This window comes from Balaenoptera borealis (genome assembly GCF_965194805.1).
Source record: "Balaenoptera borealis genome assembly, chromosome: 5".
NCBI classification, from domain to species: Eukaryota; Metazoa; Chordata; class Mammalia; order Artiodactyla; family Balaenopteridae; genus Balaenoptera; species Balaenoptera borealis.
The window spans coordinates 14,895,878-14,956,075 of NC_138862.1; the positions used below are offsets into that span (position 1 = coordinate 14,895,878).

Genomic DNA, 60,198 nt, shown 5'->3' on the forward strand with positions numbered 1-60,198 from the left:
CGTGTGCCACAACTACTGAAGCCCGTGCACCTAGAGCCCATGCTCTGCAACAAGAGAAGTCACCACAACGAGAAGCCCACACACTGCAACGAAGAATAGCCCTGCTCGCCGCGACTAGAGAAAGTCCGTGCACAGCAATGAAGAACCAACACAGTCAAAAATAAATAAATAAATAAATAAATTTAAAAAAAAAGAAAGCCTTTGGAAAATCAGGTTAGTTTGTTTTCTATTGTATTAGTTGTGTCCTGGGTGGAACCAGTACTAATACTAATGTTTTGAGCAATTGGTCATTATATATATAATCATAATATTGATATAGTTCAATAAAATCCAAAATTGAGACAGTAGAATAAAGCAATGGCATGAAGTATTTTATGACTTTTCAAGTCACCATAATTATCTTGAAGCTCGGTGGTAATCTCACCTCAGAGAACTTCAAATATGTTTCTAGCCATTTAGTAGCAGGTTCTCAAAAATGAATCACATGGATATCAGGCAGTGGAATATCAAATATCCCATTAACATTATGTGTAAAACCTTAACAAATATTTCCTTCATTTGCTCATCCTTCGATGGTGATGAATTTTAAAAATGTGTCCAAATTTTTAAAAAAGTCCGTAATATTAAAGATATCCATAATTAATCTCTGAAAGAAATCATTACTGCAGGCTTACATTGTCTACAACTTTGTTCCTCTTTCCAGTTTCTGCACAAGAAGATCAATAGAGCCATTTATTTATTTTCAGCATGGTATCATAATCCTGGATTCCAGAAAGCAGTCCTAAATTTCCAGAATGCCCTCTTGAGTTTTTTGAGGTTATTATTGCAAAGGATTGTCAACATTTATTTAACTGGGGCACCGTCAGTTTTGACTAGGCTTAAATATAGGGGAGAAGGAACATTTATCTGTTTTGTTTTCTCTCTCTTCTATCTCTTCTCAGGTTTGGAAATGCCTTCTTTAAGGAGGCATCAAGGTTTTAAATATTGTCCGTTAAAAATTAAGAAATAGGTCTATGCTGGATACTTTAAACAAGATTGGTTCTAAGTTGGCTTCAAACTGCACACAATCAAGTAGGACTTGTTTGTATATCAGTATTTTTAGATATTTGACATCTAAGTGATTTTAATTTCAAATGAGACATGGATTTAGGAGTATAATTAGTGCCTCGATTACCTCAAATGATAAGAAATAGTCATTATTATGGAAAAATAAAGACAGAAAGCCTTCACAGCAAAGGAGTATCATCTTCACGGTGTTGTCAACCACTAAACTGGACTGGAGAGATTCTCAGAAGCCTAAATGAGGTGGAGGTTATGCCAGCCCTTATGTTAGAACAGTCTTGAAGTTGCAAATAATAGTTCTTATTATAGACACAATTTAATCAGAGGAATCCTAATTGAGCTAAAGAGTTAATTTAAAAGTTTTACTATGATGGGAGATGACTCCATGCATATTAAACAAAACAAATAGCCAATAACATTTGTTTCCTAAAATTTCTTCTGAGGAATGAAAATGAGGTAGTTCTGAATGATTTACTACACCTGTAACTTAGGGTATAAAAACTTCAGCGCAGGTGTTGAGATCCATACACAGGAAACACACCTTCAATAGCAAACCAACGGCTTCCCTGGTGGCTCAGTGGTTGAGAATCTGCCTGCCAATGCAGGGGACATGGGTTCGAGCCCTGGTCTGGGAAGATCCCACATGCCGCAGAGCGACTAGGCCCGTGAGCCACAGTTGCTGAGCCTGCGCGTCTGGAGCCTGTGCTCCGCAACAAGAGAGGCCGCGATAGTGAGAGGCCCGCGCACCGTGATGAAGAGTGGCCCCCACTTGCTGGAACTAGAGAAAGCCCTCGCACAGAAACGAAGACCCGACACAGCCATAAATAAATAAATAAAATAAAATAAAAAAAATAGCAAACCAAGACTTCAGCCCCTGACACCATGAGCTACTACTGCAACTACTACAGAGGCCTGGGCTATGGCTATGGCTATGGTTGTGGGTGTGGCAGCTTCTGCAGACTGGGCTATGGCTTCAGAGGCTATGGATATGACTCTGGTTATGTAAGCTTCAGATATGGCTGCCATCACTACCCATTTTTCTGTGGAACATATGGATTCTCTAGCTTCTATTAAAATTCTTCTTTATGAATCTAATATCTGGCTCCATAAGTAGACTTGCTTAATATGATTTCAATCATTGGGCCAATCAAGATTATGCTGGGTCCATTTGTTCAATATAATTAGTGCCTAAGGCTTAGTACATTTATAATTACATCAGGTCTCCTCAATTTCCTTAATAAAGTCTCTTAATTTGAAACAGCAAATATAGCTTTGTTTAATTCATTTCTCAATCATATATACATATAACTCAGTATAAATACTAGTCAACATTGAAGGAATATTTTAATACACTTTCTTGAATTTTTATTTCCTTGATTTTAATCAGATAATACTTAGAGTTTATTTCAACAACAATAAAAAATTCAACTTTAACAATTTTGAGTAACATATCTATGGTAACAAAAATTATTTATATGTTTTACATTTGATGCAATTTTATTTATCAATGCAGTCCAAAATATATAAGTAATCCATCCCTTCTTTCAAAATTTGTCCTTTTGTGGTAATTAAAGAACAGTGGTAGACTCCAAACTTCTAGGAAAGAAAAATATTTGTTAAATGAATTTCTTGATTATATATATCATCTTTCTCTATTTCCTGTTATCTCACTTGGTATTCTCATGAAAATAGTTATTTTATAATCCTACTAAAAGTGTTACAAGCTAGTTAATTAAAATATATGTAGTATTAAAAATATAAATTGGTTTAGATTTTTATTGTTACTGTTCTTCTGTGGCATGCAACGATAATCTTTTTCACTATCATCATCATCATCATGACATTAAATTCTTTTGCAACTGTAAATGGAATGCAAACACCTAGTTATAACAAATAAATATATTACTCTGAAGCTTTACTTGATGAGAATCATCAAAAGAGTTTTTTGGTTTTTTTTTAAAATGGAATTTCAACCAATTAACACACACCAAAAAGCAAACATTTTATTACTGGTGTTTCACATAATTGGGTATATAAATGATACAATATAAATATATTGTTTCAAATTTGAATGGCATGCTCAGGTAATATGAATAATATGAATATGAATAATTCATATACAGTGAAGTTTGTTGTTGTTGTTTAAGTTGGTGAAATCTAATAAGGACAACAACAGAAGTAGGAGCTGGACCTAGCATTAAGATTGTATAGTGCTGCCCCCTATAGTATAACTAGGGAAACTGCAAATGGTTAAATGGCTTGCCTAGAGTCACAAACCCAAGTGTCAGAACCAAGATCAGAAAACAGTTCACCTGAATTCTGATGTTCTGCTCCATCATGCTGATTCTTTTTCATTGCATATTTTAAAAATTTGAATGCCATCTGGAAAGTTCTCATCATATATATAATTTTATAGCTAAATTTATGGGGATTAATTTCCTCATAGATTAACTACCACTTACTGTGTTTCCTTTTACATTTTTATTGTTACAATTTTATTTTATTGTATGTAATCCCCTACTTCTCAATTTCTAATTTAGTTTTGCTTCGAGGCAAATGAAGAATGAATAATTTTAAAGCTCAATTCTCAAGATCATGACTTTTTATTAGATTTAGATTTGTTTAAACTATATGAAGATAGAAAAAAATAAAACTCGGCCGGTTCTGGTCACTTGTCCAATCATATGTTATGTTTTCATAGGAGAGGTTATGCTAGTTAAATTTTGGTCATTCCATTAAAGGAACTTTGACTCATATAACCAAATTTCATTTGAAACTATTCTATTCTCACACAGGTCAGTATCTTCACAGCCTGAGGAAGTTGTTGCAAAGTTGCAAAGAAAAATAATTATAAAAAAATTAGAATGAGAAATATGCATGTGGGCACTCCTAGTATAATATAATATTTTTGTAACCTACATTTTCATATTTTATTGATTTGTGTCTGAATTTTAAGAAAATCTATGGAATGTATAACAACAGATTCTATTACATATAAGTAAAGACCATTACTTACCCCAAAAGAAAACACATTTTCCTCTTCTCCATCCATTATCATAGAATTGTTTAATATAAATTTCAAAGGAAACTTCCTAAAAGTGAAATGAAGGAAAAAAAAAAAAAAAAGATCATCATTCAGTCTATTTAGGGTCTAACAACGAAGCATAAAAGCAATATTTCTCTAAAGAAATATATATCGCTCATTTTCCAATGGATACTTTCATTTTGATCATTTTTTTCACTTAGGAAAAAAACGAGGCAAATATTTGTTCTATAGAGTCTATAATATTTTAGTGTTGATATTTTATTGCCAATGATCATGAATCGAATTGGTTTTGTGCAAAACTCTCACATTTTATTCCTTGAAACTATTTCGATTTTTATTTGACTGTTGAAGTTTTCCATTTATGTTTTGTTTAGTGTTCTATCTCAGGACGATGAATCCTTTTTTATTCCAAACAAACTAGACTCTCCATTAATGTTACATGGGCAAAATGTGATATCCTTAACTCAGTCTGAATTAGTTGTGATTCTATGTCTTCAAAAGGACTCATTGAGAACGAAAATTGAGCTTATCAACTCTTTCTAGTTCAGAATGAGAAGTCATGAAACAGTATTTGGATAAAAGACACGGCACATGGATTATGGCATACTGAGTCATATTGTGGCTTCAAAAGGTAGCTTGCTAAGGTGCAGTCAGAGAGTTGCACAGATTGTGGTAGCCATGATAGTAAATGTAATTTACTTATACTTTATTTATTAGTTCTATAAACAGTTTTTAATTCCCTACTCTGTTGTTTAGAATTGAAAACATCCATTTGAAGAAATTCATCTTTGATAAAATACTTGGAAATCTTACAAAAGTTCAACTACATATTCAAGACCGTGTAAATTAAATAACTTTTTACTGACCCAAGTCAAGAGTCAGGTGCTACATGGAGATTAATCAAGTGTAGGATCAACCTTGGACCTCATTGACTAACTCAGCGAAATTAGCAGAGGAACTCCATGAAGTCCAAGCCGAAAGTCCTCACATATATTTCTTGGTTCTGTGTTATTTCGACATTGTGTTCTCATTTCCAAATATTTGAAGATATTTTCAATATTAAGATACTAGTTTAACATTCAGAAGGCCCTAGGAGTTTGTTGTATGTTTTAAAAGATAAGACCTTAATGAACAATTAACGTATTAGTAGTGAGTGGTAAGAAATCGCCTGAAGATGAATGGGTACCGGACACACATATAAACAAAGGGAAAGATATTACGGTAAATATAAAGAAGAGGTAGAAAGAAAGACATTTATTGGAATAGCAAGTGGAAGACTGGGGTAGGGGGAAATATTGTCAACTTTAAAAATTTACCTGGTTGTTCCTCGTGAGTATTGAGAGGAAGGGAAGAAGAATGAGAGCTAAAGTGAGAATGAAAATAGAGATCATATATGGATAACTGAAGAAGGGTAAAGAAAGGGAGAAATAGGCTGGCTTGTGCAAAAACATAGATGCAGATGCAATCTGCAATTTTAGTAGGACTTTGAATAGAACCAATTATGGAGGAAGGTTTTAGGATTTGAAATGAAAATTGAACTGCTACTCCAATAAGCCAGCTTTTGAGATGGATCTTGTGCCCTCAATTTCTGAAATTAATTGTTCCATGTTTTGCAACCAAAAGGTTTTGAAGATGGTGTGTAAAGACAAAAATTATAAAGGTTATTATGAGTTAAATGCTAAAAATCAACATATGGCTTCTTTTTTAAAAATTTAAAATGTTTTCATATATTCTAAATAGAGGCACTTTCTTCAGTCCTCACCCCATAAGTTTGTTTTCTAAAAAATATAGATTTAACATCTGTAAATGGAAAAAATATCTGTGAATTTAGTTGGAGATGGAGTTATTCATTCAGGAGATGACAGAACAGAGGAAATGTTTAATTATAAAAAGAATGCCATCAAATTTAAATGGTGTAATATACCTGATAATAAACAATTCAACTTAGTGTGTGGAATGCACAAATTTTGAAGAGTCGGACATTTCTTCCCATAAAATCAAAGCAACAGGCTCAAGGACATCTTAAATAAGAAGCTAAGTAACCTGAAATATTTTAATGAGAATGAGGACCTCTCTCTGTGTCAGGAGACAGCAGATTAATGAGTTATAACATTACAGGTAATATGCAGAATGACACATAGGAAGGCTATACAGGTAATATGCAGAATGACACATGATTTGTCACATGCTCTGACCAGGGCATATAAGCCTCTCTCTACACATGCTGAGATCCACACTCAGGATCTTGTCTTGAACAGCAAACCAAACTCACCACCCCTGACACCATGAGCTACTACAGCAACTACTACGGAGGCCTGAGCTATGGCTATGGCGGCTTTGGTGGACTGGGGTACGGCTATGGTTGTGGATGTGGAAGCTTCTGCAGACTGGGCCATGGCTGTGGCTTCAGAGGCTATGGATGTGACTCTGGTTATGGAAGCTTTGGATATGGCTGCCATCGCTACCCATTCTTCTATGGAAGATATGGATTTTCTAGCTTCTGTTGAAATCCTACCCCAGGAGCCCAATATTTGAGGCCATAAAAGAATTATCTAAGTCTGACTACAATAACTATAACAAACAAGATCACCCAGAACCAAGCCAAGATCAAAAGTATTTAGTGCCTAAGATTTTAGGAATATTTATCATTTCATAATTGTCTGCTTCATGTTTCTTACTGTCTCTTATTCATGCTTTTTTAACTGTGGGATTTCTCTAATCCTTTTGCAATAAATTTTCCTAAGTTAAAACAGCATACATGACTGCTATTTTTTTATTTAACTCACAATATCAATGTGATTATTTGTAATTGCACCTAATTGACAATGAAAAAAATAAACTACTCCATGAAGAGCTAAGGTAATAGGAGATCTTACACTCACCCATATGGCTAGATAGATACATGTAAACCATAACCCTCAGTTGAAACAAAGATTTTTTCTCTGAACGTTAAACCAGATCTTATTCAATGCTTTTATTTAGATAACATTGGTATTTAAAACTAGCACTGAAATATCAACTTTATATATTTTCATATTTAAAGTGAAGCTAACATGAAGAATAAATGTTTTTCTGTTTTGTTCAAAATTGATATTTATTTAGCCCTTTCAGTGATAAGAAAACATGATGATAGAATAAAACATCTCTCTAAATATACACTGAAAAATGAACTTCTTTTTCTGAATCTCTATCATGTTTTCCTCATGGTCTGCCATGGTGTGACAGGACACTGTTCTTCAGTATTATCAGCACATTGAAATATTTTGCAGTTCATCAGGGAAATTTAAAAATCACTGTCATTCCTTGGGAAATAATCTGTATTGAGGCTATGGCTGATCTGAAGGTTTATACATTCTAGCAAGTGCCTTAAATTGCTGACCTTCAAAAAGTGGGCCATTTCTTGTTAGTACTTCAAATAAATATTTGACCATGAAAAACACATAACAAAATATCAGCATTTTTGCCAAAAAAAATGTTATATATTTAGGTAGTGAAACAAAAGTGAATATCTTTTGTTTGAGTTATTAACTTAAATAAAACCAAGGCAATAATATAATGACAGAAATGTGAAGCTGGCTGGTGTACTGTAAAACTTAACAAAACACCATCTTAGATGGGAAAGTACCTCCAAAAAGTAAAGTGAATTGCTAAGGACCAAAAATGGCACGAGCAGTACAGCCTAAGACAAGAACCAGTTTTACTGAATACTAGACAGTCTGCTTCACCATGCTTCCTATCCCATTCCTTGAGCACTTCCCTTTTTTTTTTTTTTTTTAATCTTTTTATTTTTTATTTATTTATTTATTTTTTTAAACATCTTTATTGAAGTATAATTGCTTCACAATGGTGTGTTAGTTTCTGCTTTATAACAAAGTGAATCAGCTACACATATACACACGTTCCCATATCTCCCCCCCTCCCACCCTCCCCATCCCACCCCCCCAGGCGGTCACAAAGCACCGAGCTGATCTCCCTGTGCTATGTGGCTGCTTCCCACTAGCTATCTATTTTACATTTGGTAGTGTATATATGTCCATGCCACTCTCTCACCCTGTCACATCTCACCTCTCCCCCTCCCCATATCCTCAAGTCCATTCTCTAGTAGGTCTGTGTCTTTATTCCCATCTTGCCACTAGGTTCTTCATGACCTTTTTTTTTTTTTTTCCTTAGATTCCATATATATGTGTTAGCATACTGTATTTGTTTTTCTCTTTCTGACTTACTTCACTCTGTATGACAGACTCTAACTCCATCCACCTCATTACAAATACCTCCATTTCATTTCTTTTTATGGCTGAGTAATATTCCATTGGATATATGTGCCACATCTTCTTTATCCATTCATCCGATGATGGACACTTAGGTTGCTTCCATGTCCTGGCTATTGTAAATAGAGCTGCAATGAACATTTTGGTACATGACTCTTTTTGAATTATGGTTTTCTCAGGGTATATAGCACTTCCCTTTTAAGTGCTATCAAATAAAACATGTTGAAAGTTCTGGCCATGTGTCTTTGAAGAGCTACATTATCACAGCTGGTTGAGCACCTCTATTTATTTTGATTTGCAAATATTCTGACACAGAATCTTGAACTATCAATTTCTTTTTTTTTTTTTTTACATCTTTATTGGAGTATAATTGCTTTACAATGGTGTGTTAGTTTCTGCTTTATAACAAAGTGAATCAGTTATACATATACATATGTCCCCATACCTCTTCCCTCTTGCATCTCCCTCCCTCCCACCCTCCCTATCCCACCCCTCTAGGTGGTCACAAAGCACGGAGCTGATCTCCCTGTGCTATGCGGCTGCTTCCCAATAGCTATCTATTTTGCATTTGGTAGTGTATATATGTCCTTGCCACTCTCTCACTTTGTCCCAGCTTACCCTTCCCCCTCTCCGTATCCTCAAGTCCATTCTCTAGTAGGTCTGCATCTTTATTCCTATCTTGCCAATAGGTTCTTCATGACCTTTTTTTTTTTTTTTTTTACATTCCATATATATGTGTTAGCATACAGTATTTGTTTTTCTCTTTCTGACTTCCTTCACTCTGTATGACAGTCTCTAGGTCCAACCACCTCACTACAAATAACTCAACTTCATTTCTTTTTATGGCTGAATAATATTCCACTGTATATATGTGCCACATCTTCTTTATCCATTCATCTGTTGATGGACACTTATGTAGCTTCCATGTCCTGGCTATTGTAAATAGAGCTGCAATGAACATTTTGGTACATGACTCTTTTTAAATTATGGTTTTCTCAGGGTATATGCCCAGTAGTTTTGCTGGGCCGTATGATAGTTCTATTTTTAGTTTTTTAAGGAACCTCCATACTGTTCTCCATAGTGGCTGTATCAATTTACATTCCCACCAACAGTGCAAGAGTGTTCCCTTTTCTCCACACCCTCTCCAGCATTTATTGTTTCTAGATTTTTTGATGATGGCCATTCTGACCGGTGTGAGATGATATCTCATTGTAGTTTTGATTTGCATTTCTCTAATGATTAATGATGTTGAGCATTCTTTCATGTGTTTGTTGGCAATCTGTATATCTTCTTTGGAGAAATGTCTATTTAGGTCTTCTGCCCATTTTTGGATTGGGTTCTTTGTTATTTTAATATTGAGCTGCATGTGCTGCCTGTAAATTTTGGAGATTAATCCTTTGTCAGTTGCTTCATTTGCAAATATTTTCTCCCATTCTGAGGGTTGTTTTTTTCGTTTTGTTAATGGTTTCCTTTATCGTGCAAAAACTTTTAAGTTTCATTAGGTCCCACTTGTTTATTTTTGGGTTTTTTTCCATTTCTCTAGAAGGTGACTCAAAAAAGATCTTGCTGTGATTCATGTCATAGAGTGTTCTGCCTAGGTTTTCCTCTAAGAGTTTGGTGGTGTCTGACCTTACATTTAGGTCTTTAACCCATTTCAAGTTTATTTTTGCGTATGGTGTTAGGGAGTGTTCTAATTTCATTCTTTTACATGTAGCTGTCCAGTTTTCCCAGCACCACTTATTGAAGAGGCTGTCTTTTCTCCACTGTATATGCTTGCCTCCTTTATGAAAGATGAGGTGACCATATGTGCGTGGGTTTATCTCTGGGCTTTCTATCCTGTTCCATTGATCTAAATTTCTGTTTTTGTGCCAGTACCATACTGTCTTGATTACTGTAGCTTTGTAGTATAGTCTGAAGTCAGGGAGCCTGATTCCTCCGGCTCCATTTTTCTTTCTCAAGATTGCTTTGGCTATTCGGGGTCTTTTGTGTTTCCATACATATTGTGAAAAATTTTGTTCTAGTTCTGTGAAAAATGCCAGCAGTAGTTTGATAGGGATTGCATTGAATCTGTAGATTGCTTTGGGTAGTAGAGTCATTGTCACAATGTTGATTCTTCCAATCCAAGAACATGGTATATCTCTCCATCTATTTGTATCATCTTTAATTTCTTTCATCAGTGTCTTATAATTTTCTGCATACAGGCCTTTTGTCTCCTTAGGTAGGTTTATTCCTAGATATTTTATTCTTTTTGTTGCAATGGTAAATGGGAGTGTTTTCTTAGTTTCACTTTCAGATTTTTCATCATTAGTGTATAGGAATGCAAGAGATTTCTATGCATTAATTTTGTATCCTGCTACTTTACCAAATTCCCTGATTAGCCCTAGTAGTTTTCTGGTAGCATTTTTAGGATTCTCTATGTATAGTATCATGTCATCTGCAAACAGGGACAGCTTTGCTTCTTCTTTTCTAATCTGGATTTCTTTTATTTCTTTTTCTTCTCTGATTGCCATGGCTAGGACTTCCAAAACTATGTTGAATAATAGTGGTGAGAGTGGGCAACCTTGTCTTGTTCCTGAACTTTGTGGAAATAGTTTCAGTTTTTCACCATTGAGGACGATGTTGGCTGTGGGTTTGTCGTATATGGCCTTTATTATGTTGAGGAAATTCCCTCTATGCCTACTTTCTGGAGGGTTTTTATCATAAATGGGTGTTGAATTTTGTCAAAAGCTTTCTCTGCATCTATTGAGATGATCATATGGTTTTTATCCTTCAGTTTGTTAATATGGTGTATCACATTGATTGATTTGCATATATGGAAGAATCCTTGCATTCCTAGAATAAACCCCACTTGATCATAGTGTATGATCCTTTTAATGTGCTGTTGGATTCTGTTTGCTAGTATCTTGTTGAGGATTTTTGCATCTATGTTCATCAGTGATATTGGCCTGTAGTTTTCTTTCTTTGTGACATCTTTGGTTTTGCTATCAGGGTGATGGTGGCCTCGTAGAATGAGTTTGGGACTGTTCCTCACTCTGCAATTGTTTGGAGGAGTTTGAGAAGGATAGGTGTTAAGTCTTCTCTAAATGTTTGATAGAATTCGCCTGTGAGGCCATCTGGTCCTGGGCTTTTGTTTGTTAGAAGATGTTTAATCACAGTTTCAATTTCAGTGCTTGTGATTGGTCTGTTCATATTTTCTATTTCTTCCTGGTTCAGTCTAGGAAGGTTGTGCATTTCTAAGAATTTGTCCATTTCTTCCAGGTTGTCCATTTTATTGGCATAGAGTTGCTTGTAGTAATCTTTCATGATCCTTCGTATTTTTGCAGTGTCAGTGGTTACTTCTCCTTTTTCATTTCTAATTCTATTTATTTGAGTCTTCCCCCTTTTTTTCTTGATAAGTCTGGCTAATGGTTTATCAATTTTGTATATCTTCTCAAAGAACCAGCTCTTAGTTTTATTGATCTTTGCTATCACTTCCTTCATTTCTTTTTCATTTATTTCTGATCTGATCTCTATGATTTCTTTCCTTCTGCTAACTTTGGAGTTCTTTTTTTCTTCTTTATCTAATTGCTTTAGGTGTAAGTTTAGGTTGTTTTTTGAGATGTTTCTTGTTTCTTAAGGTAGGAATGTATTGCTGTAAACTTCCTTCTTAGAACTGCTTTTGCTGCATCCCTTAGGTTTTGGGTCATCGGGTTTTCATTGCCATTTGTTTCTAAGTATTTTTTGATTTCCTCTTTGATTTCTTCAGTGATCTCTTGGTTATTAAGTAGTGTGCTGTTTAGCCTCCATGTGTTTGTATTTCTTACAGATTTTTTCCTGTAATTGATATCTAGTCTCATAGCATTGTGGTCGGAAATGATACTTGATACGATTTCAATTTTCTTAAATTTACCAAGGCTTGATTTGTGGCCCAAGATATGATCTATCCTGGAGAATGTTCCATGAGCACTTGAGAAGAATGTGTATTGTGTTGTTTTTGGATGGATTGTCCTATAAATATCATTTAAGTCCATCTTGTTTAATGTATCATTTAAAGCCTGTGTTTCCTTATTTATTTTCATTTTGGATGATCTGTCCATTGGTGAAAGTGGGGTGTTAAAGTCCTCTACTATGATTGTGTTACTGTCGATTTCCCCTTTTATGGCTGTTAGTATTTGCCTTATATATTGAGGTGCTACTATACTGGGTGCATAAATATTTACAATTGTTATATCTTCTTCTTGGATTGATCCCTTGATCATTATGTAGTGTCCTTCTTTAGTCTCTTGTAATAGTTTTTGTTTTAAAGTCTATTTTGTCTAATATGAGAATTGCTACTCCCGCTTTCTTTTGATTTCCATTTGCATGCAATATCTTTTTCCATCCCCTCACTTTCAGTCTGTATGTGTCCCTAGGTCTGTAGTGGGTCTCTTGTAGACAGCATATATATGGGTTTTCTTTTTGTATCCATTCAGCCAGTCTATGTCTTTTGGTTGGAGCCTTTAATCCATTTACATTTAAGGTAATTATCAATATGTATGTTCTTATTACCATTTTCTTAATTGTTTTGGGTTTATTATTGTAGGTCTTTTCCTTCTCTTGTGTTTCCTGCCTAGAGAAGTTCCTTTAGTATTTGTTGTAAAGCTGGTTTGGTGATGCTGAATTCTCTTAGCTTTTGCTTGTCTGTAAAGCTTTTAATTTCTCTGTCAAATCTGAATGAGATCCTTGCTGGGTAGAGTAATCTTGGTTGTAGATTTTTCTCCTTCATCATCTGAAATATGTCCTGTCACTCCCTTCTGGCTTGCAGAGTTTGTGCTGAAAGATCAGCTGTTAACTTTAAGGTGATTCCTTTATTTGTTATTTGTTGTTTTTCCCTTGCTGCTTTGAATATTTGTTCTTTGTATTTAATTTTTGATAGTTTGATTAATATGTGTCTTGGTGTGTTTCTCCTTGGATTCATCCTGTATGGGACTCTGTGCTTCCTGGACTTGATTAACTATTTCCTTTCCCATATTAGGGACGTTTTCCACTATAATCTCTTCCAATATTTTCTCAGTCCCTTTCTTTTTCTCTTCTTCTTCTGGGACCCCTATAATTCGAATGTTGGTGCATTTAACGTTGTCCCAGAAGTCTCTGAGACTGTCCTCAATTCTTTTCATTCTTTTTTCTTTTTTCTGCTCTGCAGTAGTTATTTCCACTATTTTATCTTCCAGGTCACTTATCCATTCTTCTACCTCAGCTATTCTGCTATTGATTCCTTCTAGAGTATTTTAAATTTCATATAATGTGTTGTTCATCACTGTTTGTTTGCTCTTTAGTTCTTCTAGGTCCTTGTTAAACATTTCTTCTATTTTCTCCATTCTATTTCCAAGATATTGGGTCATCGTTACTATCATTATTCTGAATTCTTTTTCAGGTAGACTGCCTATTTCCTCTTCATTTGTTAGGTCTGGTGGGTTTTTGCCTTGCTCCTTCATCTGCCGTGTGTTTTCTGTCTTCTCATTTTGCTTAACTTACTGTGTTTGGGGTCTCCTTTTTGCAGGCTGCAGGTTCATAGCTTCTGTTGTTTTTGGTGTCTGTCCCCAGTGGCTAAGCTTGGTTCAGTGAGTTGTGTAGGCTTCCTGGTGGAGGAGATTAGTGCCTGTGTTCTCGTGGATGAAGCTGGATCTTGTCTTTCTGGCGGGCAGGTCCACATCTGGTGGTGTGTTTTGGGGTGTCTGTGGCCTTATTGTGGTTTTAGGCAACCTCTGTGCTAATGGATGGGGTTGTGTTCCTGTCTTCCTAGTTGTTTGGCATAGGGTGTCCAGCACTGTAACTTGCTGGTCTTTGAGTGGAGTTGGGTCTTGGCGTTGAGATGGAGATCTTTGGGAGATTTTCACTGTTTGATATTACATGGAGCTGGGAGGTCTCTTGTGGACCAGTTTCCTGAACTTGGCTCTCCCACCTCAGTGGCACAGCCCTGATGCCGGGCTGGAGCACCAAGAGCCTGTCCTCCACATGGCTCAGAATAAAAGGGAGGAAAAAAAAGAAAGAAAGAAAGAAGAAGATAAAATAAAATAAAATAAAGTAAAATAATATAAAATAAAGTTATTAAAATAAAAAATAATTATTAAGAAAAAAAGATTTTTTAAGTAATAAAAAAACAAACAAAAAAATGGACAGACAGAACCCTAGGACAAATGGTAAAAGCAAAGCTATACAGACAAAATCACACACAGAAGCATACACATACACACTCACAAAAAGAGAAAAAGGGAAAAATGTATATATATCATTGTTTCCAAAGTCCACCTCCTCAATTTGGGATGATGTGTTGTCTCTTCTGGCATTCCACAGATGCCGGGTACATCAGGTTGATTGTGGAGATTTAATCCGCTGCTTCTGAGGCTGCTGGGAGAGATTTCCCTTTCTCTTCTTTGTTCGCACAGCTCCCGGGTTCAGCTTTGGATTTGAACCCACCTCTGCGTGTAGGTCGCCTGAGGGCATCTGTTCTTCGCTCAGACAGGACGGTGTTAAAGGGGCAGCTGATTTGGGGGCTCTGGCTCACTCAGGCCGGGGGTAGGGAGGGGTACGGAGTGCAGGGCAAGCCTACAGCGGCAGAGGCTAGCAGGATGTTGGACCAGCTTGAGGCACACCATGTGTTCTCCCAGGGAAGTTGTCCCTGGATCACGGGAGCCTGGCAGTGGCGGACTGCACAGGCTCCCGGGAGGGGCGGTGTGGAGAATGACTTGTGCTCGCACACAGGCTTCTTGGTTGTTGCAGCAGCAGCCTTAGCATCCCATGCCTGTCTCTGGAGCTCCTTTAAGCGGCGCTCTTAATCCCCTCTCCTCACGCACCAGGAAACAAAGAGGGAAGAAAAAGTCTCTTGCCTCTTCGGCAGCTGCAGACTTTTTCCCGGTCTCCCTCCCAGCCAGCTGTGGTGCGCTAACCCCTTCAGGCTATGTTCTCGCCGCCAACCCCAGTCCTCTCCCTGCGATCCAACCGAAGCCCGAGCCTCAGCTCCCAGCCCCGCCCGCCCCGGCGGGGGAGCAGACAAGCCTCTCGGGCTGGTGAGTGCTGCTCGGGACCGATCCTCTGTGCGGGAATCTCTCCGCTTTGCCCTCTGCACCCCTGTGGCTGCGCTCTCCTCCGTGGCTCCGAAGCTTCCCCTCTCTGCCACCCGCAGTCTCCGCCCACGAAGGGGCTTCTTAGTGTGTGGAAAGCTTTCCTCCTTCACAGCTCCCTCCCACTTGTGCAGGTCCCATCCCTATTCTTTTGTCTCTGTTTTTTCTTTTTTCTTTTGCCCTACCCAGGTATGTGGGGAGTTTCTTGCCTTTTGGGAGGTCTGAGGTCTTCTGCCAGTGTTCAGTGGGTGTTCTGTAGGAGCTGTTCCACATGTAGATGTATTTCTGATGTATTTGTGGGGAGGAAGGTGATCTCCTCGTCTTACTCCTCCGCCATCTTGACGCTCCTCTTCCGAACTATCAATTTCTAATTGAGCTTCTTTGTAAAAATAGGTTCTAGTAAATAGTGCTAAATCCAACTCTACTTTTAAAAAGTTATTTTAATGCACTTGAAAAGCTTAGACTTGTTTACTGAACATATGGATGGATTTACTCAGCCAGATCATACCCTTCTAGTCAACTCAGGTGAGGAATCGTAGCTTCATAGTAAATAGGTCAAGGTAGATATATTTCAGTGTCACCATTGGAGGATGATAATCTTCAGTTAGACTAAATAAAACATAATTTCATATGAAAATATTTTACCCCATAACTGGACAATAGAATCATAGTCTAAAGGAAGACTTTATGTAGCTAAAGAAAAACTATAATCAGTATAACCATTTGGAGAAGCTACTTAGCATTCTTAGTATAATGAAGCTTTATTATTATACCTCTTATTGGTAAATTATATTGATATGCGTTGGAATTAACAGAAGAGCTCCAAAATGTTCTTTTAGGGAAAAACTGTTACTGGTCCAGAGAAAATGCGTCACAGGATCATCAGCACCACAACTGAGGGAAGATATGGCAGAATTAAATGGTCAGTGTGTGACATCATTAAACCTGGTTGATTTATTTCTGATTTTATGGCTTCCTGTTGACTTAATGAGAATGAAATACTGAAATTAACAACTGTCTTTTAATCTAGGATGAACAATAAAAAAAGGAACAAGTTCTGAAGAGAGAAGACAAAGGAATTAAAAAATAAGAGGTGAGGTAGCCAAGAGTTTCTTAAGTAAGACAAAAAAGCATTAAACATAAAATTAAAAAATTAATAAACTGGACTCATTCTATTAAGAAATTCTGTTCATACATAGACATCACTTTAAAGTGCAAAAATGAGCCACATACAGAGAGAAAATACTTTTAAAAGAGATTTGACAAAATACTTGTACCCAAGTACTCTACAAATCAATACTAAAATATTACAAACTCAATTAAAAATGAACAAAATAGTTGAACAGCCACTTCCAAAAGGTTATCTAGCTGATCAATAAATGTATATAATGGTCCCTAGTATTATTACTCATCAAGTAAAAGTCAAATTAAAACAATACTCAGCTACTACTACTTTCCCACAAGAATGATCAAAATTAAATAGTCTGAAAATAGCAAGTGTTGTCAAAGATTTAGAGCAAGTGGAACTCTCTTACATTGCTGGTGGGACTGTAAACCTGAAAATCATTTTGGAAAACTATTGACAAGATCTACAAAAACTGCTGTCAAAGTCTAGCAGGATGGTTATCTCTAGAGAGTGAGGACAAAAAAAAAAAAAAAAAGAGCAGTAGAGACACTTTAGGTGTTAGGGCATGCTTAGTATGGGTAGTGTATGCCTATTTATAAGAATTCATCAAATTTTACACTGAAATTTATATATAATATATAATTCATTATTATGCTTAAAAAACACCCAGTGCAAATGAAATGATGGTTATATGTTCCTCTAAATTCAGAAAGCCATTTGATCTTATTCCTCCTTTAAATCTTTATTGTTTAGATGCCATCACAGAGTTACCCATGCCTGTCAGAAGTGTGATGCTTAATTTTAAAGACCTTAAAATTCATTCATCCTTTCAACACATATTTGTTGTGTTCTTATTACATGGTAGCTATTAAGAGAGGCAAATAAATCCAGTTGGGAGAATGCATCACTTGAAAATTACTTAAAAGACTAAAAGAACCTGAACAATACATTTGAGGTTATATAAAGTTCACACGAACTTAAGGACTAGAGCCGAATGTTAAATGCAAAACTAGATAAATTTAACCAGGTTTGGGATCAGCTTCAGCTATATGTGACTAACTTCTTAGAGTCAGCTGAGGGACTTTTGCTCTCAATTGTCTTTTTCCACCCCTTATCTTCTAACATAACATCTACAATTTGGAGATACTGAAGACATTTCCAATGTTAATGGTATCTTACTGAATTTGATAGAGGCCTTGGATTTGTATTATCTTTTTAACATCAGAAACCTTAACAAACATTTAATATCTTAGTGAGACTAGTATGGTATTTCCGGAGAATAAGGGAAGCAAAATAAATAAATAAATAAATAAATAAAGCACAGAAAAAGCAAAGGGAATAAAAGGGAAAACTGTTTTCATAAAAGTAAAGATACAAGAAGAAGGAAAAGGAAGAGATTAATTAATAACTATAGACTGAGTGAAAATTGATGGATGCCAAAGAGAAATTTTATGTACATCACAATTTTACCTAGCCACCATAGCGTAATGGCTAATTGGAGGACAGAGGCTACATGGTACGTAAAAAGAGATTGTAACATATATGTTAGAATGGCTAAAATTTAAAGCACTAAAAACAATTAATGCTGGCTTGATTGTGGAGCAACAGAAACTATCATTCATTGCTGATGGGAATAAAAAATGGTATAGCAACTTTGGAAGACAGTCTGGCAGTTTTTCACAAAGCTAAATATGGTCTTATGGAAAAGATTCAGTAATCATTTTCCCTGGTATTTACCCAAATGGCTTGAAAATTTATGTCCACACAAAAACCTGAACAGAGACGTTTATAGAAGTTTTATTCCTATTTGCCAAAACTTGGAAGCAATCAAGACGTCCTTCAAAAGGTGAATGGATAAATAAACTGTGGTACATCCAGACAATGGAATATTATTCAGGGATAAAAAGAAATGAGCTATCAAGCCACAGAAGGATAAGGAGGAATCATAAAGGCTTATTGCTAAGTGAAAGAAGTCAATGTGAAAAGGCAAAATACTGTATGATTCCACTATGACATTCTGGAAAAGAAAAAACTATGGAGACAGTCTGAAGATTAGTGTTTGCAGGTGTTTGGAAGGAGGGAGGGAAGAATAGAGGGGGCAAAGGGGATTTTTAGGGCAGTGAAACTATTCTGTATGGTACTGTAATAGAGGTTAATGACATTATGCATTTGTCAAAACCCACAGAACAGTACAACACAGAGTGAACACTAAACTACAGATTTTAATTATTAATGTATTAATATTGGTATGTATGTGTGTGTATGGGGGGTGGCATATAGGAATTCTGTATTTCCTGCTCAATTAATCTGAAAACTTAAAACTATTCTTCAAATAAAGTTTATTAATTAAAAAAAAGGATATTGTATAAGATAGATATATGGATGAATAAACAGGAGGAAATGGCGAATGTAAAGACAGGGAGGAAGATGTATACTTTGGAGGCAACTTGGATAGATGACATGCCAGAGAATAGGTTCAGGATTTGAGAAGATAACTTTTAATATGCTTTTAAAGCTATTTATGAAATAAATTTTTGACTACTGTGATTTGCCATCAGTTTCTGAACAATTTTATCCCATGGTTGTCAAAGCCCATAGAAGGGTACAACACAAAGAATGAAGAGTAAACCATGGATTTTAATTAATAATTATATGTCATTATTGGCTCAGCAATGTAAAAAGCAAAAATGTTTTTTATTTTTTAAAGTAGCATGAGAAGTAAAAAGTATGTCAGTTATGATGGTCAATGTTCTAAAACTGAATAAAAAGTAGATTTATTTTTCTAAAGTTCCTTACTAGTGTTCACAACAGTCAAGCTGGTTCTTTCCAGCTCTCAAATGTTTCTGTTTTCTTATTTCTGAAAGAAATAAATAATTCAGTTTGGGGACAGAGGAAAATATGCTTTAAAAGGATATTATCGATTACAGAACTTTGACCAATTTCTTTGGTTTAATTTTCTTAAGTGAAGCATCTAAAGAAAACCAGAGATGATGAAATATTTAACTGAAAACCACAACACAATCAAACCTGATTGGTATGCCTGGCTATGAAGAATAGTATTTGGGGTCTGATATGTCTAGACTTTGAAGATACAGCATTCCTTCTCATAAAGTGATGCAATAACTTTTTTCACCTGCTTTCTTGAAGTATAATTGACAAATATAATTGTGTATATTTAAAGTGTGCCAAGTGATGATTTAATAAAATGATGCAATAACTTTTTTAAAATTAATTAATTAATTTATTTATTTTTGGCTGCTTTGGGTCTTCGTTTCCGTGCGAGGGTTTTCTCTAGTTGCGGCAAGCGGGGGCCACTCTTCATCGCGGTGCACGGGCCTCTCACTATCGCGGCCTCTCTTGTTGCGGAGCACAGGCTCCAGACGCGCAGGCTCAGTAATTGTGGCTCACGGGCCCAGCTGCTCTGCGGTATGTGGGATCTTCCCAGACCAGGGCTCGAACCCATGTCCCCTGCATTAGCAGGCAGATTCTCAACCACTGCGCCACCGGGGAAGCCCCAGATGCAATAACTTTTAAGAGACACCCTAACTAGGTACCAAAGTGATCCCAAATATTTTAATGAGTGTGAGACCTTCTCCCTGTGTCAGGGGACAAAGAATTAATGAGTTGTTCCAAGTATGTATAGTGTAAACATGACATAAAAGGAGGGTTTACACGTGATTTATCACATGCTCTGACCAGGGTATATAAGCATCCTTCTACACATGCTGACATCCACACTCAGGTTCTTGCTTTGAATAGCAAACCAAACTCACCACCGCTGACACCAAGAGCCATTACAGCAACTATTACGGAGGCTTGGGCTATGGCTATGGAGGCTTTGGTGGTCTGGGCTATGGCTACGGTTGTGGATGTGGCAGCTTCCGCAGACTGGGCTATGGCTGTGGCTTCAGAGGCTATGGATGTGACTCTGGTTATGGAAGCTTTGGATATGGCTGCCATCACTACCCATCGTTCTGTGGAAGATAGATATGGATTTTCTAGCTTCCACTGGAATCTTACCCTAGGAGCCCAATATCTGAAATTACAGGGGACTTTCCAAATCTGATCTCAAAAATTGGACCACAAAGATCATACTGGAGTTATCTGCACAGAAGTATCTAGCTTCTCAGAAGTTTGGACAAGTTTTCAATACACTCCTATACCTCCATCATAATCCTAGAATCCTCTAATTTTTCTTTTAAAACTAACTGGATTATCTGTTTACCTTTCAGTAAAACATTAAATTTGAAAACAAAAGATGTTTTTTGTCTTGTTCATGAAACTCAATTATATGGAAGTGATCATAGTTCCATTCTACTCAGTCGTTAGTAAAGGATGGTATCTCCTTGGCTTAGAATCTTTTTTTTTTTTTTCCATATACCTCACAAATATCCATACAGATAGAAAGACTGATAAAAAGACTAATTCTAGACTAAAATGAAAAATTTTTTTCAAAACTGTTAGTGATTTAATATTTTTACATCTCTTGCTTTTGTTTAGATATTATTCAGATTTAAGTCAACAACAAAAAGCAATGCCGATTTAGCATATCTATATATCTATTTATCAAATACATGTGTTTTATTTAACAATTCACATTTGTCAATTAAATCCAAATGCCTAATGAATCCTTCCATTTATTCAAAATCTATTTGACTTTTTATTGTAAATGCAAATAAATGGTAATAGATCAAACCATCACTAGGCTAATTATGAAAGTAAACCACCTTTCCAAATTTTTTATATTTAGTATAATCCATCCTGTGTATCATAGTCTTCTACACATTATTTTCTTTGATATTTTCATCAAGCAGCTGATCTATAAGTAAATAATGAATTAGGGTAACGTTTTTCATATGAGGTCATTTAACTCAAAACGTTTTAACTAAGACTTTTCTGTTAGCTTTCCTATATTCTTACTGAATCTTCATAACTTGACATGGTATTCTTCTTTGCTACCATCATTATATTGGCCATTTTTTCAACCTAAGAAGGGAAAGAAACAACAAGACATAATCGTGAACTAATTTATTTTTTAGCTTAAACTGATAACAAGCACAGCTACATCCAAAGAGCTTTCTTATAAATCTGAATTTCAGTTAAATCTGAATTTCCCATTATAAAAATGGACAGGAGGGGACATTTCATTGGTGAAATAAGAAAAATATGTAAGCAAATACCAATTTTTTCCTAAAATCAAATGATATATTCAGGTAATAATATAAAATTAAGATTTTTATTGAGGTATACTTGACATATAACATTCTATCAGTTTCAGGTATACAACGTAATGATTCAATATTTGTATACATTGCAAAATATTCACCACAATAAGTCTAGTTAGCATCCATCACCACACACAGTTTCATTTTTTTCCTGTGATAAGAACTTTTAACATTACTCTCTTAGCAACTTTCAAATATGCGATATAGTATTATTAACTATAGTGACCACGCTGTACATTACATCACCATGATTTATTTAGTTTGTAACTAAAAATTTGCAGCTTTTGACCTCCTTCACTCATTTTGCCCACTCCCAACCCCCTCACTTCTGGCAGCCACTAATCTATTCTCTGTATCTATGAGGGGATATTTTGTTTAAACTGGTAAAAATTGGTCAAATATATTTGATTCAGTCAGATAGCAGTATCATAAACAAACATTAAATGTCAGCAATGCTTTGTACCTCATTCTCAGCTTAAAAAAATCTCAGAAAAGTAATTGGCTTCTATAGAATTATTTTAGCTCTAGTGATAACATCAGGACCAAGACCAAGATCTTCTGAATCTAGGTGCCAGAATGCAGCCGCCTTCTTCAGTGTATTATCCCCATTCATACAAGCAAATGGAGTATCTTGAAAGCTTTGCTCAGTTTCCATGAACTTAGCTGAATTTATGGGGGATGTGAAAGAGGATTCGCCTTCTTAGATAGAATTACCATTTTTATAACATTTTTTCTTACAGAACATATAAAAAATAAAACTCAATTTCAATGTTAGCTTTATCTAGATTTCACCTATATCTATATGTATATCTATTATATTCATACATGTATATCTATATTTATACAAGATCAAAGTCTTCATTTGAAAGGTACAGACTTAACCTACATAAAGAGAAATTTGCTCAGGCATCAGTTATCACCTACCCTTTCAGTCAATTCAGTCCGGGTGTTGTAGAGTCTCAGTGTACAGAGCAGGTGAGATAGAGTTGTGTGGCTCCATTTTGCACACTTAATGAGGTAATAGTTCCATAGTCTATGGACATTCCCTATAGGTCTAAAAATAAAAATAGCCATCAATGTCATTAGACTGAGAAACAATCTAGTGTGCATGATACTCCTAGTGAAATACATTATCATATTTTATTACATCCTATTTTATGATTTCATTAATTATGTCTAAGAAACACATTTTGAATTCATGGTAGAAGTGCCCTTAGCTTCCTAATAAAAGCTACAATTTGACCAGTGGAAGAATATATTTTCATCATTTAGCACATCAACACAGGATCTGAGCTTCACAATCAACTGATTATCTTCTTTTAGAAAGCTCCCAAAAAGATTAACAAAGAATTGTGCAAGTCTTTGAGTCCACTGAATTAACAACAACAACAACAAAAACACAAAAAACTCTCAAAAGAAATAAACATTTCTCAGTTTTCAAAGATAATTAGTATCCAAAAGATATTACAATTGTTTTATTTTTTAACCCAGAACAAAATCAATAAAAAAAATTTGGTTCATATATTTCACAGCATTGTTTCACAATTTTTTGTTCTTAATTATATATTTACATAATATTATTTTCTTTGAAAATACACAAATAAATCATGGCATATTTCATTATTGAGTTTCTTTAAAAATTTGTAAAATCTATTGGATTTTATCTCATGTGAGCATAGCTATTTTCATTGGAAATAAGAACATAAATTAGCCCTCATCACAGACAATCTAGCAAATTTACTTAATCATTCATGGGATTCTTAAACTTGTTAGATTTATTTGTGATCATTTGACTTCAAAATGACTCATTGAGGAAAAAAGATAGTTTTTGCCAACTATTTTCTTTTTCAGAATAAAAAATAAAGATGGAATAACGTTTGCTAAAGGAAAAACAGGATTTAAGAGTAGGATTAATTATTCCTTTGAATTAAATATTCCTTTAAAACCTGAAAGCCATTTGAGTCCATAATTCAACTTAGAGAATTATTACAAGTTGTGTGTCATGCAGAATTTATTTTTTCGTTAATTCAACAAATATTTTTTGTTTGGAAAAACAGTAAACAAATCCAGTTAGAGAAATGCATTACCAAAAATATTATAAAAACATTAACTCTAAAAGATGTTTGTGGGGAGTTCCCTGGTGGGCTAGTGGTTAGGATTCTGTGCTTTCACTGCTGGGGCCCGGGTTCAACCTTTAGTCGGGGAACTGAGATCCTGCAAGCTGTGAAGTGGGACAAAAAAAAAGACATTTGCACTCCCATGTTCACTGCAGCATTATTTACAATAGCCCAGGTATGGAATCAACCTAAGAGGCAAGTGATGGATAAATGGATAAAGAAAATGTGTTACATATATATATGTGTCCAAGATATGCTCACATCCAGTGGGGCTTAAACTTGGAATGGGTTTACTCTCTTCACAGAGTGAACTGAGAAACAGCAGAAGACTGGCCCACTACTTCATATACCTGATTCCTGTCTCAGTCATTTCATCACTGCACATTCATTTTTGGAGATTTTCAAGGCAACAGGATTTTAAGAAGCCCTGTTAAAAAATATTGTATGATTTTAAGAGCATACAAACATATATATATATATATATATATATATATATATATATATATATATATATATATATATATCTTAAATTTAAAACCTTAATGAATAAGTAATTATGAAAAAATATTTGCTGATTACCTGAGAAAAAGTAAGGGTCTGGTACACACAGAATTGGAAAAGAAAAATTTAAGAGCAAAAATATTATGATAAAATTAGAGATGTGAGTAGAGGGATAAAATATTGATTGGAAAAAGTGAAAAAAAAAAAAAAAAGGCCATAAAGAACCTAGTGGCAAGACGGGAATAAAGACACAGACCTACTAGAGAATGGACTTGAAGATATGGGGAGGGGGTGGGGTGAGATGTGACAGGGTGAGAGAGTGTCATGGACATATATACACTACCAAATGTAAAATAGATAGCTAGTGGGAAGCAGCCGCATAGCACAGGGAGATCAGCTCGGTGCTTTGTGACCACCTATAGGGGTGGGATGGGGAGGGTGGGAGGGAGGGAGATGCAAGAGGGAAGAGATATGGGAACATATTGTATATGTATAACTGATTCACTTTGTTATAAAGCAGAAGCTAACCCACCATTGTAAGGCAATTATACTTCAATAAAGATGTTTAAAAAAAAAAAAAAAAAAGTGAATAAGACCAAAAGACCTAGCTGGTGCAAGCATGTATTGGGAATGAACGTAGAATGAGATTTAAAGAGATGTTTAATAAGAGAATGATATATGGATTATGAAGAAGTGTAGAGAAGAGAAGAAAAATGGTAACTGTGTAGCATAGAGCCAAGATCATCTGCATTTTTAGATCATATTTTGGGTATTGTCCATTCTGGAAAAGTCGGTAATTGTGTAAAGGGAATATTTTTTAATGGTTTTCAGACTGGTTATGAAAGTGAGTTTGTCTTGTGTGTATATATATATATTATATATATGTATATGTATATATATTTTATATATATATACAAATGGGAAATAAATTTGATATTTATTTGGAGAATTTTATAGATTTAACAACTTTAATCTTGATCAGTGTATTTAAATCTAGGTGGAATTAATACACAACAATCCAAAGAATGCTATGAAAATGAGAAATGAGAAAATATTTAATGAGAAAACTCCATCAAATATGAATGATGTAATATGCTTAGTAATGAAGAATTCTATTCAGGGAATTTTTATTTTGTAACTTTGAAGACAGATTTTTTTTTTTCTCATTAAAAAAGAATGTAATGAGTTCAAGGACCTTTTGACCAGGCAGCTAAGCAAGCTCAAAATTTTTAATAAGTGTGTGCCTCTCCTTGTGTCAGCAAACAGATTAACAATTTGCCTCAAGTAAATGAATAATCTGGAATGATACAAAAGAATGGCCACACGTCTTACCACATGTTCTGACCAGGGTATATAAGCATCCCTCTACACATGCTGATATCCACACTTAGGTTCTTGCTTTGAAAGGAAACCAAACTCACCACCCCTGACAGCAACTACTGTGGAGACCTGGGCTGTGGCTATGGAGCCTTCGGTGGCCTGGGCTATGGCTATGGCTGTGGATGTGGTGGCTTCTGCAGGTTGGGCTATGGCTGTGGCTTTGGAGACCACGGACATGGCTCTGGTTATGGAAGCTTCAGACATGGCTGCCGTTACCACCCATTGCACTATGGAGGTTATGGATTCTCTAGCTTCTACTAAACTACGGCCCTAGTAACCCAATATCTGCTACCATGAGTGGATTTGACACAACATTATTCAGTCAATGAATTGAGATTACCCTAGACCTATTTAGCAAGAGAAACTTAAGAATTTCAGAGAATTTATTATTTATAAGCATGTCTGCCTTATGTCTTCTGGCATCTGTTAGCTTGGGCACTAACAGATGATGTATGTTGACTACCAATAAATGACCTAATTTGAAATAGAAAATATGGCTCTTTGGGGTTCATTTAACTCAGTTATGTGTACATACCTATATGTATTTTTGCTATTTGTCAATTATAAATATGAGGATTATCTCCTTTAATTTTTTTTATAAAAACAAGTCACGTTAGACACACCTATTTATAGTTGTTAGCCATCCGTATTATTAAAAGTGTAGTCAGAGCATACTTGCATTTCACAAATATTATAATCCATATTTCTAAATTTTTAGAGAAAGTAAACTCTACTTTTCTGTGAATCTTTGAATTATATGTTATCTTCCTTTATTCATAATCTTCTGCTTTCATCTAGTTTGTTATGCATGTAAGATAAGACTGACTTAAATTACTTAAAAGTCATTGACAAATTGGATAATAAAAATGTGAACTTTGGACATTCAACTCATCTCATTTATCCTTTTATGGGAACACTGTCCTTCATCTTCATCATCATTACTACACTGAAGTATTTGTAATCCAGTAAAAACAATAAATGAACGGAAATATCATCCAGGAGCAAAACATTGTTTATCTTCAACTGACCAAAATTACCATTCAATAATTTTTAAAAAATTTATATAAAGAGGAATTTCAGTCAAACATTATCTCTTCAAAAACAATCATTTTATTGCAACATAAGAAATAAGGAATAGAATAGGTAAAATACAAGATTTCCTAACTTGTTTTCCTAAAACTGAATGATATCTTCAGATAAAGATATAAACAAATAATATTTGGTATAAACTGGGCAAATATAATTTTTAAAAAGGACTAAAATTAAATCATAGAGTTAAAAAACCGAAAGGGATGTTAGAACTCTATAATGCTGCCTCATAATCTTGCAAGCAGGGTAACACAGAATAAATGATTTTCCCTTGAAAATTAGTGGTAAGACTAGGGTCAGAACCCTGTTGTCCTGAGTCCCAGGACAACTATACTATGTTGACTCTCTCTTTATGTATTTTCTCTTTGAAGGTTGTCAAATAGACCATTTAAAATGTTCTGTTCATGGTTACAAGAAGAGCTAAATTATGACAACTGATTTTTGAAGATTGGTCCCTTTACCTTGATTAACACCTGTGCTTCTTTAACATTTTTACTGTTCTGAGACAGAGATTGTACTTATAATTTTCTAGTCTATTTGCTGTTGAATGTAACTAAACAATGAGCAATGTTAAAACTCACGTCTAAGTGAAAACAAGACACAACAAAACAAAAAACCCATGACTTCTTCTTTTAGTCATTGCTACCTAAGAGTTGTATATAGCTTCACAGTGGGCTGAGCAGGAGAAATAAAGGCAAGTTACTCTATTGAAGGATCAGACTATGTACTTTGACCCAGGAGGACAAAATTTCTATTTTCCTTTCATTTGGTTAATAACTCTAGGGACAGTATCCATGGGGCTGACAAGGAGTAAATAATCAATACAATCAAACAATATTATTATTGTTGTTGATATTCTTAGTATAATCAATATTATCATAATTCTGTGCTAAGATTGCATTGATCTATGTCTTAGGTGAGGGAAAATATTTTGAATTTATAACAAAAGACTTCTTTACTTCCAGGGAAAATGTGAGAACATCTTTCACTCCATGAACAGAAACTTAAGTCATGAGTTAAAACTTTAAAAAATATAATGACAATCCAAATCTGCTTTTGATCCACTGATTGGACAGAAAGATAATAACTCCCCAAAGAAATTTCCAACATGACTTTTTCTCTTGTGCATGTGGAGGAAAAAAACCCAGATTTGTTCCATATTTTTCAAACTTTTTTCTTGCTTTTGTAACTAATGGACATTTATGAAATATGCATACCTTTGTCACATGTTTTCTTTTTTGAAAACACATTTAGCATTATTGTTATTGAAGATTCTCATTTGTATCCCATATTCTTTCCATATGTAAAGTAGAGAGAGTCTTATACATTTAAAAAAATAGCTCTTAATCATGATCGCATGCTCTGACAGAGTTACTCAAGAAGAATATGAAATCCTTAATGTTATGTAATTTACTCATATTTCTAAATTATTCATTAAAAATAAAAATATTCTTATTTTCAATTGGTTGATTTTCTGAAATGAGGAATAAAAATGGAATAAAGTAGGATTAGAGTAGTATGGAGTTTAAAGCCTTATACTGGGTTAAATGCTAGTCTGTAACCAGAAAGCCTGTTGGAACTCATGTCAACCTTAAAATATTTCTAGAATAGCCACTGAATTGCTCAGGTTATGATATGCATGTTCCTTGTTTTAAAGTTAGTTAAAGTCTTATAATTCTTTAAAAAATAACTGTTGCTATGCTTTATTTAGATATTAGGGTCAGCTTAGTGAACAAACCTGTCAAAATATATGTCATCCAAATATTACTTATAAATCTCAGAAAAAGCTTAGCAATATGGTTATAGTCATATAAGACATGTTTTGTGAGTCCCAAGTTTCAAGATATGGGCACATTTACCTAGGGCTTATTCAGGTATGGGATCAACTTTGGGTATTAGTAACTACCTCTCTGGGCTGAGGTCAGGAACTCTGTGAATATCAGGCCAGATGTTTCCAAAGAGTATCTCCTTATTCTCTGTCCATTTTTACAATTATGCTGCATATTTAGATAATTTAAGTATTCCAGATTGTACAAGTCCTTTTAAAATTCAGATGATTTTAGGAGTTGAAATATGTTTTAAACAAGTATCAATATCTTATAGAAAGGTCTAGTTGATATCTTCGGAAAGGCTAGTAACAAAAAATTGGCACAGACTAGGTAAAGAGAAGACAAAGGCAAATGTAATATATTGCCTATGAGATCTAGAAGGAAGGAATGCAGTGTTGATTTGAGTATGTAGGTTGGAGCCCAAACCATTTTTTTTTATTCACACTTTTACCTGGATGCATAATGAATCATGCAGGGAGGAAGTTGGATGATATTCAAAGTGGAATTCGAAAAAGATGTAAAGTACATGGATAAATGATGAAGAGTAGAGAAAGAGAGAAAATGATACGTGCAGGTGAGTATAATCTGCATTTGGAGCAGCAGTGAGACTAGAACTTATTCTGGAGAAATGGTTCAGGATGTTAAAAAAAAATAACTGTGCATGAAGATTTTTCACAAGATGGATTTTTGATCACTGTGATAGCCTCTCCATTTCTGAGTCCAATTCTGCTATGTTTTTAAACCAAAACAAGTATGCTGGTATGTAAAACCAAAAATAAATCTATCATAGTACATGGTCAAAGTTCTAAAACTCTAGAAATCAAGTGAGCTTTTGTTGTCGTTTTCTGGTATACACAACAAGCGAACCAAATCTTTCTGGACTTAGAATGTTCTTTTATCTTCTGAAGTGAGGTGCATCCTTTGTGTCTCATGCTGCAAAATATGTGTGCCTTTTGACAAAATTCATCAATTTAAGAGTCTTGATATTTTTTAGAATCAGTTATGACAACCCTCAAATGCCCGTGATGAGAAGATAATTAGAAATTCAACAACATTTAATATAACTGATGTTAAGTGACTGGTGATAAAGAATTCAATTTAAGGTTTGGTATGCCTATACTTTAAAGAAATAGCAATTCATTTTAAGAAAATTAATGCACCTATCTCAGGAACAACCTAACTAAGCAGCCAAGCTGGTTAACACATTCTTAACGAGTATGGTCAGGGCATCATAGATTAAGGAGTTGTCTTAGGCAAGTATAATTCATGAATGAAACCAAAGGATGGGCACCTGTTTTATCACATTCTCTGACCAGGGTATATAAGCCTCCCTGTAAAGATGTTGATATTCACACTCTGTATCTTGCATGGAACAGCAAACTAACTCACCACCTCTGTTACCACGAGTCATTACAGCAACTATATGGAGGCTTGGGCTTCAGCTGTAGAGGCTTTGGTGGCCTGGGCTATGGCCATGGCTGTGGACATGGCAGCTTCTGAAGACTGGGCCATGGCTGTGGCTTCAGAGGCTATGGATATGGCTCTGGTTATGGAAGCTACAGTTACAGCTGATGTCACCATCCATCATGCTATGTATTCCTTAGTTTTTACTAAAGAAAATGGAAATTGGATGCAGAGGGAAAACCTCCAAATTTGTTTGGTCCTATTTTGTGCTTTCATCCCCAAAGCATCCACCCTATATTATCCAGGATCAATTAATAGCATTTATCAATGGTTACACTGCCGCTATGAATATTTGGTGACTTTTTACCTCTAAAGCTGCCATCTACATGCATAGCCAATATATATCACCATTCTAGTTTGATATCCTCATTTTGGTTTACTCTTCTTGCCACCATTACCATGATGTTCTCTTTCTAGCAAGACCACAGAGAAAACTTGTATTTTGCTTTTGTCTAATAAACTGATACTTTAATAAAATATAAGTGTTTCTTTCTGATGCTTTTATTTTTATTATTTTAACTCCTTCTTTTGCAACTAATCTACAAAATTTACTTATGAAGCAGTGAGAGCTGTGGTTACATGTTATAGTATGATGCAAATGTTTCTAGTTCACCACATTATATAAGCTTGAGAACACCTAGCATGTCAGTTAACACTAAATGAAATTAATGTGTCCCTGTTTACTCACTTAGGATATCAGCCCCCTCAAATGTCCCTCAAATGTTCCTAGAATTACTGAGGATTCTGTGGTTTTCATGTTTGCATTCAAGTGCATTCTTCTGTGTGACATTGCTGTTAGCTAAATATCTTCTTTTTTTAAGACTTTTTTTTTTTTTAGAGCAATTTTAGGCTCACAGCAAAATTGAAAAGTAGGTATTATGATTTCCCACATACTCTCTGCTCCCACACACTACCAATATCTCCCCAGAGTGGTATACTGATTACAGCTGAAGAACCTGCATCGACATATCATAATCACTCAAAAGTCCACAGTTTACCTTAGGGTTCATTCTTGGTGTTGTACATTCTATGGGTTTGGACAAATATACAATGGCATGTATCCATCATTATAATACCATACAAAGTATTTTCACTGTCCTAAATCTCTTCTATGCTACTCTTATTCATCCTTTCTCCCACTGAATATCTTCTTGGTACCACTGGCCAGACATGCCTTTGCTTTATTTCCAAACTTTTTCCTGGACAAGGGGAGGTGATGGGGAAGTATCACTCATTTCCTGGGAAGGAACTACATTTCTATGGTTGGCATCTACTGAAGGCCATTTTCCCTTACAAGGCTGATCCACCTAGCCCTGCCAGGTTGCACTGGAACATAGATGTACAGTGTTCTATGGAAAATAGGGGTGGAGGATCTTTTCTCATCTCTTTTTGCATTCTATTAGAGTGTTCTTAATATTCTATACATTTTCTCATGAATAGATGATGGTACAAGTCAAACCTGAGTAACACAAAAGATGTTTTGCTGATTAGAGTTTCTCACGGCTGTCAACTCTGGCTCCATTACTCAGTCAAGGTCAAGAAAATTGGTTGGCTCTTTCTTCTTTCAAGATTTATTCTCTCTCAGAAAATTCCTCAGTTTCTCTAGAGGGACTTTCTTTTTGGCTTATTTTGTCATTCACCACTTGGAACAAGCCTTTTGGAACAAAAACAGTGAACACAGATTGAATTCTCCTCTAGAAGGTTTCTTAGCCAACAGGCCAGAGCAGCCTGTTTCACCAGTTTGTCCGACATGACCAGACATGTCTGAATCCACTTAAATTCATACTTGGACCACTATTGCTTATCTCTTGAGAAATTCTTTTTATCCTTTTGTAAATCTAAAGGAAGAGCATTACTGTATGAACAATTTCCCACTGAAAAAGTGTTACTTTTTAACCGACACTGCAGTTTAGATTTCAAATTAAAAAAAACAAACATGGGAAGCAAAAGAAAAAAAAAAAAAAAATGAAAAAGAAGAATTCATAGATCAAGGGCTCAGTGACTTACATAGAAGATGGCTTACATCATGAGGATGACATGAAGCTCAGAGTGAACACCCACCCAAGTGCTATTAGCTGGAAGGCATCAACTCAAAGAATCTCCAGAAGATCCCTTTATATGCATTTAACCTTGCTAGCGATATATAAACTTTGTATTTTCATGCATAAAGCTTAGTATGTTCTAAATCCCTGGGATAAAATAGGAAAATTCTTCAGATAATTATTTTGTCCTTTAACTAAAAAGGACAATGGAATGATCCTTGTAGATTAATAATGATGATAATTGTAGTTCTTGTTCTATATGATTTATATCTTTGATTTTCATTTTCTATTGTCTAAAATTTAACAATATGTGAATTGATTTGCATGTACTCTGATAAACATACAAAACACATGAGCCTTCTAGAAGACTATTACTTGGAATATATAGCATGTGATTGCTCAACTTAATTTTCTCCAGACAGATAGTACCTCCTACTAAGTATGACCTTGTATACCATGTATATTATGTTTAAATATTGGCCCTATTTGAAGGTGTTTCTGATTTTTTGAACTGTCTAGATGCTATTAAATTGGATTTGTGCCCAAACATAATTAGTGATTCTCTTGAATGGCATATCTTTTAGAAGCATATTGCAAAAGTGACGTTTATGTCCTTGGTTAGGTTGTAAAAGAATTGGAAGCCAGGAACATGAAACATTTTAAAATTGTGGTCACTAAATAGTTCTGTTGAGAGAATTTTGTTTATATCTATTATGTCAGTAATACGTTAGAAGAAAAGCAGGGGAGAAATCTCTTTATTAAAAATAAGGTCCTAATTTTGAAGAAGGCATAATAGTGTTAGTTTTCTCCCTGGTATGCTAGTAAATAAAGATTGCATAATTTAGGATCCAAGATTAATGTTAAAGGATAGAGTGGAAGGAGAATAATTTCTTGAAATGTGGATACAAAAAGTAAAATTTCTTATCGCCACTAAAAAGGGTTTTAGAGACATAACATTCATAATCACAACTCATTACAGCTTAAATTGGTCACAGGCAATCTAATGATAAAAATAAATATAAAAACTCTTTAATCAATGAAAAATACTCTATTAATATGAAAGGGCACTTTAGTAAATATTTTATCATATGTGTGTATAGAATAAAAATTCAGTATACCTAGTCCATTTTCCAAGTCTGAATCAAAGTTTATTTTTTAAAAATATATTTAAAAAATATAATTGCTGGTCTCCAAATGAGGGGGCTTAGACTAGATCTATGAATCTGCCTATAACTATAGCTATGAACTTGGAGATTCTGAGGCTTAATATTGGCATATATTTAGTTATGTTCTTGCCAAGCACCTTGCTATGGGTTGTAGAAACCATGTGGATTCTATTGTCCAATTTGTTGATAATGGCACAGTGATCCATACAGCCACTCTGGTCAGAATTTGGAGAGGCTTCACATGTCTTTTCTCTCATCCATATCCAATTGGTAACCATTTTGTGCTACCTACTTAATGTATGCATTTCATTTTACTCATTTTTTAAAGTCTATAGTCATCGTTTGTCTCTTGGGCTATGGCTATACATTCTCATCTATTCTTTTTTTTCTTTTTCTTTTTATAAATTTAATTTTTATTGGAGTATAGTTGCTTTACAATGTTGTGTTGGTTTCTGCTGTACAGCAAAGTGAATCAGTTATATGTACATATATCCCCTCTGTTTTAGATTTCCTTCCCATTTAGGTCATCAAAGAGCATTGAGTAGAGTTCCCTGTGCTATATAGTAGGTTCTCTATAGATAATAGTTATCTATTTTATACATAGTAGTGTATATATGCCAATCCCAATCTCCCAGTTCATCCCACCCCCTTCCCCCCTTGGTATCCATAAGTTTGTTCTCTACATCTGTGTCTCTATTTCTGCTTTGCAAATAAATTCATCTGTACCATTTTTCTAGATTCCACATATAAGCGATATTATATGATATTTGTTTTTCTCTGACTTACTTCACTCTGTATGGCTGTATGACCAGTCTCTAGGTCTGGTTTCCAGGACTCAAAGCCTCCTTTCTTTCTTTTTTTTTTTTAATTTAATTTTATTTATTTATTTTGGCTGCATTGGGTCTTCGTTGTTGCGCGCGGGCTTTTCTCTAGTTGTGGCGAGCAGGGGTTACTCTTCGTTGCGGTGCACGGGCTTTTCATCTCATTGTGGTGGCTTCTCTTGTTGTGGAGCATGGGCTCTAGGCGCACGGGCTTCAGTAGTTGTGGCTCGCGGGCTCTAGAGCGCAGACTCAGTAGTTGCGGCACAAGGGCTTAGTTGCTCCGCGGCAGGTGGTATCTTCCTGGACCAGGGCTCGAACCCATGTCCCCTGCATTGGCAGGCAGATTCTTAACCACTGTGTCACCAGGAAAGCCCTCAAAGCCTCCTTTCATCCTTTGGTCCCTTTGTTGAAAGCCCTTTGTTTAAAATGGTTTCTTATCTGTCTTGGGATGACACATTATGCTGCTATTATGAAGAGAATAATTCAGCTCCCAATGTGCTGATATGGAAAGAATTCAATTAAAAATCAATTTGCAGAAGAGCATGGATCATAAATTTGGTCCACCAGATATGAAGCTCAGTAAACACTGACTGAATGAATATGTGTAATTACCTAAATAATCCATAATCTTTCTCAAATAATTGCCTTTGTCCTAGCTCCTTCCTCACCTCAGATGGTATGGTCTTCACTTTTCATGATGAGCTCCTACTCATCTTCAAATATCAACCTAATTATTATCTCTGTTGGGATGCCTTCTTGTATTCCACAAGGCACCCAACAGCATCATGTACAAATGCCCGTTCCTGACTACCTTATTGGCCTCTAGTCCCCTATGTAGCTTTTTCCTCATAACACTTATCACCAATGGATGTTATATATTTGCTTATTTATTCACATATATCATGTGTCTTCCCCAGGAAATGTAAACTCCATATGGGCAGAGACTTAATATGTTTTACTTACTGCTGAATCTTCAGTGTCTAGAGCAATGTTTGATCCATTTAAAGTATTTCATAAAGTATGTACTGAATAAATCTCTGCTAGCACTAATCTATTAATTATTTTTATGTCACATTCTTCATTAAATTATAAGTCATTTATTATAATAATATGATTCTATTGATGAAAATGAAAAATAAACTTTTATTTTTGTTTTAAACATCATGCTTCATCATCTTTTTCACAGATATTTATTAACCGTTTACAATATGCTAAGCACTCTGCTTGGTACAAAGGCATAATCATAAGCCAACGTCAATATAACTACTAGTAATAATAACATATTTATTGTGTTCTTACTTTGCCTGTCATTGTCACACCTAAACTTCAGAATTTTTAGAGATTATTGCTATTCTAGTGTAATAAGTGAGGGAATTATAGTTTGAGAGGCTAAATTACTTATTCCAAATCACACAATAGTGAGTTGTGAGATAATAATAGTCAATGATAAATTAAAAAGTAAAAGATTTTCAACCTCAGCACAAGCTTGTATACATGTAGTAAAGATGGTTGGTTATAAGAATGTACCTTCATGCTACCATCACATTGCTGGGTAATGACTACAAACCTCAATTGTATACAAAAATAAGTCTAATGCTTATCCGAGAGCTGGGGGAAGTGAGATAGATTTGCTGGGTTCACTAACATGACTGGGGGTTGGTGTGGGTAAGTGGGTACTTGGCTCTGCACCACACATCTTTCATTCTCTAATAGGCTAGACCAGACGTGTTTTCATGCAAATGTCAGGGGTATGAGAGCAAAATAAATACCGGCAAGTATATTGGATACCCAAACCCAGAACTGACACACCATTAATTCTATCCCATTTTCTTGGTCAAAGCATCTTATATGGCTGAACTAGGGGTCAGACTGGGAGAACACTAAAAAGTCATAAGGCAAAGAGGATCGATGAGAGAAGGGGCAAAACTTTGTATATTATCAAGGACCCCATTGTCTACCCTCACCTTTGAGAATTCTTTTTCTTAGGTAATGTCATTACTCAAGGCAATCAGTGATCTCTTCTCTGCAAGCCGATGACTCTCAAATCTATATCTCCAGTTTGTAGGGATGCCAAATTAAAAACAGGACAACCTGTGAAATTTAAATTTCAGATAAACAAAAAATACATTTTTAAAACAGGAATGTGCAAAATATCACACGGAACGTACTTGTACTAAAAAAATGTCAATTGCCTGAAATTCAAATTTAACTGGCACTATGTATTTTTATTTGCACTATATTGTATCTGTCTTAATCTAGCCTTTCTTCTGATATTTTTCTGCTTGAAGAATGTTTCCAAATCTGTGTCTATGTAGACAACTGAACCTCAACATGGTCTGACTAATAGTTTATTCTTACACATGTACCCTTCCTGCCTCCAGACCCTTTGTTCTGGTGTTTCCATCCACCTAATACTACAAGACTGAAAAATCAGTCATGAAAATAATTCTCAATTTGTCTCCTCTCCTCATTCATTGATTTATCTTTAATTCTGCCATTTAAATCTTCCTAAAAGAGATCTCATCTTCTTCATCACCAATTCTTCTCCTTTACTTGACATCTTTTCATCTCTTCATCACAATAGTCTCCATTAAGAGTCTTCTTAAATCAACTTTTATTCCATTCACATCTTAAGGTGCCATTCTCTTTTACAACCATTGAAGTCAGACTGCTTGGGTTACAATGTCAATGTCGAACAACTCTATTACCTTGGGCAATTTATTTTACCTCATTAAGTCTCATTTTTGTTATCTGAAAGTTGAAGATGATTTCATTGTTTTCCCTGTAATGTTGTGAGGATTAAATGAGCTAATGTTTGTAAAGCCCAAAGAATGGCCAGAGTAAACAATAGACTTGAGCTATAAGTATAATTATTACTCTAATACTTTCATTGCTGTATAATACCTTTTTCCTCTATTTCATTCCATAGAAGCACCTCCTCATCCTGTAAGGCCTAGCATATAAAAACTATTCTTACATCATGGTCCTGAAAAAAAAAATCTGTCCTCAACTATATTCTTTTCACATGTTTTATTTTTTTCACAACAACCTTTATTTTATAATGTGATGTTTGCTTATCTTTCTCCCCTGCTCAATAGTGAGCTCCTTCACTGAAGTCTAGATTTACTCAAGTTTAATGCAGCTACATTGATATTCCTTGCAGACTCATACAGTGAAATGTCTTTCTTTCTTCATTAGTTGCTGTAATACTAGATTCCTATTAAGACTGTAATACTAGATGGTTCTTAAACTTGATATGATCTTATTATAAGTTGAATTTCTTTTATGCTATATTTTTATGCTAAAATGAGAACTGAAATAATTTGCTAAAAAGATTTAAACAGCCCATATAAAACACTGCATTGCTTCCTAGGTAGACAGTAAATACACAATTAAATTATCAGAACCCATATTCCAACGGTCATTTGTACCATATGAAGAGGCTCAAACTCACGTTCTCTCCCCCAGTCTACTTCTTCTATCCACCTGTCTACTCTAAGGTTCTGTTCAGAGATCTTAGGAAAGCACTATTTACTAAGCAAGGAAGTAGTTAAAAGAAAGATTACCAAGTCATTATCACTCTCTTCATTGTGTACTTTTCTTCCAGAAGTAAAGAATGTAAGGAGAAATTGGATATATCTAACATAGTTCTTGATTGGAAGAGATGGAAACCACTTAAAAAATAAATTTATTGAGAATACAGCTAACTCAAAGAACCTCTTGGTAAGCTGGGAGATTAATTTAGCAAACCATACAGGATCGAGGGATGTAAAGATGGCTGGAATAGCAACCAAACCAATGCTACAGCAATAGTCTTGTTACAATATCACTTTATCCATTACTGTCACAGTTGGACTGATGTGGTGGGACCAGACTTGTGGTTTTTATAATTGTTAGACACTGTTAGCAATAACCATCAGGAAACTTTGGGGGGGGGGGGGGAAGGTTTATTACTTACAGGACCGTCAAGGGGAGAGATGGAATGCATGGTCTGAGGTTCTGCTTTTATTGGGATTGAGGGTGAGGACCTAGGGTTTCATGGTCTTACTCTTTATTGGTGAATTAATACATAAGAGTGAGAATTTAAAGTGAAGGAAGAGAAAAAAAAAAAAAAAATGGCCCAAATGGCCAGTTATTGAAATCAACCAAGAGCTCTAAAACAAAGGTGGCTTGACTCTCTTTATCAAATCATATGGCTGGCAATGTGTTTATTTGAGATACCTTCTTTGAAGTGGATGTCTCTTTGAAGTGGATGCCTGGGTAATCAAAGCTTAAGTCAGGCAATTGCTTTACAAAAAGGAAAATGCAAAACAAAACAACTGTCAAGGGTTTAAACTACATTGTGAGAGTATTTTCTTCTTTTGTTTTTTTCCAACATCTTTATTGGAGTATAATTGCTCTACAATGGTGCCTTAGCTTCTGCTGTATGACAAAGTGAATCAGCTATACATATACACATATCCCCATATCCCCTCCCTCTTGCGTCTCCCTCCCACCCTCCCTATCCCACCCCTCTAGGTGGTCACAAAGCACCGAGCTGATCTCCCTGTGCTATGCAGCTGCTTCCCACCAACCATCCATTCTACATTTGGTAGTGTATATATGTCCATGCCACTCTCTCACCTCGTCCCAGCCCACCCCTCCCCCTCCTCGTGTCCTCAAGTCCACGAGTTTTTTCGAGATGTGGTTAACATCTACAATTAGTCTGCTTTAAGTAAAAGAGATTACCTGTGTAATGTGGGTGGATCTAAACCAATCAATTGGAAACCTTAAAAGCAAAAACTAAGGTTTCCCAAAGAAGGACTTGGAATGCTTTTAAGACTGCAGTACCAAGTCCTGCCTGAATTTCCAGCCTGAGTGTGTGTGTGTGTGTGTGTGTGTGTGTGTATGTGTATATATATATATATACTATTGCTTCAGTTTATCTGGAGAACCCGAAGATGCACCTTCCAAACAATTCCTCCAGTTTTCTATAGGTGATGAAAATTTCCCTAAATCAAATGAAATCACCACTTAGCACTTAAGGTTATGACATGTGATCATGGTTAGAACTGTCAATTTATTTCCCGGAGTTTGAGTGCACAGGCGGTACATTACTCCCCACCTGTCCCTAGAACACTAGACACAAAAATATTGGGAGGAAAAGGAAAGAAGAAAACAAAGAGGTAAATCTGGAGCAAGAGATATGGTGTCAAGAGGGCAGACTCATGTGGAGTGACACAGTGAGAGCCTTGGAACCTGGGAATGAAAAATGTTGGCCTCCATATCAGTAAACAAAGGAGGTTGCAGCCATCAAACCACTACAGCCATCCCCAGCAGTGAGCCCTGAAGGAACGCAGGATGGAGACAAATGGGCTGCCCACAGCCAAGCCCTCAGCCACTGCAGCTCCCCAACAGTGCACCCTGAGGGGACTCAGGATGAGAAAGCACAGGATACTGACCCTGGATAGCTAAGGTGTATATTAAAGGGATAATTTCAATGAGCCCAGACTCTTGCATCTTTCCATACATAGAAAAGTGCTAAATTCATTCACTTGAAGTATCTGGTTTTCTCTAATTAATAGTAATCTTCTGCTGTTCCGACTACGTGGTATTTGTTGCAAAACCCCCTATACATCCTGGATCATCCCTCACCTCTTCGGAGCAGTCCCTCAGAGTTCTTCTGAGAGGCTCTCTCCCTGGCTTGAAGTCTTCAGAAAGTCCTCCAAATAAAACATAGTTCTCAACTTTTAGGTTGTGCTTTTTTTTTCAGTCAACAAACCCAGGGGACAGCATTTGGTGAGGGAGGTCCTAAGAACAGATGTGACAGGGGTGAGAGACAGTGACCAAAAGGAAATGGATGAGAAGTCACCAAAGATCAATCACCTCTACAAAAATTATGCACCAAGCTATCACTTGTTCTAAGTGTGTTGTAGAAACACCATCAAGAAGTGTCTATCTTATTCCTCTTCTGGGAGCTCTCTAAATCAGCAGTTCAGGCAAGTGAAAACCAGAATAGCTCTCAGGCCTCTTAGCTAAATTCAAACCCAACTTATGCAGTTAATAGCTGTGATGCCTTGGGGCATGTTATTACTTAAGTGCTCTGTGCCATCTGTGCAATGGGGGTAATAATAGTATCTACCTCACAGGATGATTGTCTTAAATGAATTAATACATCTAAAGTTTCTGGAACATAATAAGTGTGAATAGACACTTACTATTTTTACTCTTATTATTACCAAGTTGAGATTCCTTGTCTCTATTAGTTGTCTGATTATCTAATAGGTAGCCTATAAAATCTGCAAGGAAAGTGCTACAACTTTCAAGCCAAATATGTTTCCAGCTTTACCTAATGTACAAAGGCATAAAAGATAACTGCTCTTTAGTGTTTATTGAAGAATCTACTGGGTATTTAAATTCATGACTTGAAATAACTTGGGTTAACTGATTTTTATTTTCAAGATATTTTCTTACCCTTCACGAATTGATTTTTATTGCTAAAAATAAAACAAGTGAGCATATGCTTTTTTTAAAAATTAATTTATTTATTTTTAGCTGTGTTGGGTCTTCGTTTCTGTGCGAGGGCTTTCTCTAGTTGCGGCGAGCGGGGGCCACTCTTCATCGCGGTGCATGGGCCTCTCACTGTCGCGGCCTCTCTTGTTGCGGAGCACAGGCTCCAGACGCACAGGCTCAGTAGTTGTGGCACATGGGCCCAGTTGCTCGGCAGCATGTGGGATCTTCCCAGACCAGGGCTCGAACCCGTGTCCCCTGCATTGGCAGGCGGATTCTCAACCACTGCGCCACCAGGGAAGCCCGAGCATATCCTTTTTGATGAGTTTGAGCTACAGTGCTTAGCAGTTAGTCTGGCTGGCCTCAAATTTAAGCACATGGGATCAATTAAATTGAATTTAATAAAAAATCAACCATTAAAAGCTGAATAATTTGCAACAACGTGGATGAACCTGGAGGACATTTTGCTAAGTGAAGTAAGCCAGACACAGAAAGACAAATACTGTGTGATATTACTTACATGTGGAATCTAAAAACGTCAAACTCATAGTAACAGAGAATAGAACGGTGGTTCCAGGGTCTTCGGGCTGGGGGAAATGAGCAGACGTTGGTCAAATGGTATAAGCATTCAGTTATAAGGTGAATAAGTTCTGGAGACCTAATATATAGCATGAGGACTATGGCTAATAATAACGTATTGTATACCTGAAATTTTCCAAAGGAGTAATTTTCAAGTGCAAAAAAGAAGTTAACTATGTGAAATGATGGATATGTTAGTTCACCTGATTATGGTAATCATTTCACAATGTATATATATATTACAACAGCACGTTGTACACCTTAAATGTATACAGTCTTTATTTGTTAATAATACCTCTATAAAGCTAGAAAAAAGTTGCCATTTAAATGTGCCATTTCACACTAAACATTCTATCCTCCTCATGTATCTATAGATGGGGAAGAGGAAGAAAGAAAACCCCTCTCTTTCATAAAATTCATTAAGGTTTTATTCCCTTCCTTACAAGGCAATAGTTGTCAAAAGTACCTTTGGACTCATCAACTTTTTTTTATTTGTTCAATTTCCTCCTTCATTATATCTTCTTTAGGTCACTTTATTTTAATCACCTTTGTCCAAATTTCCCATTCTTTTCTCTAAATATTTCCTTTACTGAAAAAGACAAAAAATAATTTCTTTCCAACATGTTTACCTCCTTAAATTCTTCCTACATTATATCTCTAAATTAAAAAGAAATAATAGAAAAACATACAGAATCAACTAAAACATCCCTTGACAGATTAGTCAGAAACTACAAATATCAAAAACAACTCACTTTTTGGGGTAAATATCAAGTATGTGTTTGCATTTGAACAAATGCATATGTAGATTTTGAACTTTCTGTATGTGAAGACAGTCTTGAAGACTATTTAAAATGAAATTTGTATTAATCTTTATCTGCATCAATATTAAGAGGAATACATTCAATTTTGAATATGACTGAAAGGTTTTTGACCATCTAACCTCCAAGCAGAAAAAAAAGAGAAAGTACTTTTAATATGAGTGGATAAAATATTAAAGTTGGTTGTTTCAGTCTGAGTGATCATCAGCTAGTGTTACTGAATTGTGAAGACATAATTTTTCTTTTTTAGTTTTTTTTAATTAATTTATTTATTTTTGGCTGCATTGGGTCTTTGCTGCTGTGCATGGGCTTTCTTTAGTTGCAGTGAGCAAAGGCTACTCTTCACTGTGGTACATGGGCTTCTCATTGTGGTGGCTTCTCTTGTTGTGGAGCATGGGCTCTAGGTGTGCGGGCTTCAGTAGTTGTGGTCCACAGGCTCTGTAGCTGTGGCTCACGGGCTCTAGAGCGCAGGCTCAGTAGTTGTGGCGCACAGGCTTAGTTGCTCCACAGCCTGTGGGATCTTCTGGGACCAGGGCTCGAACCCGTGTCCCCTGCTTTGGCAGGCAGATTCTTCACCACTGAGCCACTAGGGAGGCCCCAAGACATAATTTTAAACACATCCTCTTCCATATCTTTTCTCTGAGTCTCTTAAGGAAGAGATTGAGTCTTCAGAAATCAAAATGAGAAGTTCAGAGAAAAGAGAAGAAATGTTTTGCTAAATTGCTTTAGTTCTTATCATACAAAGATAGAGAAACAGTATTATAGTAGTATCATTGTATAAATATACCACATTTTCTTAACCCATTCATCTGGAGATGGACATTTAGTTTGCTTCTGTCTTGAATAATGCTCAATAAACATGGGAGTGCAGATACTGCTATTTCTATTTTGAGTGAAAGGTACTGAAGTTTCCATGGGTGACTTTATAAAACATTGACCTTATAAAAAAATTAATATGGAGAAAAATGTAGTTGCAGAGAAGAAAAGATACAAGATTAGCTAGCATTAAAGATACTAAGAACTTTAGAAAAGACAAGTACAATAGGAGAAATATAATAAACAAAAATATTATAGACATCACTTATTAATTACCTAATTTAAGTCAGGCATTTTGAATACTTTACATAAACTCTGAAAATATTACTATCCCCACTGTAAAGATAAGGGAATTGGATCAGACAGTGGAAATGACTTGTCCAAGACCAAGCAGCTGGTAGGTGGTAAAGTCAGGATTTGAATCTGGATTCAAAACTCATGTTTGTTCTTTATGCTACACCCTGCTGTTGCCAGAAAGCAGGCATCAGTGGTGATATTTGGGATAAATTGTGGACTGCGAGAGATGGTAGATTGACTTTGTAGTCTTCACTGGTTAATTTATATTGAGCATTAATTGGTAAAACTCAATAGAGTTTTAGAAACCAGAAAAAAATAGAGAAAATGAATTTTGCTTAAGATCATAAGTTTTTCATTGGCATAAAGCTGGGAAAAATTTAGGAAACTTTAGTATAAGCTTACTGTGAGTAGTTTTCTATAACACTTTGTTTTAGCATATCAAATTTTACATAAATTGAAATATATATCAATAAATACTTTGTGTATAGCTGTTGAACAAGACCTATAATTTTAAGTAGAGGATGGACAGAAAAGTCACTTTAATAGAGGAAAATTCATAAGGCACAGGATTGCAACAGTGGGACTCGGTCTAGTGGGATATGGGTGAAAGAAGAATAGTCATGTAAGCAGCAGATTCTAATCTTTCTTCATCCTCCTGTTACCCTCTCTCTTTCACCATGGAATATATAATGTCTCAAACCCTAAGTTTTAAGGAAGGGAAACTTTGCAAAAATTCTCCCAGGTGGAATAAGACATTTCGTAGGAGATAGCCTAGGTATTTGGAAGGAGAAAATTTGAAAGTATCATCCAAATGGAGCACAGATTCTCAAGAAAAGGGAAGATGGAGTCTTCTCTTCATGGAACATTTTCCTAATGTACAATGTTGCCTAACACATAAAGTCTAGCTTCTCTGTGCTAAGAGTGGTTGGATTATTATTAGAGGGCAGATGGTTTGAACAGCAGAGGTCATATAAATGAAGCATTAATTAAATGTAGTTGTAAATAAAGTAATACTTGAAAGTAAAAAAAAAAAAAAAAATCATGGTTGTGGAAAGACTGTATTTGATTTTCTCACGATTCAAGAGCCTCTAAAAATCCCTGATACAGGCAGACATCTTTTTCGTTAAGCAAGGCAAACGGCTGCAGAGGTACCTCTGTCCACCAGGGGGCATGTCACCATTGTTTACTCTCCACTTTCCACTTAGGAAATTTCTGAAGTAATTTTCAGAACTCTCATTCACTCCCTCTCTTGCTCATCAGCTCATTGATCATTTGGTTATCTTTCAAGACTGCCTTTGGTCTCTTCTAATTTTATCCTGGAGTCCGAAGACCTTGAAGTTGGCTGGGAGTTTCTACTGCAAGTGTCGTTTATAGGCCGACTGAGAGCCAAAGATTGGAATAAATCTCTTCAAACTTTCTTTATTTCAAAGCCTAAATTCTTTGTTCTATTAAGCCTGACACTTCTGTTGAGGTAGAAACTGCTGCAAATTAGGATGAGCACGACCTAGTTTTACATGCTTTGGATGGTTGTACTTCATTGCTAGTTTGCTGAGGATCTTTCTGACCTTACTTAGAACAATTCCCATTAAAATCAATGCCAAATCAGTGACGCTTAAGGACACATAGAAAAAGTCCTAGAGCAATTCCCATGAAAATCAATGCCAAATCAGTGATACTTAAGGACACATAGAAAAAGTACTAGAATACTATCTAATGCTTCTTAAAGCAAAAATATTCATTAGCAAAAATCCTTTATTTTTAGTTATTAAAGAGTATAGATTTTTGAAACTACTGAACCATAACCCTTGGTGTACAGAAGGTACTACTGCAGCCTTTTTGCCTTTGTCAACAAAAAGAAAAGATTTCTCTCTCTCTCACTTGCTCTTTCTCTGTACACACACACACACACACACACACACACACACATCTTTATTACAATTTCAGGACAAATTGAAATGCAAATGTAAAATAGAATATAAAAACGGAACATTCTCAGCCAATTGATTTTTAACACTTGAACCTGAAGGAAACAGAGGCTGTGTATCAATAATAGAAAACATGATTTTCAATTTGCCTTGCAAGGCACAGTCTCTGTAAGGTGAATCCCTCATACAGATCAGAGTTAAGCAACATAATGGAGAACAGCAGCTGATGTGGTTTCTGAGGCATGCCATAAATCATATTCTATTTCACTTTGGAAATGTCTCTGCTGGCAACAACCTTTGCATTCGGGGATCAAGTGGAATACTCATCTCCTATTAAATCAATGCAAAATGCGAAGCAAAGCTTAGTGGCTGTGTTGTGGTTTATTTCTCAAGGGACTCTGGTAATTACAAGTGAAAAAACCCTGGACTGTTCTCATGATAGAAGGTTGTGGAAAGAAATATACCAATGCACAAGTGTTGCTTAGCAACATGGTTTTCATAAGGAAAAACCAATTGTTGAACCTTTCAGAAAGTCATCACTGTGAGTATACCATATTCCAGTGCCTTTAGTGAAAAGGTGAGAAAATTGGAAAAAGGTACAAACACTTTTGACCCCACTGTTGATGCTAAACTAGTGATGCTTATGTGTAAGTTCCAATATTTATTTACTCATGCAAGAATTCACAATTTTGGGAACATCGGCTACAAGCTAAGTGTGCACTCCAAATGTGATGTCAATATCTCACCTCATCAGAACAACATACACTATCTCTTAAAGAAGTAACAGATTAAAAATAAAATGATTACCATTTCATAGTACTTCCATAGTTTTTAATGGCCATAAAATTGGAAAGAAGATCAATATTGTAGGGGTCATTGTTTAAAACATTGTTTGTCTAGGTAGCCTTCTCTAATTACATTAAGTCCAATGAAATAAATAAAAATGAAATTTCTAGTATATAACAATAAAAAAAAAAAGAAACCTGGGTTGGATGCTGTATTAGATTTTTAATGAAGTATGTACTCAAATGGTAGGAAACAAACATACATAAATGTCCTGATACAAAGAGAAAAATGGTTGTCATAATATAAGTAGCAATATCATAGAACAGAGGAACACTTCTGAGAGGGTGAATGTAAGAACAGGCTTAGAAAGAGTCGAGCATTTCAATATATAAAAAAACAGAGCAAGGTCAAAAACAAAAGTAAATGTATATAAAAGCATAGTATAAGAGGAATTGATGAATAATTTGGAGTGTGGCAAGAAATAAACTGGAAACAGTAGCTTGGAAGCAAATCATAGATTACTATGTGAAAGAACGGTACTGAAAAGATGAGTTTGGATTCTGACTGAGCTAAGAATCCTGGCTCCAAAAATTATTAACCCTGTGTGTCCTTGGGCATGTTATTTGTTTTCCCTAACTTCTAGTACCAACCACACAGAGTTGTGAGAATTAAGATACCTCATGGAAAGACGAGACTTCATATTTAAACAACAATGAGAGCCAGGCACTTTATATAAATGAGTACAAGAGAGCCACACATAAGGATTCAGTATATCATTTTTCAAATGGTATCCTAGGGTCCAATTTTTTTCTCACAAACACACGTGGTTAGTGTGGTTAGTGTATTCAGTATGTAGAAATAATCTTTCACAAAGAAGTATGTGCTTTAATATTTTTAAAAACATAGAAACCTCTCAGTATTTTTTTCACTTTTGATAGAGACTAGGGTTCAAGAAATATTTCACCGCTTTTTAAATTTTACTTTATGATAGAAAACAGTGCAAGTACATTAAAAAATTCTAATCACATTAGCTCTCAGTTTAAAAGAAAGAGGTGAACTGCCGCAAAGTGAGGATCATATCCCAGGATAAAAGGAAATATATCTACAGCTTTAATCGATTGTCCTGTAGGAGTCAGTCAGAGACTTAACAGATTAAAAAAAAAAAAAAAAAAATTCGAGTAGCAAGATACCTTTTAATTTCTCCCTTTTAAAATCTTGAAAACCTATTCAAATTAAAAAAAACAAAAAACACTAGGGCAATCAACATATGTCAGTTGAACAAAACTTGGAAGAATCATTGGCATACAGAGATTCTCCATAACTACTTATTGAATGAATGAATGAATGATTGATTGAGTAAATGAATGCAGGACCAATGTGGCCCACAGTTTTTGAATTCTGAAGTAAAGTATGTATCATATATACCAACAAATAGTTCTCAATAAATCTTTATTCTTGTTATTATCATTGGAAAACCACTGAACATATTTAAGGGAAGGAATGATATTATCTGAACTGATTTAAGAAGACAACTCTGTTTTATTATTCAACTCTGTTTTATCAATTAAATTCTGTTTTATTCAATGCAGAGACAAGATTTATGTGGAAAGTAACCAGACGCAGGGAAGCTCTTGTAATATTGCCTGACAAGAGGTCACACAGGCCTACATAAGAGAGTAGAACAGAAATAAGAAGAAATGGTAGCTATTCAGAACATTTTAAAGTACAGACTAATCCAATTGGTTGTGAATGAAGGTTAAGAGAAAGATAAAAATCAAACCAATATCAAGATTTTTGAGTCTCGGTTACAGAAGTAATGGTTTATCTTAATAGAAATAAGATATAACAACGAGTTCAAATTTAACAAGCTGCATTTGAGATATTGATGGTTAACATACATGGCAAGACAGAACTTCCCTGGTGGTCCAGTGGTTAAGACTTCACCTTCCAGTGCAGGGGGTGCGGGTTCCATCCCTGGTCGGGGAGTTAAGATCCCAAATGCCTCAGGGCCATAAAAACCAAAACATAAAACAGAAGCAATATTGTAACAAATTCAATAAAGACTTTTAAAAAAATGGTCCACATCAAAAGATCTAAAAAAAAAACAAAAAACTACATGGCAAGAGGTATAAGAGATATCTAGGGATTAGTTGACATCCAAGACTTTTCTTAGGAAAGTAGTTAAGATTTTGAATGCAAATTTTTAAATTATCTGCAAAATTGATAGTGGGAAACATGAAAGAAGATGCAGTTGTCCTGGGAGGGAATATGGAGCATAAAAAAAAGAGAGAGCATGGTACTCCATCTTGAAAGATGCTTACATTTGAGGACTGGATAGAAGGACATGGGAATGGAGAACTTATGGTGAAGTGCATGGTGAGAGATCTGAATGACACAGAATAAAATAAATAGTTTCATGAGAAGTTCAAAGGAAGAGAGAATTTCAAGAGAATGTAGAAAAATGGTCCTATGACACAGTTTAGGAAGGGCAGGTAAGTTTAAGAATGAGAAGGAAAATACTGAGTTTGATCACTAGCAGGGCACTGGTGACCACTAACATATCATTTCAGCAGAGAGGAAGTGGCGGTGGCCAACAAAGAGTGAGCAGGTAAAAAAAAGAAGAGACATCAAATATGAAGTTTATTTGTAGGGACTTCCTTGGTGGTCCAGTGGTTAAGACTCTGCACTCCCAATGCAGGGGGCCCAGGTTCGATCCCTGGTCGGGGAACTAGATCTCGCATGCATGCTGCAACTAAGAGCACACATGCTGCAACTAAAGATTCCTGCACGCGGCAACGAAGATCCCGCGTGCCGCAACTAAGACCTGGCGCAGCCAAATAAATAAGCAAATATTAAAAAATAAAATAAAAAGAAAGTTTGTAGATGTCGGGAAGCATCATGGAGGTGAAAAACGGGGGTGGGACATGTAACTAGTATGGAGGCAGGGGAAGGGGCTGCGTCAGGCAATCAGATTTCACCGACTTGTTCATTTTTTCTCTGTTCTCATGATATGTGTATTTAACGTTACACTTTTTATTTGTTACAAGTTGATGGGTTGTATTGTGATTGTTTTGAGTCAGTCTAGATGCTAAAATCAGCATTGGCATGAGCGCCTTGAATTATTATTGTTCTAGCGACTAGACCTGGTAATGTCAGTGGAATGTAAGCTCTCCGAAGTCAGGAATCTTCTCTATCTTGTTCAACACTCTATACCCAGCATGTCTGACACATAACGGGTCAAAGGATGTTGACTGATTGACTGATTGACTGATTGACTGATTGACTGATTGATGTAGAAACCCCTTCTGACTCACTTGCTCTAACGTTTTACTTGCATATCTACTTCCTTAATTGGATTCTAAGTATCTTAATGGCGAGAGGTGTCAGTTTTTAATTCTTTTGGTTTCCCACTGTTACTCTGAAGATATGTGATATTCTTAAAAGGTTTCCAGAAGGGTGGGTGGCAATTAGATTAAATTATAAGATGAAAAATATCTGATAAAACTGTATTATCAGACTATTTTTAAAGGCCGACTTTTTAGGCATCCGGTTAGCTCAGGTTGCCCTAGATGCTTCGTCATGGCACATACTCTAATTCAGTGTTTTGAGAATTAATGGCTAAAATTATGTGAAATAATTACTTTAAAAAGATAAAAGATTTCTGAAAATGAAGTAGTTTATTAGATTTATAACATATAAGTAAGTCTCCCTCACCACCAACTCCTAGGAAATTCAACTAAATATTAATGCTCGTGACATTTCTGCCTGCGGTTTCATTAAGGTGACAGATTCATCCAAATATCATGGTTGGACATCACATCCATTAGTAAGGCACAAAGGTTAGAATACGGGGTGAAATACTTTCTCAGACCACTCCCTAAAAACGAATGCATCAGAACCATTATCAACTGACATTCTGGAAACTTCAGTCAGGTCCTTAGGGTTCCCTTTAGCATCTCTCCTTCATTCTTCCTATCCAAGCTACTTTATTCTCTTCTTCATGCTTTTCAAGATGGCTCCCAAATCCACGAAGGCTGCCATGATTCTTTCTGCAATGCCATTCGCTATCTGTGCTCAGCCCCTGTGTATCCAGCCAAAACTTTCTCCATGTCTCATTCTTGACAAAGGATTTATGCCAGATAGTGGGATTACAGAAATGGATTTTACGATCTGAGCAGAGAATCCCCTGGGTTTCCATCTTTAAGTTATGATCCCTTGTGATATCTCACCAGGTGGAGAAACTGTTCACCTTGAAACTGATACATGAGCGTCCAGGACCTATGGCTGAATGTGTGGGACTTACCAATCAATGTGCTAGCCCTTTTGTTGGGATTCTTCTGGTTTTGAATATTAGCAATCTGCAAATTCTCCATTATGAGGACATTGTAATGCAATATCTTTGAGAAAGTAGTAAATACTTGTATCTTCTATAGTACAATAGATGGTGTTCACAATGTAATGTATGTGTATTAAAGTACCATATAAACTGTAAAACACTATATGAAAATTAAGGAACATTAAGCTTTGTTAAGAGTATTACTTGAAATAATTCAAACTTGAATATGTACTTGATTAATGTCTTGATTACAAATATAAGCAGAGATATATGTGAGTTATTTTTTAATTGATTTAAATTTGCATCAATATACTTTCCTAATTGTTATTTATTCCTTTTAGAATAGCAACTCTAATTTTGTCCTAAATTATCTTTCCCTCTAAGCTTTTGTAATTTCATCTGAAAAAACGTGTCCAGAAATCTAAGATTTCTTCTATGACCATCTAGTGATCCGTGGTAGAACCATTGTTTAATAGGAATTTTATTCCACTTACTAGGAGAGAGATAGTGGGATGTTATATAAAATAATGGAAAATGTTTGAGATAAGCTTAAGTAGAAGGACATGGAATTAACTGCTTCAGTAACTCCCATGGGGGTAATATCCTTAGCAAAAGTTTCTACATGCGAGTTTTGTATCATTAATGGGTCACAAAATCTATTTCTTGATGGTGACCAGTACTTCTTCTAGTGAGGAATAATAGAATAGGATAGGATGGGATGGGATGGGATGGGATGGGAAAAAATTTCAGAGTTATCTTACACATTTTTTTCTGAAAGTTTGGTTTTTAAGAGAGAGTAAGACACACACACACACACATACACAGAGACACATACAGAGAGAGAGAGAAAGAAAGTAGGAGAAATAGGTTCTGAAGTAAAATGTGTTTCTCAGTATCGGTCAGGGTCACACATATTTGAAAGGCTCTGATATTACAAGAACTTTCCCTATCTCCCATTGTCCTGCCTGCATAGTGAAGGCCACTGTGTCAGGGATGGTGTGGAAAATCTGCTAGTAGAAGAGCAGATACAATTCTGGATACTGTTCTGGATACAGATTTAAAGACTCATACATAGAAAAAGAAATAGTAAAATTCCTAAGCAGAGTGTCCATTTTACTCTTCCAGCATTTGAAAACAATTTTCTTCTTGTGCTAGATGGAGTCTATTGTTTCTAATGCACTTAAATACACATGGGGATTTTCTTTCTTTCTGATACAATTTTTCTAACTGCCATGTAAGTTGTTTGAGGGTAAGAACTATGTCTCTTCATTTTGTAAACCCAAGGCCAGAACAGTGACTGCTACACTGTTGACATTCAGGATTAAGTATCCACTGAAGAAATCTCCAGGCTTTAGGACATATAAATTAAAACTAGTAAAAATAATACAGGGAAGGACCTAACATTTGTGGCCACCTTCCATTAGATAACAAATTTTTTTTTATATAATGTCTCCTTTAATTCCTAGTCTAAACTTGCCAAATACAAGATTTTATTCAATTATAAAAATGAAGAAATTGAGGCTAGGAGGTAAGTCACCAAGAGTCACCAGTTTGTATGTCAGGAAAAAATCACCCCTGATAACTAAGTTTAAAAGGAAAATAAGAATTAAGTAGATTTCTCAAGAAGAAGATGTGGAAACTGAGAGATAGGTCATATACTTCCACCATAACTGAGCTCAGAGGATATTCAGGATCTCAGTTTCTCAATAAAAACAGCCTCTCTCTCTCTCTCTCTCTCTCTCTCTCTCTATTACTTAGTGTTATTATTTTCAGAAAACACTTTTAAAAAAGGAAAACACTTTTATTCTTAATAGAGCTCATTTTATATATAAATATAAAATGGTTGTATATATTAAATGGTTGTATATGCAACAGAATAAGAACTATAGACAAATAATGAACAGTTATGTGTACTCATTGAAATATAAGGCATCTTTAGGGATTGAGGTGAAGAATCAACAAACTAAATAAATCCTAATTCCTCATAATAGAATTTGTACAAAATTGGCCTATTTCATAATTTTTAAGGGGCTAGAATGAATTTTCATTCACTTGACCACTGCTTCACAGGAGCCTGGTACTGTGAGCTTAAGCAATTTAGAATTTATCATTACAGACTTGCATTCCTCTGCTTCAATAGGCAGCAAAAAATATTCTGTGCATGACATACAAAAGAGCAAATTAAAATGTTTCATAATTTTAATTTTTTTGTTGGTACTTTTTGTGTTCCTTCTATAATTATGTGAAATCCGATTACTTAAGTCAATCTGATAATAGTTGGAAATCTCTAATTTAGTTGTTATGAGAACGTGGTAGCCACATGGGCTTAATGAGACTGCATTGCGTCATACGTAAGAAAGCCTGCTCTTTGCTTGGGTCTTCTGCATGAACACTCTTGTCTTTATGTAGAGGTGTTACAATTTAAGTAAAATAGAGCCTCTCTTCAATTGCAGGCAATTTTGTCCAATTCTCCACACTATTTCTTTCATGTCATCATTTCTCAATTTGTACTTCACTTGCTCAAAAAATATTCTTAGGTACTCATCATGCATACGGCTATAATTATTCAGAGTGTTTTTCAGCATTCATTTTACCTTTTACTGGGCTTTATAAAATAAATTTGAAGAAATGCAATTTGTTAATGGCATAGATTCTTAATAACAAAATGCTACATTTTTCAAGGCCTTTGAAAAAGTAATGCTCAGTAATTCCTTGATGTCAAAAGCTTAGAAAATATTAATAAGGAAAATAGATCCTTTATTACCTAGAAGGCGTGATGGTTCACCATCATCAGGATGTGTTCTTTTTAAATTAATTAATTAATTATTACTCCTTGCATTGAGTGATATGTTAAAAAGATAAAGTTTTCAAAGTAAAACTGAGTTTATAATACATCACTAACTAGCTGTATGATCTTGGGCAAATTGACTTCTCTGTACATTATTTAAAAACAAAACAAAAACAAACAGACAAACAAAAACTGAACTAATACCCAACTCAACTCTTTGTCTTGTGTTATGGATTTTAAGAGCATATTGTTATAACATGTATTATTAAAAATGAAAGCCCTCAAAATTTAGACTACTGCTTTTAAAAGTAACATAAAAGTGGATGGATTAATGATTGTAATTGTGATAATTAATTTTGATTTTTGTCTACAATGAAACTTTTTAAATGTTGTGATCTTTTTTTCAGCCAGCAATAAAAGCCTAACAATATAATTTGGTATTAATGGAGCGACATTATTCAAAATGTCCTTACACACAAGCATGCTTGAAATTGTCATTAATAAGAAATATGTGCTACTTCTGAGATGGAGCATTCAGTTCCTTTGAGAGGATTGCTCTGTCTCCGAAATTTTCTCCTGTTCATCAGGAAGCATGACCTGTCTGCAACATAATAAGATACATGTCAGAAACACCAGGAAATAACAGAGATTTTTGTCGATCAAGACAACTTCTGAGGGACAGAAGATATCAAGGTAGTTTTCTACATTTAATAAATAATTTATAACTAAAGTGCTGTGCTCCCTTAAAAGAAGAGTGAATCAATTGTTAGCATTTTATTAAATGATACTCTGAAAGTAACAAATTATGAAGAAGATACAGTTCTTGTCTTGGGGCTTCCTTTCAGGCAAGTTGGCAAGAGTTGGAAAAAAAGGATATAACCCCCTAACTACAAAATATTTCTAATACCTTTCTGGCCAGAATGATTCCAAATGATAAAACATGAGGAAAAAAAGTGAATTGCAAATATATTGCAAAAAAAAAATTGACTAAAACAATCAAATGAAAGTTCTCATTTAAAAATCTGCCCCCTAAAATGCACATTAAATTGAGGTGACAGAACACAATTCTAAAATTATTACTCAGAAATTTCTATTGATCTCCAGTTTCTTATATAATATAACCTAAATTTGTAACTATGATACCCATGGCCAAATAACCTTTCTAGTTCAAGCTCAAGCTTCTTTTCCACACACAAAGGCAAGGGAGTATCCTCATACATACTCTTTGCCTATGTCACTTGTCCTGTTTCCAGTGACTTTAATCTGCCTGTTCAAATGTATTATCTTCTAAGTCCTACCTTGAGCTTTACTTTTTCTGGGAAATGTCTTCCAATCTTCATGTCTTGTCTTGTGAGATTATATCAGTCTAACTAAAATTATAGTTAGTTTACAGTATTGTTGATAGCTGTGGGTCAGTTTCATTACATTATTACTTAAACTTGTATTCTCCAGGACCTAGCATAAACCCTGGCATATAGCAGGAACAAATAAATGTTTGTTTAAATAAACTTGTTTTCTTGTATTTGAAATATGAATCTCTTTGAGTAGATGAAATATTTAGCATGAAATATTTGGTAGATACAACTAAAGAAGTTCATAGTAAAGTACCCATATGATGAATTGAATTGAGATATTGAGATTCTTAGAGAGTAAAACCTATGATGTCAGCTTCAAAGCCTCAAATTGAAGAAATGTAGTTTATGATCAACTTCATCACTGCTGGCAGGTACTAAACAGTTGAAGTCTTTTGTGTGGAGTACACAGAATGAGTCAGACAAATTGAAGAAAGCTCTCAGAATGTCCAAGAGGTATTGCAGCAGAGTCGATAAACCAGCAATTGGCCTCAATTGGTCTTGACTATTTGAAACAGAGTGAGAAGATAACTAAGTCTTACTACTACTTTTTGGTCTAGGAGGATCAGAATAGGTGTGATCCCAACTTAGACATTCTAGAGCTGAGAAACTTGTCACAAAAATACCATTTTCTTTTCTCTAATTGCATTTGAACAGATCATTATAATTGTGATAGTGGTAAACATAACCACAACTACTATATTTATGTGCAATAGTGGAATAATATTTGTCAAGTAAGTATTCAACATTATTTTAGATTTATGAAGTATAAATATATTTATTGGGTAGTCATCATTCATAACACCTCATTAATCCATGGAATAAAGTACTACTGCATTTTTACTGTTCTAGCCCTATCCCAAATGTGGGATAGGTCCAGTGTTCGCAGTTAAGAACTATCCCAAACAGCTCATTCTCAGAATACACATCTAAATCAGTGGTTCTATACAAGGGATAATTTCACTTCCAGGGATCGTTTGGTAATATCTGAAGACATACTTGTTTGTCACAACTGAGGTGAAGAGGGGATGGTAGTGGGAAGAGACCAGGGATGCTATTAAACATCATACAATGCACAAAACAGCCCTAACAAAATAGTATCCATCCTAAATGTTGATAGTGCCAAAAGTTATGGAAACTGTGAAGAGAATGAATACATGTATAAAGTCCAGGAAACAAAGCAGAAAAGTAGAAAATGATAAAAGAAGGGCATGACAAAAAACAGGGGCATGAAAGAAGCAAATGAATGAAGCAAATATGAGAAATATGATGACAGAAATAGCATAAGTTGAGCAAATAGATTAAAAATGATCTTGGAAATAAATTCTCTGAACATTGCCCTCTGCTCTAATAAGTCTCTTGTGCACAGCTGGGTCAGAGTTGTGTTCTTAGCAGAACCACACTAAAGAAGCCAGAGGGCTCATTAGCAGAAAAGAAATTATTTTTGTGAACAAATATAGACATTTTATTGAGACTTAGTTATTCTAGTGAGTGATCATGAAATTGTGCTAGAAATCTCTCTTACAAATTAGACATAAGAATCTGAGAAAGTGATTATTAAAAAGTATGAAAGTAATTTTTTGAACTGAGAGGAAGATTACTTATAAGTAAAATTTTAATTTACTCTCGCTTTCAGTCTCGTGCAGTAATTTAAACTATATTTTTTTATGAAACAGAAACTGTGAGCCCAGATTTTCTTGAAAACGGAGACTCTGATGGTTAATTTTATATGTCAGTTTGGCTAGGCTATGGTGCCCAGTTGTTTGGTCAAATACTCGTCTTGCTCTTGTTGCAAAGGCATTTTGCAGATGAATTTGTCGTTTATCATCAGTTGACTTTAAGGAGATTGCTCTCATTAATGTGGGCAGACTCATTCAACCAATTAAGACCTTCAGAGAAGAAGAAATTCTGCCCATCGGAAGCATGCTGCCAGACTCTGCTTTCATGAGTAGTGTAGCAAGTGTGTGTGTGTTTCCTTTAGGCTAAGAGGGTTGGTTCCACAGCAAATGGATCCTAGCAGAGGAAAGCTGGGTGGGTGCAGCACTGGTGGTGGGCAGGAACTGAGGGTGAGGAGCTAAGGAGAAGTTATGGAAGTGTGTGCTGTCAGGATAATGGTTCAGTGCAGAGGGTCCCAGGGAGTGGGGCGGGGTGGTAAGACGGTGGTTTCTGGAAAACATACCACCAGAAAAGAGCTAGTATTCAGACATGAGTGATAAGTGAGGATATTCAACAGCAAAGACAGAACCATAGGGAACACTTAGCACTGGCTAAGTGAAAAGACTTTTGATGTCACTTTTGAATGTCTCAGAATATCACCAGACAATCTGCTAACTAAGCAAAACGAAGTGTATTCAAACTTCCTGCAGAAAAGGGAACACCGCTGCATTGAGGCGTTTAGCTGTGTCTCTATAGACAGACATTAGAAGTGAGATCTTGGGCTCAGATGGTTTCAAGGCACAGAATTGATTGACACTGGGCAAATTTATTAGCTGATAGTTTAGAATTGATGGGCATGGCAAAGAGAGGGTACCAACACGAGTCTCTTGATAAGTTAATTGTTGCTTAATTAGAGAGCTGTTTTTCAGGTCTGCAGACTGTTGTATTCAATACTACAGGAGTTTCCTGAAGCATACAGTGAAATGATTTATTGGTTTAGTCTCATCTTTTTCCAGGAAAAGTTTCCTGAATCAACTAGCTCATGCTGACACAGGTGGTCTAAAGGAGGTTGAGACAGATGGCCTCAGCTATCATTTCCTTTCCTCCCATCCTTTCTCTTTGGCTTGAAGAAGAGAAGCCAGGAGGAGCACATAAATGGAAGACAAGGGAGAGCAAAGCGGGTAAATAAAATGATTGGGCCCCTCCAAGTCACAGGCGGCCTACGTAATCACATGACAGGCTTGAACCCTGGAAAAAGGGAGGGGCTTTAATATGGTTGTGAGACTGGTTTTTAATTTATACTGGAGTAAACTTAACTACTAATATGGAATAAAATGTTTCTTAATATCTTAATGTGATCATAGATCTGCACAAGGTATTATTCAGAAATTCAGGGAAGTTAAGAGTCTGCAGGTCAAGAGTGAAGTTCCATAGCAGGGGAAAAATGAAGCACTTTCCTAATTATGCCCTACTGGGTCCAATCTGTCTAATACATCACTTGCATTTAAAATAAAAGATGGCCATCCAATAATTCTCAATTGTTTCTCACATTCAGTTGTAAGGTTTGACTTTCACTCAGTGAGTCCTGTATAGGGTCTAATATAGTAATTAATTTTTTTGATTGATGAAAGTAAAATAAAGTATATTGAACTTAATTCATGGAAAAGTCTGTTTTCAGTTATGATTTTACTATTTGTCATTATTTCGGCTTATTTGAAATCAGAATAAATTTCATGAACATGGAAGCTATGAAAATGTAGCTCTCAGGACTTCCCTGGTGGCACAGTGGTTAAGAATCCGTCTGTCAATGCAGGGGACATGGGTTCGAGCCCTGGTCCAGGAAGATCCCACATGCCACGGAGCAACTAAGCCCATGCACCACAACTACTGAGCCCACATACCACAACTACTGAAGCCCGCCTGCCACAACTACTGAAGCCTGTGCACCTAGAGCCTGTGCTCTGCAGTAAGAGAAGCCACTGCAGTGAGAAGCCTGTGCACCACAACGAAGAGCAGCCCCCGCTTGCTGCAACTAGAGAAAGCCCGCGGGCAGCAGCAAAGACCCAACGCAGCCAAAAATAAATAAATTAAAAAAAAAAAAAATGTAGCTCTCATATCTCCCACTGCAGGGAGCCTAACTGACTTACAGTCCCAGCTGTCAGTCTCTGAATCTACCCCCGCGTTTATGCCAAGGTCATGCTGTGCCCTGTTCTTGGCCAGTGACTGAGCTTGGCAGGGATACTCAGGCAGGCCCATCTCTGTGACTTGCGGGTGACTTACCAAAACTTTCTTGGAACTGCCTGAAGAGGATTATTCTAATGCAAACTTCCTTCCTTCCTTCCCTCTTTCCTTCACTGAGTTCAGACCTGCATTGTTGTCTGCTGGATCTCCCAGAATTCTCCAGCTACCTCCCCATTTTCACTGACAGGTATTTTCCCCAATAAATATCTGTCATGTCAAATCCTAGATAGCAGCTATTTCTCAAAGGACCACAACTAACACATTAGAACAGCAAGATTTATATTTTTATATGAACTGGTAATTTACACATACTATTGTCAATAATGAATTTTGTGTGATATTCTCACCCTTCTTTGAAGTTCCTGTTCTTTGTGTTCCCTATGAAACATGTTTTTATCACCATTTTGCACTTGCTACATGGCAGTGAGTTAAAATAGTGTGTGTGTGAATTCCGTGAAGGCAGGGAATTTATGTCTTCATTCAGCATAAATACCTGATCTAGAACCAGAACACAATAAATATTTTTCAACGAATGCCTACCTAAAAACAAAATTTTCTAAAGCAATTAGATGAACAAATGCACCCATTGAGGGATATAAATCTGTTAAGACATAAGATATGCCATATATTTAGATTCTCCAAACTTCCTCTTTTCTACCCAGCAAAATATTAATGAAACATATGAAACAAAGGAAACAACAACAACAAGGTGTTTAGCTAATGAAGACAGTTGAATTTACTGGATGCATTCACTAAATGTACCATACGGATAAAAAAATGGAATGCCATAATTCATGCTAGAGAAATAAGTTTATTTTAAAGGCCATATCTATTTGAAATACACTTAAGTGAAAGAATCTTAGGAGGAAAATAAGAGTCTTGTTAAGGTAGCAACAGAAATGATTCAGAGCATTGGCATAGGAATGAAAATTCAAGATATATCTCATATGTCTGATTTAGAAAAGGTTACAGGCCAAGGTTACTTTGTTACTTCTGGGAGGACTGTGTTAGCGAGTACTAGTGTTGAAGATGGTCAGTAATCAAAGATGTTGGAGAGGCTGAGTGCTAAAGTTTCATAAAGTGCAGATATAACCATGAGGTAATGGGAGACATTCAGTAAATTTATCCAAAAAAGCGAGAGCTGAAGGCTGGTTGGTAACAAGATGACTGGCAATTCCTGGAAGGAAAGTAAGTTGGGCAGCAGAAGCTGGATCCACACCCCAGAGACTGGAAGCCAGTATTTCCATAACCAAAAGATCTAAGGCCAGTATTTCCCAAACCTAGAGATCCTGTGTAATTTGTTTGGCAGGGACTGTGGAAGATGATATTTTTTGGATGGAAGTAGGATGTCTGGTAGGATCTGGTCACAGCCCAGGGTGTCTGGAAGCTGGTGGGCTTAAAGAAGGTCTCCTGACAACCACCATGGAGAGAGGAGCCCAGCTGGAAAGTGCTGGGGTGGGGGTAGCTTATATTGCTGGGGTAGAAAGAATCATAGGTGGAAACTGGGTACCCCAGGTAACCTCCAAGGGAGAGGGAGGAGAAGTTTCCAGAGCTGCAGTTGAAAGACATGTTGTCAGGAGTTCTAAGTTCAACTGAGTTGCAGAGGGAAGTTTGTGAGTGTGAATGTTACCTTCTATACTGGACAGTTATATACTGTACTCTAGCAATGGGTGTAAGAGCATGTGCCCATTTTAATAAGAACACTTAATTAGGTTCTAGTCAAAATGAAATGCATTAACCTTCAAAGACCTTTTTTTATGAATGTGGACTTTTAAATGAAAGAATTGCATTAGTTTTTCAAAGTAATTGTTCATGAAGCAAAAATGTTGTACTATAATTGTACCTATAAGATTGGTGTTTTAGTCATCCTATCCTTAAAAATATTGTATTGAATGGGTAA

General features: G+C 35.7%; 1 protein-coding gene and 1 pseudogene across 2 annotated transcripts; one reads left to right on the forward strand and one right to left on the reverse strand.

Annotated features, from left to right (window-relative positions):
- The first annotated feature begins 6,436 nt into the window (after positions 1–6,436).
- On the forward strand, positions 6,437–38,066 carry LOC309629011 (annotated as a pseudogene). The gene is made up of 3 exons: positions 6,437–6,610; positions 20,341–20,608; positions 25,832–38,066. The product of its transcript is annotated as an uncharacterized misc_RNA (transcript).
- Positions 38,067–49,206: 11,140 nt separating this feature from the next.
- On the reverse strand, positions 49,207–59,867 carry KRTAP15-1 (keratin associated protein 15-1; the record flags this gene model as incomplete). The annotated part of the gene is made up of 1 exon (XM_082392006.1): positions 49,207–59,867. One exon carries the CDS (start codon positions 59,865–59,867, stop codon positions 59,421–59,423), a length of 447 nt encoding a protein of 148 aa, XP_082248132.1. The 3' UTR covers positions 49,207–59,420.
- Between the last annotated feature and the right edge of the window lie 331 nt (positions 59,868–60,198).